Below are 55,886 nucleotides of genomic sequence, written 5' to 3' on the forward strand. Positions count from 1 at the left end.
CTCTCTCATGCCGTTGTAGGTCTCTTATGTTGGATGTTCGGAGTTTGCTTGTGTTTAGATTCGGGTCTAGTTCAGGTTTGGGTTGAGTGGTCGGAAGCTGCAAAAGCCGTTGTTTCAAGGTTTAAGGGCGCCTTTCTCTCAGTATCTCGTGGTGCCCAGTTCTCTTTCTCGACTAGCCTCGTTTTCTTTTGATCTGAGGCCGTCTCATTTCTCAGCTGACTTTAGGCCTTGTTCCGCTATTTTCGGGTTTGGTTCATTGATATTTTAAGTTTGGTGTCTAGCTTAAATTTCTGCATTATTTCGTTTATCCATGTAAATTCGATCACAATTCTGAAAAATTTGGTATAAAATTTAGTATTTTACCCAAAAAAATCTTAATCTGATGTGAAATGTAAGTTTCTTTCAACTTTTTCAATTCCAAAATTTTCAAAAATAGAAACCCAGTGAGAAATAAATGATTGAATCTACAAATAATTGTTAGTTTTAGGAACAATTGAGTCTCCATGCTCACTTCATATTATGATAACATAGCATACGATCCTCTTTCATTTTTTTTTCAATTTGTTTGAAACTGCGAAACTACTAGAAGATGAATCTGATAATGTTGAATTCATCTTGTACACCGCAAAAACAATAGTTTGTTAGAGTCAGACACACAATCATGAATAAATTGGATTTGCTAGTTGTATTTTGTAAAGAAACTCAGTAAGTTGTTTATATCTTTGAATAATGATTGGTGGGTAAACAAACAACTGAAAAAGGAAAGTGGGAAAATAGGAGAAAGGGCTTCGCGAGATACTGTTTGTGCTTTACTTACTTTCCGAGTTCTTTGAGGATCGTGGAACGTGTACAAACCACCTTCACTTGCTGTCTTTGTCAAAAGGATCAAATAGATTCTTAACTTTGAGAAATGCATTCCTGATGATCTAATCATAGGCACACATGAGGGATCCAATAATTCAACTTTCTTCTAGGCTGAGCATCCCAACTTTTCAAAAATGATCGACTCTAGTCAGTTAATAGGATGCATTAAAAAGGATGCCTAAGTACATGTATATAAATCCAACAAATCCTATTCGATTTGGTCTAAGCCTCTAATATTTTTTTCTATATAAAACATGAATTAAGATTAGGAAGGAGCTGATGGTAACAGAACACAAAGCTGACTTATGGGTGGTGCTACGTACTGCTAGTATCCTCCACTCAGTGAAACCACAGATTCTGCATTTCCCAATGACAAGAGACTTTGGAAGATTCCAACTCCGTTTGAATTTTTGCTCTTTTTCTCAAATGATATATATAAATCTTGGACACCATTATTATTATTAGGCAGACCTTAAAATAACAATTTCATTGTCAAGACTGGTAGAATCTGTAGGTGAGAGGTGTTGAGAAAATTGTGCTACATAGAGAAAGCCATCTTGTTTAGTTTAGTAAACTGTTGACTTGATCTTCTTGTTGGTGTACTTAATTTTCAATTTCTTTCTTTGCCAAGAGCTGTGGTATGTACGTACCCTTTTAACAACTTGTATTTGTTGAGATTCGATTCCAAAAGATACATTGGTGGTGGTGGTGTGTGTAAGCTTGTGACTTGTCTCCATCAACTGTGCTCTAGGAACATAAGAATCTATTCCACTAGTGACACTTGTAGTGTAGGATCTAGGACTTTGTTGATCATACATTGTTGATCCAGATAGAAAGTTGTCTAGTAGCCCAAGTCTATTGAATGTGTAGTAACCTATACTATTGTTTGGCTAGTAATAAACGCCTATGTTTTGATTTTCGAGCTTGATTGAAAACTTTGGAGAAAATATCTACTGATATTAGAAAATCCATTTCAGATGCTTAAAGTTAGTTGCTAAAACAAGATGTCCGAACAGATGATCTTGTTTCTACATTTTTTGGATTCTTTATATCCTCTAGTGACAAACCTGCAACTATTCTTTCTGGTAACAAACGTCTAGGGCCCTGAGATTAAAGAACTGTGTGCTGCTCCTTGAACCCAAAAAAAAATACAGCAAACAGCAATTTCTCTAATCGGACAAATGAATCGGCAAAGACAAGAGATTAAAAACATTTGAAAAGGATTAAAAAATGAGTCCAAATAATTAGAGCAGTTACATTTTTGACATTATTTTCTTTCACAAAAATATCTGAACATCATCCTCTGAAGAAAATAATACCCTGACCAGTAAGTAGACAAACAAACATACAACAATATGTCTCTCGGATCCTCTCTCTCTCTCTTTCTCTTACTCGTTGCTCATGAGTTAGGTTGTTATATGAAGCAGCCCCAGAAATAAACTAATGAAGGCCAACCCCTCTTTCTCTCCCATGTTCCTAAACTGGAACGATTTATATGGGGAGATGATGAGCAAGGATTTAATGAAAGAATGTACCTCGCTTAGTTTTTTGTTTTTCATAACACATTAGTAGTGATGATTTGCCTGGAAACACTCATTGATGACTGTTGGTCCATGTTCCAGACGAAGTCAGGCATGTCAAACCGAGGACCCGCTACTGTTCGGTATATAAACACTCTCTCAACAGCGCAGCTCTCTGGTCTCGAGTCAGGTGGACCCCGCTCATCGATGACTTCCACATTGAGCTTTGGCATCTTCTGTCCTAATAACTTACAGGCTCCAAAACTCACGGAACAAGAAGACATCCAAAGAGATCGCATTGTCTCCAGCTTCGAAGCATTTGCCAATAACGCCTTGTCTCCAAACGGGCAGTCCCTTATCTCTAGCTTCCTCAGGCTATCGCACCCTGACAAAACATGATGCATCCCTAAGTCACTGTCTCCTGCAAACGCCACCGATAGCATCTCCATCTTCTTTGCATACTTCCCAATGTATTCGAAAACCTTGTCGGTCAAGAGCCCTGATAGGGAGAGACGCCGGAGATCTTTGCAGTGCTCTACAATGGCTCCGAAACCCACATCCAGTGGCTCTAGTGTTAGATGGTCAGGGGCTTTCGGCTCAATGATGCACAAACGGAAGCGAGTCATGTTGGGACGTTTCCTAGCAATCGCTACCAACGCATCATTGGTCATTTGGCGGCAAAAGTAGAGAACAGACTCGAGTTTTGGACAGCCCGCGGAGACGGAGACAAGCCCTTGTTCCGTCAATGCAACGTTTGGCTCCATGACAAAAGGCTCAGACGGAAACACTCTCAGCTCTCGAAGGTCCTTGCAGGTTGAAGCAAGCACCTCAAGACCAGTATCCTCGATGTAGTCCAGCACCTGTGTCAATAAGTCATATCACCACAGTTAAAGATAAGGTTGCCCTTAAAGCATATTGTTGAGATACGTTACAGTAAAATGATCTAAATTATGTTAAAGTGGACTAACCCAGAGGCGTTGCAGTTTAGGACATAAGGTAATAAGCTTGACAAGATCATAGCTCTGGACAGTTGCATAACTCAGGTTCAAAGTTGTAAGCCGACCGCAAACCGAATAAACAGCTGGGAGATAGGCAGGAGCAGCATCCCAAAGGCCAGATAAGCACTTCAACTTCTTGCAACCAGAGAGGGCTACATATAAATCAGAGAACAAATCTGAACGCACATCAGCAGTGTAGCCACCGGTGCCCAATTCCTCCAGCTGAGGCGCTCTTCGAAGCAAAGTAGCCAATTTTTCAAGAGGAACGGCTCTGTTAAGCTTGAGAGACTTGAGATTGGGACACCTACTCACCAGCCTCTCCAGAGCAGAGAAACATACATCGGAGGCTAAGCAAGAGATGTTGAGTGATACCAGGGAAGTGTATGTATCAGGGAAATGGCTTAGCCAGTGTCCGCTAACGTCGTCAACATCACTCTCACGCAAATCAAGCTCTTTCAGATTCCTACATAAGAGTCATACTCCCTCATTTTCATAAAATTACATATTCTAAAAAAAAAAATATCTATTTTTTATTTTTTGTATTTTTAATATGTATTTTATTAACTAATTGTAAACTTCAAAAAAAAACTTAACTACACTTATTAGTTTTTTATTAGTTTAAAATTATGAAAAAAAATTACAAAAAAATTATGCAAATTTAATATATTTTATTAAAAATGAAAAAGTACGAAACATGTAACATTTTGAAACCGAGGGAATGAAATCATATAACCGATTCAGCCATCTCCCAATCCGGAAACCACAGCATATAATATTAGTTTGGTTCCAAATATTAGCTTAGTTCCAACCGTCACTTGAACTCTTTTCAGCTGAGCTAACTAGGCCACCTCAAAAGTCTACCAATTAGAAACGAAACTAATAACTGAATCTTGCAATGCCGCCATTACAATACCTGCAAGTGGAGGCGATAGCAGCGAGGCCATCGGTGGAGAAGCCATCGCACGAAGAAAGCACCAGAACTTTAAAATTCTTAAACGACTTAGCTATAAGCTCCAAGCACTCATCACTCACCACCATCCTCTTCAGCCTAATCTCCTCCAGCCACGTGTACGCCTTCGACATCGCCTCAATCCACGGATACACGTACCCTCCCCATCCCTCCGGCACCAAATTGAAGTCAGCGAAGTGCGGTTTCCCTTTCAGCTCCACGGATCTCACTTTCGGGAACCTCCTTATCACAGTCGCGGGGCTCACGGCGTAGCAGTTCCCGATGAAGACTCTCCTCCTGCACCACCGCTCGATCTCGTACCACGATTTGCAGACGAGGGAAACGGAGTTCCTATCCTTGTCGAGGTGGATAAAGGAGAACACGTGCTCCAGAACTTCTTCGGGAAACGAGAGGCCGATTCGCTTCTGCATTGCCGCTGGAGATCTTGATGATCAAAACGGGAGATGGTTGATCAGTAGTGAGCGAGAGAAGATGCAGAAACAAAACGTTGAATGTTGAGGATGATGGGGAGAGAGAGAGAGAGAGAGAGAGAGTTAAAAGGCGACTCTGGTTCGGTTAAATGCTAACCATGGTCAAACATCTCCATGTGATGCCTTTTCGGTGATTGTGAATTGTCGATTCTGATTGTGACACGTGTATTTTAAAGTTCGAATACCAGCCGTTGGATTGATTGGAAGCGGGGGATTTATCTTATATCGACTGTGCTGACAAGGACGATAAATTGGAGGGTGTGTTGTCCGAAAAAACATAAAAAAATTGGGGAGTGTAATGATAGCCTGCGGCAAGGTGTAGGGGAAGAGAGAATCTAATGATACCACAACAGAATATGGAAGAAAAAAAATGATCTGACGGTATATAAAAGAAAGCTAGGGTAACTATGATGACATCAGAACCGTCCAATCATGATTTGATGTGGAATCTGACCATCTCCTGGGTACTGACTGTATTACAGTAATTTCATCATTATTTATTATTTTTTCTTTATTTGTTTTTCATCATCATTGTTTATTTTACCAACCACTTTAACTAGATAACTATCAAAATGAATATTTCATATTCAAATGTATACAATCTCAACTAAATTTTCACTAACACGTGACTGAATCACATATAAAAATTACATCCGAAATTATGACTGAACAAAATAAAAAAGGTTAAAAGAGCAGACATAAATTAATATATTTAGTCAAACTCACGCGATTAATTAAAAAAAAAACAAAAATGAGAACAAGAGTTTATTGTAAGTGAGGGAAGTATCAAATAATTTAAAGTGTATAACTTTATGATGAGCAAGGAGTAGAAAAGTAAAGGTAAAGAAAAGAGTGAATAGTTACTGAAAATTTGAACAACGCAGCTACTAGCTAGGAAAAAAGTGCAGCGTCGCATCTTAATCACTAGAACAGACTTTTTCTTACAGTGTACGGACACACAATGTGACTAAAATAATTATTTATTTTTGAGAAAATTTAATTACCTCGTGGGAGTGTAAAATAGGATAAAACTAAATTGTGTCGGGCTTGTCGCAACGTTGGGTTAATCACTAGAAGAGGAAAAGAGATAGTTAAGCCATGAATTACGAGAATGCCCTAGTTTCTCTGAAGTAATTGTATTAGCAGAAAGAGGGGTGAAACGAAACTGTGAATTTGGAAAGAAACAGTGTATGGTGGGCTTGGCACTGTCTCAGCATGGACTCTCGGTAGTTCTGTCCTCTCGACATATGTCACGATGTGTATCTGCTCCCGAATGAATCTCATGTTTTGATACGATCGTTACCGTCAATCCACTTTTAACCTACTACTATATTGTTTTCTCTGCCACCTTTGCGTTTTTGTATGTATTTTTTGTATAAACAGTGGCTAATCAAATGACATTATATTGATGCTATATTCATATATTGGTACCATTCTCTTTTTTGGAACAGATATTTTTCGGTTCAAATCGGTTTAATTTTTTTGGTTAAAATTAAACATTTAAGTATAGAAAAGCTCGAAGTATGTAAAGAAAAGAAACAGGTACTTAGAGCATCTCCAAAAAAACTATATAACTTCAAATATAGAATTTTTTACTCTCCAAAAAAGAACTTCAAAACTCTATTTAAAGTTTCATTTTTTTATTTGGGTTTTGGTCCCTAGAATTAATTATACATCATATTTATGATTCTTAAATATTTTTGCATTCATCGTTTTAATCTTTCAAACGTTTGTATATCATAAATATTTCAAATTTCTTTTTTCTAAATTCAAATTTTACACATAAAATTAAATAAAAAATTTAGAATAAGATTACAATTTTAAAACTAGAATTAGACAACAAGAATGTTACAAAAGAAACTTAATAAAAACTTTAAAAAAATACATTAACACATAATTATTGCACAAATTTAAATATTACAACAACGCTAATAGTCTAGTAAATTGGACCTCTAAAATATTATTCAAACAATTTTTGTGTAACCGAAGATAGAGCATTGCGAAAATAATTTTATGGAATAATGTGATATGTTGCTTGTACTTTAATATTTTTATGTATTTGTGTTTATAATTTTATATTTTAGTGTAAGAATTCGTTAATTAATATTACTGTAATATTTTTATATATGTGCAAGTTATTTATAAAGTTTTATGGATTTATATTAGTGATGAAAATATAAGGACCATACTGTAAATTTCAAATAATTTTACAGTTAAATTTAAAGTTTTGCTTTTGGATAAGAATACTTTGAAACTTCAAATATAAATTCAAAATGAAGTAAAAGTGAACAGAGCCGGTCCTAGAATTTAAAAGACTAGAAGCAAAAAAGAAAAATGTGGCCACTTTTTAAAGAAAAAAAAATAAAGATTAAAAAAAAAGGTGAAATAGTTGCATTTGGCCATCGAACCCATGTTCTGTTGATTGTATAGACTTATAGGTTTACCACTGAACTACAGAGAATATCTGAAAAATGTGGCCGAAACTAATACTAAAATAATCGGCCGCAAGCGGGAGCTTTATCCGCTTCTACCAACGGCCGGCACTGAAAGTGAATATGGAGTAAAAATGTTCAAACCCTAATTCATTTTTCAATCTATAATAGAATTATGAATAAATAAAAACTAGGTAATCCATTTACAGAGTAAAGTCTATTATGAAATTGGGTTGAAGCATTCATTACTGTATATTCACTTTTAATCCATTTTACAGAAAAAAATGGAGTGGAGATAGAAACGTCATTAGGAAAAACAAATAAGATAGAGTCAGATGGAGAAATGGTGTGAGCTAAGTTGTCTTCCACGTAATACGCAAGGAATATCATTTATTTACTGTCTCGTCAAAAGAAGAAACTAATTTATAAATTTAATACTCTTTGCTGACGATAGTTTGTTCCTGATAAAAGCTGAATTAGAGGAATGTGTTGCTTTTCTGAGATGTTTAGAGCTGTATGGAAAGGCATCGGGGCAGGAAATAAATTTCAACAAATCTTCTATCACCTTTGGAGAAGGTATTGATGAGGTTATGCGGAGACTGATTGCTGAGCTTCTGAATATTGAAAATGTGGGAGGTGCTGGTTCATACTTGGGTCTACCTGAGTGTTTTAGCGGGTCGAAGCAGGAATTGTTAGCTTTCATTGGAGAAAAACTTGACAAAAGACTGAATGGATGGTATACCAAAATGCTTTCTCTTGGGGGAAAGGAGGTACTCCTTAAGTCGATTGCAATGGTTCTTCTGGTGTATGCGATGTCATGCTTCAAGCTTACTAAGCACCATTGCCAAAAAATCATGAGTGCGATGTCTGCCTTCTGGTGGAATGAGAGTGGAGATAAGAAGAAGATTCATTGGATAGCTTGGGATAAACTGTGTGAATCCAAAGAGAATGGAGGCCTTGGGTTTAGAGACATAGAGGATTTTAACCAGGCCTTATTGGCAAAGCAGGCGTGGAAGTTAATGAATGAACCTCAAAGCCTGCTAGCACAGATTTACAAGGGACGCTATTACGCAAAGACGTCTCTGCTTGAGGCTGGAAAGGGATTTCGACCCTCTTATGCGTGGCGGAGCATCGTCTTTGGTAGAGAGCTACTGAAGAAAGGTTTAATTACGTCTATTGGTAACGGTAAGGATTCCATGGTTTGGCTAGATAAATGGATAATGGATGAGGAACCTCGACGACCAGTCAACAAGCAGATCCATTTTGACGGGAATCTTCGTGTGGCTGACTTATTGAATCAAAACGGTACATGGAATTTGGAGGAGCTTAATAACCTCTTTCCTGTGAATGAAGTGAGTCGAATCATGGCGCTTCAGATTGGAGGTAGAGAAGACAAATTAATTTGGGCTTACACAAATCATGGAGCGTATACAGTCAAGAGTGGCTATGGATTGTTAGTAAACGCGGAGGCACGTAGGAATGCTCAGATGACAGTCCAGGAACAGAGGTTGTTAACACTCAAGCGTAGAGTGTGGAAGATTGCGTGTTTACCAAAAATCAGAATGTTTCTTTGGCGTGCTCTCTCTGGGGCTCTAGCTGTGGCTGATAGGTTGCAATCTAGAGGCCTGAATGTACAAGGTAGATGCCCTTTGTGTCAATCGGAAGCGGAAACAATCAATCATATGCTGTTTCGGTGTAGCAAGGCGTTGGAACTGTGGGATCTAACAGAGTGCCCCAAGCCGGCGCAAGGGTTTTCCAATGGACTCGAGGCCAACATAGCTTTCTTGTTTGATGCTTTGGATGGAAATGGAGCTGGAGACAGCAAGTTTAGGTCCATTCCTTGGGTTTTGTGGAATGTGTGGAAGAATAGAAACGCCTTATTGTATGCTGAGACGCAGAATTCTCCAAGTTTCTGGGTGCTTAATGCTGAGGAGGAAGCTACTTTGTGGTTTGAGGCAAACAAACAAGCTCAACACATTGAGGCGCAGAGTCATAGAATGGGTGATATGGAACGGTGGTGTCCTCCTTCAACAGGTACTGTTAAATGTAACATTCATGTCAACTGGAGGAGTGCAGCCTTGATTAGTGGAGGAGCGTGGATAGCAAGGGACCATACGGGGAACGTTTTATTCCATGGTCGTGATGCCTTTACTCCCTCATCAAACAGGATGATCGCTGAGCTGAGGGGTATATTATGGGTGATGCAGAGTGCGCGGGATCTATATTTCCATTCAATATGCATCGCCTCAGATCATCGAGATACCGTTGAAGCCTTACTATCCCCTGCATCATGGCCACGGTTTCGATGTCTCTTGGAACAAATCATGGCACTGTGTAATTCTTTCTTTTCAGTCGCCTTTGAACTGGAGAAAGTAGGGGCAAACTCAATAGTTCGAGATATCGCAAAGAGTGTAATGAGAGACGGTCGTCTGCAATCATATCTTGCTCTAGGCGGACCAGCCTGGCTTCATAGCCGCATCATCCGAGAAGCTACAAAACAAGACTAATTCATCTTTCCTTTAAGATTGTGTCTTTGTCCTTTGCATTTGTTTTGTTTCATGTCTTTGGTGTGGGGTTAACATCCTCTTTTGGTTTCCCAAACACTTTATTATCAGACGATCAAAAAAAAAAATTTATAAATTTAATTAGTTGGATACTAGAGGTAGAAGGTCACTGATTATCTAATAATCATTTAATTATTAATTTTAAGGTTATGATTAGAATAGTAATGCCACGCATGGCTCCCCCGCGAATCTCTCTTATTTTCCTCGGGTTTCGTATACTGAAACTGGCTTGCACTTTATGTTATTCTATCTCCGCAATTATCTTTTAGTAAATTTCTTTAGCAATATAACGGCATTGTCCATTGATGCTGAATTGCTGATAGCCTGCAAATTTTGCATTACGTCCATATTGAATGCATAAACGGATCACGAAGAACGACTTATCATTATGTATAAATGAGGTATGTGTTAAACCTGCGTAACAAAATAAAAGGGTATGTATTTGTATATATGTAAGCATATGTGACATAACTACACCATACCTAATAATGTTAAGGTAAGATATGTGATGACTGATAATGCGATTAATGAAAAGAGGTGGTGTGCAAGTAAAGTGGCACGTGATTCTCTCCCAATTCTGAAACAATAGATCTCACGCTCTCTTGCCACCTCCGGTGCATGCTGATGTTTCGCCGCGTCTGAAAGTTTTCTTCCCTCTCCTCTTTTTATCTTTGCTTTATATCGTGTCTGAGCTCTCTTTTCGACATGTCTGTAATCCTGGTGGTTGAGCTTCATCGGCGAAGGTCCGCGGTCAGATCCAACAATTTGGGAGGCTACTGGTGTTGCCGTTTCTCTATATTATTTTAATATTTTCAACATTGCAAAATTACGTCACGCAACTATACATTTTCATTGTTGTTTCTAATTAATATTTGGATGGTTCATGATCACGAATCATCATTTCGAGGAGAAGGTGGTAATTTAGTCAACGCATTCTGGTTACTAAAAGTATATGCTACATACGTTTCAATAAATATTAGTATGGAATTTAACCCCAAAAGGTTATACTTTGTTCCAAGAAACATATATATGATGGTACCCCCAAAAAATAACACCGCGTATTTTTGAGGTACTCAAAGCATAGAATTGTATATATGGAACTTTAGATAACGAAGATATTGTTTTTTTGCTAAGCGAGGGCAAGTAAAAGTGATGTTGTTATAACAAAGATATTGTTGTTTTAATAATAAACATTAAAAATTGTTTAGCCAAAAATGAAATTAGCTAACTCCTATATAGTTTTTGTTCAGCGTAAGCATCTAAATCCAACAAACAACGATGTTTATATTTTATTAATCGTATTAATTATATGCATGCGGCCAATTGGTGAGGGTTTTATTGGGGGAAATTTGTCTTTGTTTACGAGGTGGAGTGTCTGCTCTAAAAGAAAAAAAAGTTGCATACGAAACAAGCACTTTATTGATGTTTTATGTGGTGTTGTTGCCATTGGGCGAAAAGAAGAGTAGTCGATGTTTGTTTATTCATTTTACTGAAAAGGAAAATGGTTATATATTCAGAACGATGGATCATAAATGAGACTGAAGTTGAGAGAATTGGGAGTTTCGGAAAATTACAGAATATGGAGTGAACAGACATCGATGCTCAGTGTTTTTGATAGGATACCAGAAGTCAAGCACGTGCTGAGGTGGCAAGTACGAGATCAGCTAGACGACGTCAACCAAAGGGCAAGAATCTCGCATGAAGGAGTCTCACGACTCATTTATTTTCTAGTTTTATTAATAAGAGAAGTGGTCTTCCTTAACTATAGTAACCAATCTTCATGTCACGTTTCCCATTTCATGTTTGTTAGGAGTTGATGCTCCACTTTCCATTTCTTTGCTTCATGTACGTTTTGCTATTTATATGAATGAAAAACCTAAAAAGAGGTAGTCTAAACTACCCAAAGAAAAGTGTGTGTTCTTAGTTTGTCCTTTGGCAAATTCTCTTTGATTTGAAGAGGGACCTATCATTGGTATCAGAGCATGTTTTGTTTTTGATTTGGACCACTTTGTGGTATCAAAAACTTAATATTTTTCCATCTTACTTGTTATCAGTATTCTCTATGAATCAATGATTATCAAGAAACCACGAGGAATGGCCATTCTACGGAATCAACGTTTATCGAGATCTATCCAACTATTGTTCTTTTCATTGTTTTTTTTCACCATTTTCTACTCGGGTTTGTTGATCAAGTTCAACATCCTTTCTTTTGTATGGATTAATATCTATAATTCTTCCATTGTTTTTCAATTTCATAAAAAAAAAAAGGATTTTATATTTCTTTTTCACTCAAAAACAAAAACTCTTTTTATTCAAAAAAATTATTGTTAATAACGAACCATGGAGACAGCTTGGTCTTGGAAGCCGTAGTGCGTTGTTGAAAAACATCACAACTAGAAGAATCAACCGGGGAGGAAGAGAATCAATTCAAGTGAAGTTTTCCTCAATGCACATGAACCTTGAGGACAAGGTTCTTTTAGACCACCGGGGTATTGATAGGATACTAGAAGTCAAGCACGTGCTGAGGTGGCAAGTACGAGATCAGCTAGACGACGTCAACCAAAGGGCAAGAATCTCGCATGAAGGAGTCTCACGACTCATTTATTTTCTAGTTTTATTAATAAGAGAAGTGGTCTTCCTTAACTATAGGAACCAATCTTCATGTCACGTTTCCCATTTCATGTTTGTTAGGAGTTGATGCTCCACTTTCCATTTCTTTGCTTCATGTACGCTTTGCTATTTATATGAATGAAAAACCTAAAAAGAGGTAGTCTAAACTACCCAAAGAAAAGTGTGTGTTCTTAGTTTATCCTTTGGCAAATTCTCTTTGATTTGAAGAGGGACCTATCAGTTTTACTATCTCCTTTAGACACTAGTAAGCATATCTTAATCATTGAGTTACTGGTGTCGAGTAAGAGCATTTGCATTTACCATCACACCGACTATCCAATTAGTATGTTTTCTGGAGCATTTGCATTTACCATTATTGTAAAGTTGAATGGGACCGCTTATTTATGATATTGTATCGTTTTGCCGCTGCTGAACTATTAGATTTCATTTGTCAAATATATGAGCTTTAAGCATTTAATTTTGAAATAAATTTGTACAGAAATAAATACACTAATTATATGGATTTGATGTCAAATAAATGGCGTGATCTAGGAATGTGGTCCTCAAGGAGACACCATATAATTTTAACAGCCTTTCCTTTTTGGACCATTAAATATAATGAAAACTGGACCACTCGTTTGGTATTATCCCCATCTTTTCTAAAGATCATATCACTTCACTTATTAGTCCAATCGATTCATGGGCATCTTGTTAAACAATAAAATCTATGATCGCTACAGCCTACCGACGACAAACAAACAAAATATCTAATAGTTTTCTATATAACACACGGGTCTTGTGAAAGACCTAAAAGGTAATCTGCTAGAAGTAAGCCCATTTGGGTATAATACTAGTGAAGCCCATTTAAAGTTAAATAGGTAGAGAAACTATCTATTCAGTTTAAAGCCCATTTCGTTCATTTACTAGAAATCTCAGAGGAGTCGTTCCTCCCATGCCCCATAATGTCATAGAGCAATTTCTTATGGACTTTTCAAATCTCTTATGGCATTATGACTTTAATGAAACACGAATATCCTATTTTAGTTTTTTTCCATTTCTAATTTTCTTTTTAAGTTTTTTTTTTTTTAATTTCAAAAATTTTGAACTTCAAAATTTTAATGATAAAATTTTACATTGTTGTACAGAATTATACTTTACAGTACTAAATTCATATACATATCTTCTTTTTTTTTTTTTTTTTTTAATTCATATACATATCGTTCTCACTTCAAATACTTGTTCTTACCTTCTTATCGTCTATTTTATTGTGATCTCGTTCGAATGAAGGAAAGAAGATGGTGATGCTCAGAATCCGAAGCAGAGATGGATTTGAAGCGAGTGAACGTAGAAGGATCTCATATCACTGTCTTTCAACTGAAAAACCTAATTCAAGATCAGCTCCAAGATCCCTCTCCATAATAACCAGAGATCGCAACCTTCTCCTCGCGAAGACTCCCGATGATTTCGTCAGCTTCACCGACATGGCCGACCCCAACCTCCCTATCTCCTCTCTCAATATCTCTCCCACGAATCCATGCTCTACCTGGCGTATGAAGGCGAGCACACGATTCACGGCGGTCCCGCCGTAACCCCTGCCGGTTCTTTCGGGAGGAAGATGAGCGCCAATGATCTAATCGCGCACCAGATGCACGTGTCTCGCCAGGAGAAGTCTCACTACGATTTCGTCTCCTTCGACCGTGACTGCGCCAACGCGCTTCACCACTATGTCTGTCAAACCGCACGGGAACGTCAGGTCGAGGTGAATTTCATCAGCCGTCGCAACAAGGGATGGAGGATAATCTGATCCTGATGAGAGACGTTGAGGAAGAGAAAAGTTGGACGCGATCGTTCTAGGGTTAGGGATGATGAAGGGTGGTTTGAGATGGAGATTGGCCCTGAGGATGATCTAATAGCCATTGGTACTTATTTATATAGTACATTCTTAATATGTTATAACATTAACATATAAGTGATACGACATTATAAGGTCTAGTCTTACATGTTTTACAATTGAAACCACTCTAGCAAAAAAAAAAAGACTTCTTCATCGTCACATAATCATATGTATAAAACGTAATTTATGATATACACTGGTAACATGATACAAAATATTTCCTGCACAACCTGATTGCTACTAACTAATTTCATGCCCTAAAGAGTTCATTTCAATGTAGAAGCATATTGTCATGAACAAATTCAGTTATATAGTAATTACGTATGTTCATGATAATATATATGTCATGACAAAAGAACAAAGACAAGCAGAGTTTCACTTACGACAGATGGAGGATGAGATGGAGGGTGCATGTTACTTCATCTTTGAAAAATTCTTCATTTCACCTAGAAGTAAGACCTCACGTAAAAATGTCTTAGAAACTGACCTCATATAGTATACATTTGCATATTATACATAAATAGCATTCCCAGCCACTAATGACATATTTATTCTATAATAATTAGGTTCATTGGTTTATACAATCAAATATTATGATCCACTTTTGAATATTTTTTAAAATAATCATTGATGGCCTCCGACTTTCGATGTTATAGGTATACGTACAGCATATATTGTTTGATGCGGTATTATATATGATAGTAGTATATATGAGTTTACATTTGGTATTATATATGAGTTTTAGTATAGTCACGTGACCTTGAGTTATGTTTTGTAGGAAATACGAAAAATGAATTTGAATTTATATTAATAATGCTAACTTTAAATATTTTTATCTATGATTTATCCCTAATATATGCATAATGCATATCGCATGATATTTTTTTTTTTTGAGGTTTAGCCCAAGAATGGTAGATTTAGTTGATTTTTTTTTTTTAAACAGAGTCACCAGAACCAGACATGGCGAGATGAAGACGCAAACATAAAAAGACGAAGAACTGTAGTGATTCAGACGACCACAACGCGTAGTAACAACAATGAGTGTTGTACTTAAGTCATGGGATTATGGTTCTACTTTAATTTCCGAATATATGAATCATAAGCGAAAAAAATATGTATATTAAGTTTTTCCTGCGTAAGTCGCATATCCTAACCTAGTATTTATTAAATCACATCATTACACACGTCTGTCTTTATATTTTCTCCTTTGGGATTTATGTACAAACTTTCGTTAAATAATGTTTAATTCAGAAAATGGAATAGCAAAATCTAAGAACAAATTTTTAAGGGTTTCAATGCTAGCTTCTTTCTGTTCAAGTTCCACTATAGACCATGAGGCAAAAATACTGCATTAGTATATTTTATTTAAAAAAAAATAACTTGGAGATGCGGTGTATCGAACCCGGTGCCTCTCACATTCAAATTCCACTATAAATTGGACTGGGCTGAAGTTTATATCAACGAAATGAGGCCCAAAATTAACAGTTGGATGGTTGCTTTCGAAGACCAAAAACGACAAATTAAGGGAGGACAGTGTTTCACAAAAAAAAAAAAAAGGACAGTAGAACAACATACTTTTTGTCGTCTTCTTCAACTTTTGGAAACTTTATTCCCAAAAATATATAAAGTAATAGTGGGGAAGACTTTTTTTAACGCTCGTTTAAAACACATTAGTCGGTCCATATGCTTACCAAAAAGTCATTGATAGTACAATAAAATGAATTATATTAAAATAATTTCACTAATAAATGTATGCCGAAGATTTTTGTTTTTGTTTTTTCCACGGCTTGGTTAATTGCATTCTTTTTCCATCCAAAACATAGCGGGAAAAAATAATTAGTGGAATGAAAAAAATAAAAATAATTAGTAAACTGTTCTTTTATTTATGTTTGAATATTAAATATGAAATCAAATATGAAGACAAAAAAATTCGTAAGAAGTGGAAAACGAGAGGCACACGTATCGAAAAGACAAAATAGATAACGACAAAACTTAAGAAAGCCCTCAAATAGACACGCCAATCATATATAGCGTGTTCTGCTAGTATTCTCCTCTTTTATTTTTGATTGTTTAGCTGCCTCCGTTAACTTCTTTTTTGAAACACAAACTGCCCCCGTTAACATTTTGGTTCTTTATACATAAATTCACAGCTGTGATTTGAATATATACCGTAAAATTATAAGGTCATAAACTAACTGTAAATATAAAACGCACAGTGCTCAAGTTATGAACTGAATACTGCATACCAGGTTTTAAACTCATCTTATTAATAACTAAACGAGAACAACACAACTCTTTTGGCGCCACATGCCATGGCGTTGGTCGCACGCTGGTTAGTTTCTTTTGCCATCTTCCCTTAACTAATTTTGTTTTTATTAAGATCTGCATTCACGTTTTTATAATAATAAAAGAACCAAAACCCCAAACAATCTCTCTCTGTCCTTCACCTAATTATAAGTCACAATCATCAATTTATTAAAAAGATCTTAATTTTTTTCTTTAAGTAGTTGGTTCAAATCTGCATTGCCATACGTTTTATATATCTAAATTTTGACACCCTACACTTAATTCTATAAAATATATACATTAGATGACGTGTGATCTTTTGATGAGAACTTTTATCCTCTTGACTTGAATTTTGCTTACAAATTGTCCTTGTTCTAGTGAAAAAGTCGTTTCCATCACCTAAATTGTGCCAAACGAAAAAGTATACACTAGTTCTTTTCTCTACTGAGTGTATAGTAATGATGGATAATAATATAGTATATAAGAAATAGTGGTATGTAATAGAAAGATTACTAGGTGAAAGCAAAACAACAGTTTAGATATTCTTGAAATTATAGCATAGATATGCAAAATCGTTGTAGATCAATTACAGTTTCACAAAATGACAGAAACTATATACTATAATCTTAAAACATACATAGACACATAATCTCTCTGCCAACTCATGCGAGGGATAGGATTATTAATGAAAAACATAAAATAATGAAGGATTGTATTTTTCAGAACTAAAAATGAAATGTCGGAAAGTATTTAAACATATCCGTAGATTATAATAGTAAGGAAAAAAAATAGGGGGTCAAAAGGAGCAATTATGAGAGAGCGTGTCGTGCCAACAAGCCAATCCTCTCTCTATCTCTCTTCACATGATACCATGGCCAATCTGCTACTTGTTTTTACAAATTACAATTAATACTATATTTTATTATTATAATTGAGAATTACTAAATTACCTTATCGCTGTCAGTCGACAATGAAAAAAAGCGAAGAGAATAAGTAAATACGAAAATAGAAAAATTGAGGGGGAAAAGTGGATAGTCGTCAGGGACCCACAGATGGAAAGAGTATAACTCGGTCGTCCGGTCCATTCGTCACCGTCCGATGTGTTATTTATTTCTAGTCTCTCACCTTTGACCATATCTCTTTGCTCTCTTGGTAGTAGGAAAGAAGAGCTCTGTACTTGTTGTTATCTCTCTGCCTCCTCTTTTTTATCTCCATAGTCTCTTCCTCTGTTGCTAGCTAGTTTTTGCGATGGCTGCTGGAAACGAAGTCAACCTTAACGAATGCAAGGTACTTTCCTTTTCTGATTCTTCTGAAACGAACCATTCACTTTTGCTTTTTTTTTTCTTTTAAATTCTTAGCCGATGAAGATCATCATCATAGATTCATAGTACGGATGTATCTGTAAACGTCCCATCTAACTTAAAAATTCTTCTTCTTGTTCTGTAGAGAATAGTCCCACTCAACACATGGGTCCTCATTTCCAACTTCAAGCTCGCTTACACCCTCCTCCGCCGTCCCGACGGCTCCTTCAACCGTCACCTCGCCGAGTTTCTCGACCGCAAAGTCCCCCCCAACTCTTTCCCCCTCGACGGCGTCTTCTCCTTCGACCACCTCGACTCCTCCACCAACCTTCTCACCAGAATCTACCTCCCAGCTCCCCTCGACCCCTCCCGCTACGGCGCCGTGGACCTCACGGAGCCTCTCAGCACCACCGAGATCGTCCCCGTTCTCGTCTTCTTCCACGGCGGTAGCTTCACTCACTCCTCCGCCAACAGCGCCATCTACGACACTCTCTGCCGACGGTTAGTGACCATATGCGGCGTTGTTGTTGTCTCCGTTGATTACCGGAGGTCGCCGGAGCATCGTTACCCTTGCGCTTACGACGACGGATGGAACGCTCTCAAATGGGTCAAGTCCAGAATCTGGCTTCGGAGTGGTAAAGACTCTGATGTTTATGTTTACTTGGCTGGTGACAGCTCTGGAGGCAACATAGCTCATAATGTTGCTGTCAGGGCGACCAACGAAGGAGTTAAAGTGTTGGGGAACATTCTTCTTCACCCTATGTTTGGTGGGGTAGAGAGGACTCAGTCTGAGGAGAGACTTGACGGTAAATACTTTGTTACTGTTCAAGATCGAGATTGGTATTGGAGGGCTTTTTTACCTCAGGGTGAAGATAGAGATCATCCGGCTTGTAATCCCTTTGGTCCTCGAGGACAATGCCTTGAAGGAGTCAAGTTTCCCAAGAGTCTTGTCGTTGTGGCTGGTTTAGATCTTGTTCAGGATTGGCAGTTGGCTTATGTCGATGGGCTTAAGAAGAGTGGTCAGGATGTTAACCTTTTGTATTTGAAGCAGGCTACCATTGGGTTTTACTTCTTGCCTAACAATGACCACTTCCGTTGTCTTATGGACGAGTTGAAAAAGTTTGTGCACTCGATGGAGGATGATAGTCTAAGCAAGTCAAGTCCTATTCTTCTGACTCCTTAGCAATATGAATATACGTCTGCTCTATGTTGATGTTTTATACACGAAGAGAAGAAGAAGAAGAAGAGGATTGGATGCTCGGTTTGTTTTGAGTACTTAGCTATTGTGTAGTGCTCACTGCTTAGTCACGTTTTTTGTGTCTTCATTAGTCTAGGCTTATTGTGAGATTTTGTTGGTTGCGCCGGAAGCAAAAACCAATTCTGTTATCGGCATGTATCGGTTTAGGGATAAACCGGGGAATGGTACTTTGCTTGGTAGTATAGGAGGTAGTCTTTAGTTGGCTCTTGAGTATAGGGTAAAACTTGTCCTTGGCATGGATTTGTATGTTTATACTTTATATTAACCTTTTTGTCTTCCATGCTTTTAATAAAAAGAGCATGTCTTTGTGGTTCTAGTTTTTTCACCATGTTCTCGTTTTGTTTAACTCATGCATTGAAGGTTTTTGCCTTACCATGCACAAATTTTTTTTTTTAAATACCCCTTTAAGGTTTTCCAATTTCGAACCCATTCAAGCATTTGCTCGGCCTTTGCTATAACTGTAACAAAAACATAATAAAGGTCTAAGAGAAAACCCTAGGGAGACATATTGCAGTGGCGTTTGACTGAGTAATAAAGAAAGAAGGTAGATGAAATGAATGAGATAGAAGAAAAAGACAAGTGTTGTGTGTGCATTTGAGGCAAAAGCTTCACAATGCCAAAACCAAACCCCATCCACCCATATGATAGAAAAAAGCTTACACAACCAAATTTAATATATATATTAAAATAATGTTGGACAAAACTATCAAAATCATCAATAGAATTTTCTTTTATATTCCTTACCATTACTTTGGCATCTTTTGCTTATTGCTTCTTCTATTTGCATGTATTTGATTTGGAACTTTTGGCGTTTCCTTGTAAGTGGGTTTTGAACTTTGGGAGGAAACATGGACCCCCCTCTTAGAGAATTCAATCTCTTTTGGCTACATATGTTTGTTTCTATACATTTCTTTATAATAAACCATTTATATCCATGGCTTATGTGTGTTATGTACTTTTCTTTTGGATGCCAAGTGGTAGGGACATGGAGGCTTGGAGAAAAACAAAGGAAAGCGATTCTTTCTTTTTTGTCTAGTTGGTAGATTTTTCTGTATAACGAATGATAAAAGAAGAGGAGAACATTTTACAGGCAACTTATTACTTTGAATATAATTTCATTTTCCTGATTAGTGATTACCATTGACTTTTAAGATTCATTTTCTAATGCTACTACATTGTTTTTGTTTTTCATGTTCTCAAAGTTTTACTTATCACCGAACTTTTGGCTTATTGGTGCGTCATTGACAAAGAGTCTCCGTTGTCTTGTAATGAAACTGTCTTGGCAATTACTTGTGTGTGTGTGTGTGGGGGGGGGGGGGGGCAATGTATCTATTTTAAAGTTTATTTGAGAGCGAATATTTACTGATCAAATACTTATTTTATATACAGCTCAATCAACTAGTTCCGTGTTTGAAAAACCAAGATTCTTTCCTTTGTCAATGGATTAGCTTTGATGTTTGGTGGACTATATTCAATGCTTTAGATCCAAAATTATAAATTATGTATATAGACGAGAGCATCATCTAAGTAACTTTGAGCTTAAAGGTTTGGTTTGAGGAATCTTTTTAGTTTCCTTCAAAAGAGTATTAATGACTTTTGGGTATTATCTCTCTCTAGTTCACATATAAGAGTTTTAGATGACCGGTAGTGGCAATTCGACTAACTGATCTGATGGTGACTGAGGTGTGTCGGTCATGTTTCAGGAAATGACATAAAAGAACAAATGAAGGAACTCCACTTGTTCTGCATCATGCCTCTTTACCTCTACATGTCCTCCGAATTCAAACTAAAAAAAAGAAGGAAAGAAATAGGAATACCATTGATTATCGATCATATCAAATCTTGCGAAAATGTATCGAAATTATGTACGTCCGAACCTAACCTTGTTTGTTTGTTTTCTGAGGCCGTCTAACTAAGGTAGGTTTAGTTTAGTTTGGTTAATGAAAAATGAAGTTATAGTGTTGTGTCTTCCTTTTAATAATTTGATTCCCCGATATGCTCTCTGTTGTGAGTTGAGCATGGACCAGGTACGTTGGTTTTTTAGGCAAACGAACCTAGCTAATAATACTTCACAACTCTCCTTTTTTCTTCCATTGGAATCTTCGTCGATAGATAAAGCCTCCGCATATCATTCTGGTTCAGTGGAGGAAAATGAAAAGATTCCTTGTTATTCACTCGAAATTGTTGATTTCCATTAGTACTTTTCACGATGTTTCCACTTTTGTTATTGTCGCGTTTCATATCACGGTGGATCACGTGTACTGGAAACAAAAAAAAAGTTGTTGTCATTGGAAGCGTAGCTCCGTTATGTTACATCCTGTTAAAGACCAAGTGGAATAAACGTTGTCGTGGCCATGATATCATTCGGGATGAGAACACGAGCGTCTCAGTCAACTGGGACTCTCCACCGGAAGAGTCTTTCGTTATCGGGGCCGCATCTCTGCGGGTTGACCCAGGGACCTTCATGGGCTGTAACTTAGACAAGCCCATTTGCTCCATTCACCCGCTGACAATGACATTCCCTTTACATATTCTCAGACATATATATGACTCAGCAATCGATGTGGGATATTTTGCAACTGGCAATATTAAACGATAGGATGAGCATTTTAACCGATATCCAAATCTATTCGAATCTCACCTAAAAATTCAAACCGAAATCCACACGGAAGTAGCAAAATATCCGAACAGATATTGAATTATGAGAAATTGGATATCTGAACGGGTATTTATCCAAACCCAAATAGATATCCGAATATATGAATACTTGAACCTATATTTCTAGCTTATTTTTTTATTTTTATTCAAAATATTTATATTAGTTATGTACATGGCTCAAAATCAGATAATATACATATAATTATGAACAAAATTATTTGCTAGTCACTTAAAATACATATCAAGCTCTTGTTTCTTACATTAACAAAAGTTGCATCCAAAATTTTAAAATAACAACTAAACCAGTGTTTTATTTTTATTTTTAAAGTTTTATCTTTAAACTTATTAATAGTTTAATTATTAAAAATTAGAAAATCAGTTAAGTTAAAAGTATATATTTTAAATACAAAAAAACCTCAGTGAAAGATTTATTTTTTCTTTCAAAATCTAAATATTCGAACCCGACCCGAATAACAAAACCTGAATTTAAAATACCCAAACCCGGCCCAGAATGTGAAATATCCAAACGGATTCTATACTTCTATACCCGAAAATCTGAAATACCCGATCTAAACTCGAACAAGTATCCAAACGCCACCCCTACCAGGAGACCTTAATATACAAAATAAGATTCGAAATGTAAAGCCTCTATATCATTTTAACTAATTGTTTGATAGGTTGAGCCCGTCCCTTGCAATAGTGCAACACAAGGGGAACTCGTGAAAACCCAAGTAGCAAGCTACTTAAACGGATTTTCTCCTTAAAAAATAAAGTTAATATCGTGTGGACCAATGAACCACATATCAGATATTAAACTGATAAAAACATATACTACACTTGATCTTAGCCAAAAGGCTGAGAAATGTATGAATTGCAGGTTAGGCTTGTGCTCCTTATTTATACCATCATCAAGTGAGCAAAGTTTTCTATGTTAAGCGATCGATGTGGGAGGTAAAATATAAAGAGATAGTTGTTCCTTCACAAATTTAACAAATTATCATTTTATTCTTTAATTATCTAAAAAAAAAAGAATGAGAAAAAAATATTATTCTTTGTGAATGGTAATTTTTTTTATGAACATTAAGAAATGCATTATTCCTCTTTATTTCTTTGTCACCATTCATACCATTAAGTCTCACAGGCAAGTTAATGTTCAAAGACAAAAACAGACAATCGCCTTGCTTCTTCCGATGGTCTTTATATATACTTTTCGTGATTGTTCGTTGGTTGCTTTGAACACAGATAAACTCTGAGCTGGTGATAATTCAAGCTCAAGTGAGATCTCTGTGCGCAGATGAGAATCATAAAAATTTGTTGCGCTATAATAATTCAAACGTTTAAGAATCTACAAACACTATATTTGCTAACTCGTGATTATACTATGAACGAAGTTAGCATTTTCACCAGAGAAAACAATTTAAAAGAAAGGTCTTCAGTGGAAGATGTTCCCCAGAATCGATGCTTATTTGATGATTTCTCATAAGTTTCAAAGAAGCAGGCTTTAAATCCATGTTATACAACACACAAATGAAATATCCGTGAAGGAAGGAACCAAATGTTTTTAACATTCTCTCAGGCGTTGTGCGCCAAAATGTAAGCAGGTGGGAAGTGAGTAGGATAAAACAGAAAAGCTAACATACGCATGTGCGGCGCACGCTAATACATGTAGTTTGAAACATGTGCAAACCCTACACCGACCCAACCCCATTAACAATTTTCTATCAAACAATCCTCTTTTTCGATTTCGTGTGCGAATCTTCTTCTTCTTCTTCTACCACAAAGGCCGAATCAAATCCACAGCAATCGATTAGGGTTTACGAGACCACGCCTCTTGCTCGCCTGCTGGATTGGGGATTGATTACTCAATGCCTGCAATCTCTTCATCGGAATCTGCTAGAATCGTCGATTTTCCCTGATGGCTCCGAGCCGAAAGAGAGGCGGTGGTAAGGCTGCAGCATCCGCCAGGCGAGAGTGGAAGGTTGGGGAACTCGTTCTTGCCAAAGTCAAAGGCTTTCCTGCTTGGCCTGCCGCGGTTTGTGCCTTTCTCTTCCTCCCCTTCCCTTAGCTTTTGTTTGTTTGTTATGGCGCCTCTTGCTCATAATGAGTTTTTTTTCCCTAGATGCGGTTAGACAGGTTTAATTAGAATTAGGTGTTTGATTATTATCGAGTTTATGTCTTTTATCTAGTTGTTAGCAGATTACATGAATTTTTGGTGAGGAATTATTTTCCATAGTTTCTAGTAGATACCATAGTTTCGTTTACCACTTTCTTCAGCTACTTGTGTCAAATCGTGATAACATGACAACTGATCCTTAGTTTCATATGATCATACATCGACTGTTAGTTGTTTGCCAATTTCTTGTTTGCTTATTGCAGGTTAGCGAACCAGATAAGTGGGGCTACTCTGCCGATAAGAAGAAAGTATTCGTTCTCTTTTTCGGCACTCAACAGATGTGAGTTTTCTTGCCTTTTACTACTTCCATCTTCGACGTTTTTCTCCACTTTCTGGTCATTGTCTACATCGTTTGAGCATATTTATTCATTTTATCATGATTCTCATTCTCCAGGAAATTTATTCTGGTTCTTGCATCGGTATTCTCTAGATTAGGACGTACAAGTTGGTAGCTTCTTTATGGCCATACAATTTTTTTAACTGTTCTTGCTAGGCAGGGTATTCTTGGTGTGATGTACTTTCTCAAACATACGCCACTAAGTTCTAATTTTACTTGGTTTACAATCACATTCATCTCTTGTGCGGAATTATGGGTTTCTTTCCAGATAGTTGACAACATTGCTTCTTGTTGAACTTATTTTTTCTACGTATGGTTTCAGTTTCACTTTAAGCGTTTCGTATGTTGAATTTTCTGTAAAGTGTTTATCATCTCCTTTGCAGATTTGCGTCAACATTTAGTGAATGTTCTTTTTACTGCATCATTCATTCCCACGGTTATGTGAATTCTGATGTATAATTACGATGAAGAAAGCATCTTAGCACAGCTGCTCTCTTATTAAATTAAATAAATTTACTTGAATCAATTTAAGGTTGTAAAGCTGTGTTCACTTTCTGCTCTTCGCTCTAGATCTTTCTGCTCTTCGCTCTAGATCTGTTTTAAACGTTTTGTATTCCCTGTTACAAACCTAGTAATCATTTTTGGTGTATATGCAGAGCTTTCTGCAATCCTGCTGATGTAGAATCATTTACGGAGGAGAAGAAGCAATCGCTTTTGACAAAACGGCATGCCAAAGGTTCAGATTTTGTTCGCGCGGTTAAAGAGATCGCAGAGAGTTTCGAGAAGCTGAAGCAGCAGGTCGAAGCTAATGATCCTAAATCTGCTGACGAAACAACTGTTGGAAGCTCTGGGAATACTATTGAGCTGCCTCAGGCCTGTAAAAATCTTATTGGTACAAGACTTGACACTCAAATAGAGTCAAATTCTAGTCATGGTAAAGATGAATCAACACTTCTCAGCGAGGATGCTTCAGCTGCTGAACAAATGCTAGCTCTACGTCACAACAGTCTCTCTCTTAATGTAGCAGCTAAAGATCTGTGTGACACAGCTATACATTCTTCAAAGAGAAGAAATGAAACGGCACGGTCTCAAAAGTGTGCTCCACAGACAATAATATTACCGGTTCAGCCCTCCAAACTAACATCAGGGTTGGAACTGGATAGGCTTCAAAGGCCCCTGCGTCAATGCAGTGATGGTGGCCACACTGCCGATGATATAGATGATGCAGATCTAAGAAGGAGAAAGAGAATCCGAAGGTCAGGTAATTCTGAATCAGATGATGTGGTTTCATCAGCTCTAAATTTGCACGGATCTGATGAAGAGAACGCATCTGAAATTGCTACTGTTGAGTCTGACAATAATAGTAGGAATGAAGGCAATGGTGTGGATTCTGGTTCCAAAGTTGAGCATTCTGATGATGTTGGTGAGGGTTGTGAAGGAAGTCATGAGCTTGGCAAGGGGCTTGATTTCCAAATTAGTACCATGGTTACGAGGAAGAAGAGGAAGCCTACCAGAAAACGTGAAGCCAGTGACCTTATTGACCCTCCTGCTAAAGTTGAAGCAATAGAAGGTTTTGGGACCAAGGCCTGTGATAGCTGCCAGGGATCTGAAAATTCTCATGAAACGCTGAATGAGAGGCCCTGTGGAGAGAATGGTGATGAACACTTGCCTCTGGTAAAGCGAGCCAGAGTCCGGATGAGTAGAGTATTTTGTGCTGATGATAAGGGCAATGCCTCTTCACAGTTCGAAGAAAGATCATCCAAAGACTCTCCAACAAGTGCAGCCATGCAGCCAAGCCCTTCTGTGGATCATGAAAATGATATTGTATCTGGTCAAGATACTTCTGCGGCTAAAGAATTTAACAGCTTTGAGTTATCTGGTAAGGTCCCAGGTGATATGGTTGATGTAGGGCCTTCTCATATGGAGAAACCTTCTGGCAGAATGTCTCCGTATAAGGTATGTGTTCAGACTGTAGGAGATAAAAAAGCTGCTACGGAGTTTCATGAGAACGAATTTAGCCTGGCGCCAGATGATGAAGTAACTCGAGCACAATCTAATCAACTTGGCAGTTCGCCAGAAGGGAACACTCGTATTTCTGAAGTTGTTCAGGGCTCTTCGGAGGTATCGCAAACCGTGAACTGTCTAAACATTGAATCCGATTCTATTGACTTGCAGTGCACACGTCAAAATGAGAAAAATGGACTCCCTTTGAATTCTGATACCGTGGATTCATTTGCAAATAAGCCGCCAAGTTTATGCCCGGGTTTGGATATGACAGCATCATCGGTACCTGCTCAATCTCCTCACCAACACGAAAGCCAGGACAATGATTCTTGTGATAATTCATTAGTCGTTGTTGGGGATTCTTCTCTTAAAGAAAAATGTGAGATTTTTGATAAAATCGCTCAGGATGTTCAGTCCCAAGCTGTAGAACATTCTCAATTGTTCTGTTCAGTGGTCAATAATCAGGAGGCTGACAAAATGCAGGAAACTGAAAACAATCGTACTCTGGATAAAGAACTTGAGAGTGGCAAACAAGGTCATATAATAGAGAATCCAGCCCCCTGTGCTACTGAATGTTATATTGTAGTTAAAGAAGCGGAACCTCAGTGTGAAACGGTATATAGCCACTGTGAGGATGCTGAGGAGAACAAAAAGCTGGAAAAGAGGTCAGTCTACTGATGTTGTCCCTCTACCTCCTATGCTAATCTCTGATACCATGATGTCTCTTATTGGTTTTACTAATTAGAATAACTTCTACAAACACATTGGGATATTTGAATGGAGTCTCTATATTTAGACTCGCATACTAACCCATTTCCATATTATTTTTACTTTTGTGTAGCTTTCATTTCCCTTCTTTGACTGAAGGTTAACTTGTTCTTACGGTGAAAGTCTATGTAGAGGATAAGCATATTGAGTTTTAGGAAAATATCACTTAGATTAAGTCTCTTCAGAGTTTAGTCATTATTCATCAATTTTCCCATTTAACAGAACTGGCTGGCTTATAATATTGTATGTCCGTGTGCATTGACAGCTGTGAGACGGATGAGCAGAAAGAGCAGATCCAAGCCACCAATTCTGTCTCAGTATCTGAGAACCTTTCACCTGAAAAAATGAGGTTAACTCCAGACTCTCCTGCAAGGGGTATTCCACATAGCAACTCAGTTTGCCATATTTCTACTGTAGAAAGTGCAAATGGTATGCAGAGCACCAATGTTCAGTTTGGTGAGAAGAAACCTATGAGTGATGAAACTGTCAACGAAGAAAGGAAAGATGAAATAGGTGCAACTGAGGTGAAGAAAGCTGTTATCTCTGATGTGCAATTCACTATTGAATCTTTTGAGACGGCACTTAGCTCCTTGGTGAGGACAAAGGAGACCATTGGCCGCGCAACACGTTTGGCTATGGATTTGGTGAAATTTGGTGTGTCGGCAAAGGTACGAGACGTTCTTCTTGCTTGTGATATTCTTATTTGTTGATGCAATATGTTATATGGGTGAATCCAACTTTTCTGCTTTTTGGAGACAACTTCTTATTATAGATTGTTGATATCATAATAACTGGATCTGTCCTTTGGTAAAGCACTATCTACATTATCCAAATATTTAATTGCCTCAATTAAACAGAGACCAACTTTACCAATTTACTTGTGTATATTGTTTTTGTATGCTGTTTTTAGGATGCCGTAGCTCTTAGGCATCCAATAACCCTAGGCAGCGTAGATATAGGGAAAGCCTTATATTCTTATCTGCTGCCTTTTACATGAGCAAAGGGACTTGTTTACACTGTGATTTTGTAGGATTTATTAAATACTATATTGTGCAGAACAATGGCCTATGTTGCTAAGAATGTTTATGTCTTGTATTAGGCCATGGAAATTCTTGCTCATACTTTGGAAAGTGAGTCAAATTTACAAAGAAGGGTGGACTTATTTTTCCTTGTGGATTCTATTGCTCAATGCTCCAAAGGCCTGAGTGGTGAGTTACATATTTAACGTTTTACTTTAGTCGCATCATGAGGTCTCAGTGACGAGTTAAATTTGTGAATACTGTCTTTTTCTTCAGGTGACGCTGGTGGGGTTTATCTTTCATCCATTCAAGTTATGCTGCCTCGCCTATTGGCTGCTGCTGTCCCAGCTGGAGCTACCACTCAAGAAAACCGGCAACAATGCTTGAAGGTGTGTGATAATTTGTAGCTCTTCTTTTTCTTATTAAATATTAGTTCTCACCCTTTTTGCTCTTTTGCAGGTTTTAAAGCTTTGGCTCGAAAGAAGGATCCTTCCTGAATCTATTGTTCGTCATCATATAAGAGAACTTGATTCACATAGTAACGTTCCTGCTTGCCTCTATTCTCGGCGCTCGGCTCGAACAGAAAGGGCGCTGGATGACCCCGTTAGAGATATGGAGGGCATACTGGTTGATGAATATGGAAGGTGAGATATTCGTCTTCGGATCATTATTTTTTTATTCTCTAGTGTCATAACTCAATTCATCTTTCTGTATCAGTAATTCGACTCTCCAGCTTGATGGATTTTCTATGCCTGCAATGCTCAAGGTTGAAGACGAAGGAAGTGACTCGGATGGTGAATTTGAGTCTGTCACCCCCGAACATGAGTCCAGAATCCTTGAAGAACATGTCACACCCTCCATTACTGAAAGGCATACCCGTATACTTGAAGATGTTGACGGCGAGCTTGAAATGGAAGACGTGGCTCCACCTTGGGATGTTGGAAGCAGTGCACCCACTGATCAAGCTGGCAATACAGAGTCTGCAAGTTGCCAGCCTGCCTTTGGCACTTCACATCAGGACGTAACCTCGTCATCTCCATTAGCTCCCCCTTCACAGAATGCTCAGTGTGCCATGTCTGATTCCTACTCAAATGGCTTCGACTGCAGAGGATATCCCAGCATGCATGTGCGTCTTTTTTCTTGCTTAAGAATCTTTCTGGTTAAAGATAGTGTTGACTGAAGTCATTGCTGGTCATTTTTTTCCAGGGAGATCATCAGGCAGATATTCCAAGGATGAATCCACCACCTGTGCATTACCGAAGTCCTGAGTCATCGTATAGTTCCCGTGCATCTTTGTCACATGGTGAGGATTCCAACTTCCAGCATGGGCCTTATCCCCCACCTCCGCCTTCACATCATTATTATTCATATATGGAGCCGGAGCACCATAGAAAGCCGCGGAGAGAAGGTCCATCATACCCTCACAGATCTCATTACACGCCGGATTTTGAGGAAAGGAATTATCATGATGGCCATGAGAGAATGAGGCCTGCGGCATGTGAGAGTCGAGACAATTGGAGATACCATCCGCCCTATTCTCATGGTGGGCTCCTTTTACCCTTTTAAACTGGATGCATTTGCACGGCATATATGAACGGATGTATATATCCTACAAACACTTGGTCAAGCATGCTAATATTGCCATGGATGCTTTTTTGCGTATTGCAGGTCCACGATATCATGACAGACAAAGAGGCCCTTATCAATCCAGCTCACACAGTGGCCATCATCGTGAGTATGGAAGGTTTGAGAACGACAGGTGGAGTCATTCTCCGCGTGCATATAACAATAGGCACTCTTTTCACTATAAGCCGCATTCAGAAGGTCCTGCTCCAGTAGCAATGAGAGGTAAATATGGACATTCATGCCGTTCTTTACTCTCCCAGAAACTGAATCAGTAGTTAGCCGTACAATACATTCTAATAAGCTGGAATTGTGGCCTAGTGTTTAGGAAACCTGATCCCTCTGATGGCTCTAAGTAAGCTTTGTTTTGTGTGGTTTGTAGATCCGCCAGGCACGTGGCATCAAAGGTGAGTTACAGAGGTTATGTCTGATGTAATTTGAAGAGTGAGTTTGGCTCGAGGTGTATTGGAGGCTTGTCTAGGGACTTTTTTTTTGTGAAGAAGGAAAAGGGAGAGAGCGAGAGTGTACATATGATGATGGATGGTATTTGCCAACAAAACAAAAACAGAAGTCGTGAAAATATTGGGTAAAAGCCTTATTGTAGAGAGAGATGAGAAAAGGAGTGATTTATTTAGGTAGTAGTAATGGCATTTTAATATCTCTGTTTATTACCCAACTCCACCAATGTGGGTGTTTTGTTACTAATGGTAATGTGTTCACTCGAATGATATAGACTTGAGTAAATTAGCTGCTGCCTGCTTAGCGTGTAATGTCTTTGGTTAAAAAGTGGAATGAATACTATAGGAAAATCAAAGACATGAACTCAGTTTTATATATAGAAAAATATATATCAACGTGACAGCAAAGAAAATTATCAAACAAATAAAGCCGGCGTTAACGCGTGACCAGCCTGTGTTTTTTTATTTAAATTACAAACCAGCCTGTGTATAATACTAATAATAATGATACTAAATACTAATAATAATTAAGACTTCAAAAAAAAACTGATATAATTCAAATGGAATATCCACTCTCCTGGGATTATTTAAAAAAAATCAGGAGGTGGTGGATAAGACAGCAACAAACAACAGACGTAGAACTTGGTTCGAGAGCTCCGGCGGCGAGAAGATGGGTGGTTCAGTATCAGTGTCCGAAAAATCTATCCATGAATTCACTGTCAAGGTTTTTCCTCTTTTATTATTTGTATTATCGACTATTACGAGAATAAATAGTACTAGTAAATTATTTTAATCCAATTCACCACACATTCGAGAAGATGAAGCGTTTCTGATAATCTTCTTTTGAATTTTTGTAACGTTTGGCGGTGGGGAATTAGGATAGCTCTGGCAAGGAGGTTGACCTTAGCGTTTACCAAGGGAAGGTTCTTCTCATCGTCAACGTCGCTTCTAAATGGTACTTCTTCCTTCTTTTTTTTTTTTTGGGATTGTTGTTGGTATCACTTGATTGATTCTTGGGTTTGGGAAACAGCGGTTTCACTGAAACCAATTACACACAGCTCACTGAACTTTACCGGAAATACAAAGATCAAGGTATTTTGATGATTCTTCCAGGGTTTTTTATAACCATGAAAATGCTTATAAATTGTTTTTATTTTTTATTGATGAATGGATTGTGGTTTGTTTGTTCAGGGTTGGTGATATTGGCGTTTCCTTGCAATCAGTTTTTGAACCAAGAGCCTGGCACTAGCCAAGATGCTCATGAATTTGCTTGTACCAGGTTTAAGGCTGAGTACCCTGTCTTCCAAAAGGTACCTTACCTAAGTACCTACCATCTTTTTTTAGAAACCAAACAGAAGAACCAGCTCTGGAAATGTTGTTAGTAGTTTGACATCAATATGTTTGTTTTAAAAAGTCAAAGTCAACACTTTTATTGATTGATGCATCTCTGTTATTTTCTTTGATTTGTATATAAAACTAACCCAATATAATCTATCTACTACCCTTTTTAGGTGCGTGTGAATGGTCAAAACGCAGCACCAGTCTACAAATTCCTGAAGTCAAAGAAACCGTCATTCCTTGGAAGCAGGATCAAATGGAACTTCACCAAGTTCTTGGTCGGCAAAGATGGTCAAGTCATTGATCGTTATGGCCCCACTGTTCCACCTCTTTCCATCGAGGTAACTCTTGTCTTTTACAAATGTATTTTGTCATCTCTTGTAATATATATATATATATATATACATGTGTCTGAGCGGTTAGTGAATTCATTCATGTTTTCTGCCAAACAGAAAGACATCAAGAAAGCCCTCGGAGATGATGGAGCGTTTCCAAGTACTTAGCCATTGAAGAAAAAGACACAGAGAGGCTCTTGAAGAAGTTATCTCTTACTCTTTGATATCACTCATTTTGTAGTTTATATGGTGAAGAAGATGTACACGTTTCTATAGCACAACCCTGTGTAGCTTCCATATGCCTCTTTGGGCCTAGCATTTGATCTTCCGAACTAATTATTCAACGATTATCTCGATAATTTATAAATATAAAAAATCAACTAAAAAGAAACTAAAGAATATTACTTGTTTTTCTACAGAAGGAATTTTAAGTAGAACATGTGTTATGTATACTATATTTCTTTCTATGGTAAGAGCACCATTAACGCGGTCTCCTATGGTGGGTTTTTAATGTTTTTAAGATTTAAAAAAAAAGAAAATTATGTAAATAGAGAAAGAACGTCTCTTAATTAGGGTCCAGAAGACACGTCTCTTATGAGACACGTGTTGGGCATTGACGTCTCTTTCTCTCTCTCCCGAAATCAACTCGCCTCTCTCTCTCTCTCTCTCGTGATCTCTCCTTGGCTCTGCGCCGCGTTATCCTTCATCCGCTCCATGAATTCCTCCCAAGCTTGCTTCTTCCACTCTCCTCTTCGACCCAGCTCGCTTCCCCAATCCTCCCATGGCTTCTTCTCAAAGCGTAAGCTTCTCTTCCTCTGATTACATCTGAATCAAAGCAATCACTTATCAGGACACAGTCTGTTGCTGATAAATTAAGAATCGGAGCAATCACTTATCTGTCAATTGATTCTGTTTTGTTGCTTTTGTTTAATTTCTTGTGGGTTTCTTAAATATGACAATCGGTGTGATGCTATCGAAGATGATGATGATGTTGTTGAGTCAGCTGCTTCTTCTTTTGATCGAGTATCCTCTCTTCTTCTTCTTCTTCTTCTTTTTTATCCCACTATTACAATACATGTATGTGTGTAATTGATTCTGTTTCGTTCTTGTTTCAGGCTAAAATTACAAGATTGTGATTGATGATGATACCAAGTGATCATGAATATGTGTTGCGCACAGGTCCTTTGTCATGTTCTTCCATCCTTGCACTTCTCTCCAATACTCTGTTTTTGCAGCCACAAAGAGAACAGAGGTGGTGCCTAGACGACAACATGAGACCAGGTCTGAATCCTCTTCCTCCTCAATAATTCTTCTAGATTAAGTTCCTGAGATTGATGTGGTTTTAGAAAAAATTGATTTCAGAGCTTCCTGGGTTTTATTTCGACTAGGAGAAGAAGAAATATTTCGCAATTAAAGGTCCTATCCCAGGTTCAAAACCTTCTTCTTCTTCTTCTTCAAAAGCAGCGGAACAAAAGCCTGAATCAAAGCCCTTCAAAGGTCAGTTACTTACTGTGTAAAAAAGCTTGAGTCTTGGCAGATTGTTTGTGTAATCAATCAGTTTTTATTTTCATCAGGAAAACATAGGCGATGCTGCTTTGAAAGAGTTTCAGGTTGATATACAAACATCTCAAGGCCTCACCACAAACAACATCCTAGTAGCAGGCAGTAATTGAGGCTGCTTGAGGTATGTTCTATGAGTTAAGTCTCCTCCTAGAATTAACAACATTAGATTGTTTTCATTCCAATCTATATGCTTTGGACATGTTTAATTTTTATTTTTTCTTAGGAACCCCTAAATAAGAAACTAGCATTGGAGGGTACGAATCAAAGTGTTTTTTAAACAAAGTTCTTAGTTATATTTAATTAGTAAAATATTCATTAAGAGACCCAATGGAGTTTGTGGGTTAATCATGCTCTAATAATTGGAGTTACAATCACCTATTAAATCTTGTCTCATGTATTAGATAAGAACCTTTTTCCACCTGTAATGTATTGATTGAATTAGGCGCATCATCCACACGTGCTCTGTTTTAGATATAAATCTATAATAGTGAAGTGCACAAAAAAAGAAGAAGATATAATAGTGTAAGAGAAAGAGAGAGTTGAGTAGGAAAGTGAAAAAGGAGAGCTTTGCTTGACCACTCTCTTTTGGTGGTGCATTCATCTTCCTGACTTTCTTATCACCTGTCATTTGTCAAACTCGTTTGCCTTTTTGTGTGTTTGTTTGCTCTCAATTCATCTGAATATTAGGATTATTGATCATTAATACTCTTGTCAACACACGACCCCCACCTATCCGGTAGTAATCATTAATTATAGACTACTCAACTAACCTTATCGCACCTTGTGATGTACTATCTATCTATCTATCTCCACGACGAGGTCTTTTTTTAGCAATGCTTCTAACTAAAGTTGTTAATTAATATGCTCAGTCCCGAATTTGTTTTGGTTATTATATTTTCTTTAGATGTAGATAAACAGTTCTTTATGGGTCTGTGTTAGATCGAATACATCTTTAACTATTTGAACTTACCAATTACTTTAGTTATTTTGGATCATTTTGATTTGGATATATTAGTTTTGTTTTCCTGTTATACCAAAAAAAATCAACCCATATAAAGATACCCGTTCATTTTCATATTGGATGAAAATTAATTGAACACCCTTACACATTATATGACATACCTAATAATGAAACCATAATCTAACAATATGCCTTTAGCTCGAGTGGAAATAACTCTGACCATTGTATTAGAAGTTCATGGTTTGAATAACCACCGAAACGAAACTAATATTACATATTGTAGTTTCGAATTTAGGGATTACAGATTTCGGCCCGAACCTCAAGTATTAAAAAAAATATAATTTAAACCCTCCCTTGATACCCCTTCGTTCAAATGGAAAGCTTATATCAAAGGGGGCATCAAACGAGTGATTTGGTGAGATGAACGTTGATACAGAACCCCTAAACAAAAATCCATAACTAATTAGTTCAGTCTCATACTCTTAACTACCAAAATATATACTGTACTTAATTAATCATCGAATTCCCACCAAACACAGCAAGACCCCACAAGCCACAGCTCCATCATTATAAGTCTCATGTGTGCATGAACAGAAAATGTCTGTTCAAACAGTATCATCACCGCAAATATCAAATCTCGAAACTGATAATATTTGTTTTCATTAAAAAAAGAAGAAAATACCTGATTCCTAAAAAACAGTGAACATTCAATCAATGATAGATACTAATCAAAAGATTTTTAGTACAAAAGCGAAGCTAATGGTTAATGCACCACATGTATGTTTTACAAACATGTAGGTCCATGTTATTCAATTCAATTATGTATCTTTATCCTATTTGTATACGCATTATACACCAAATTATTTCCATGCATCAAGCTCCAGTCAGCAGAGCATATATACTATATATAAAGCAATCTAATCCCTCCAGCAGCCAAAAACCATCAAAACCAACAGTTTCGGTAGTTTTCTCGGTAGGATCACAATGGCAGCGACGGTTGTGTTGAGCTGCAGCAGCAGTACGAAGGTTAGAACATGGAAAAGGTATTCGAAGCAGATAAAGGAGCAAAGGGCTCGTCTGTACATCATCTGGAAATGTGCAGTCTTTCTTCTCTCCTCCCATGATTGATCACAATCATCAATCTCGATCTTTATTGCTTATGTATTAGTTTAGCTCCCAGATAAGTGAAGATACGTATATATATATACAGAGTTAATTTTCTAATAGAGGGTGATTGGATATGGAAAGCCAACTATGTATAATGTGAATTTTCTTACGATAATCGATAGAAAATCCGTTGTCTCCTATACTTGATTATACAAATACATAGTTGTTGATATGCGAATAAGCTATTGGTAGTTTTGTAATAAAAGAGATGTTATAAGAAATTAAGAACAAAAGTTCAGCTGTGTAAATAAAGTTAAAGAACTTCACAAGGTTAATTGTTAGTTTATACATGGATTGTGTTCTAGCTAGCGTCATATCATACATTCTTATACATGGCGCGCGTGTAATTAACTGCGCGTGTAATTAACTGCTCTCTTCGCGCGTGGGTTTATAGACATTTAAAAAAAAAACAGGAGCTGACGACTGCGACTAGAGCTGGGTTGCGGATCAAACCCGCCCCGCTGACCCGCCAATCCGCGGATAAACTGATTTTTTTTACTCAAAAAATTTGACCCGCTTGACCCGCAAGAAGAAAATATGAAATCTGCACCCGCCCCGCTTAAACCCGCGGGTGATCCGCTAGACCCGCGGATAATATTAATAATATTAAAAATTATTAATTTAAATATTTTTTTATTAAAAATAACAATAAAATTTAATATTTAAATATTTTTTATTAAAAATAACAATAAAATTTAATATTTTTAATAATTTTTATTAAAAATAATAAATATTAATCTATTTATAATTAAAATTAAATTATTTTTAAAAAAATTTCCATTTAAAAATAATATTTTTTAAAAAAAATCTTTTTTTTATAGTTTTTGAGGGTTGGCGGGTACCCGCACAGAATTTTGGCTGACCCGCACCCGCCCCGCATAAAAGTCACTCAACCCGCACCCGCGAACCAAATTTTTCAAATCACTCAACCCGCACCCACCCCGCAGCGGGTCAAATGGGGCGGGGCCCGCGGGTCAAACCCAAGTTTATGAAGCTCTGCTGAGATCAGAAATGGTGTTTAGAAACTTAACCGTCTCTTCCAAACTCATCAAAAATTCGACACCGTTACAAAACCATCAAACCAGATGGATCTCGAGCTTGAAAGTGGTGTGGAAGAAAGACACGAAGCTAGACGAAGCCATCGAGCATGACAAGCTCGAGATCCATCTGGTTTGATGGTTTTTACTGAGACTGCTCTTGTGAAATAATGGAACTTCATGGGAAATGACAGTCATCTGTCTTAATTGCACCCGGTCTGATTAGTGATTACAGCTGAACACATTTGTCTCTATCAGAAGGAGCTGGATTTAAGTTGAATCTGGTGTGAGTTACCAAATAATACATATTTTTTTTTTTTCACACCTTTGTCGGTGTAATGCGGTTGATATACTTGATCTAAGTATTATTACCTTTCTCGATTTTAATCAAGAATCGCCTTGGATATTAAGGATCAATCAAAACTCAGTTACAGAACTTGTTTGACTATCAAAGTTGTTTTGTCACGCTTTTGAAGTTGCAGCTACTAATAGTTTTGAGATTAAAATGGTTGTGGAATTTGGAACAGGTCTGGTCAAAGTGAAAGACTGTTCTACAAGCAACCTAACAAAGTCACGCAAATCTAATGGAACACTCTAATATGAACCTAAAACCCCTCTGCTTCCCATCGTAATTTTTTTGCTTTATTTCACGTTGAATATATAGTGATGACCCACCAAAGATCTCTCTTCACACACACACACACACACACACACAAACACTCTCCATGGAAACTCTTTTTCTTGTAGCTGTTCTCCTTCTGGCTCTCTCCTCTTCCTCTTTCACACGAGGGCAAAGAATCATACAGATTCCACCACCACGTCCGTTATGCGCCTCTCAATACGCCCTGGCTAACTACGCCTGCTCACGTCTCCCAATGAACACTGTCCCACTTCCTTCCCCCATTTCCCCTCCTCCTCCTCCCATCTTTCCTCCTCCTCCTCACCATGATCATGACCACGACGATGACCACGACCACGACCATGACGATGATGATGATGATCACGACCACGATGACGATGACCACGACCATGATGACCATGACCACGATCACGACCATGATGACCATGACCACGATCACGATGACCATGATCACAATGACCATGACCACAACCGTGATCATGATCACGATCATGATCACGATCACGATGATGACGACCACCACGACAACAACCATAACCACCGTCGCCACCGCCGTCGCCACCACCACCACCATCATCATCATCACAGTCACAGACACACAGAAGAGACGTATGCTCAACAAGAGTGCTGCAAGTGGCTTAAGCAAATGGACAACGAGTGCGTGTGCGACCTTCTGGTTAGGCTTCCGCCATTGCTAGCAAAACCTGCGCATAACTATACAGTGTTTGTGGATGAGTCGTGCATCGTCACTTACACCTGTGGAGGCAGACTTATGAGCTGATCCTCCTAAACTAATTGTCTCATGCCTTTTGTATTTCTTATTTCACGCCCTTCAGTTTAATTGTTGTACGTTTCACACTCCACCAGTCAAAAGTCAACCAAACCAAACCAAAAAAAAAGTAAGATGGATTGTAATTTGCCTGAGCTTTGCTTCTTCCGTTGGATATGGGCTTAAGGTTCATAGGGCAGTGACATTATTGTAAGCCAACCAGTAGATTGCAATTTTCTAAATTTATTTCAGGCCCGTGAATTGTATTTACATCTATGAATAAATCTAAACTATTAATTTGCTTTGAAAATTGTCTACTGACTCATTTCACATTAGACTAATAAAAGAGGAGTCTTCAACAGAGCCTGAGAACAACAATGCTCATAACTTTCTACTACAATTAAATGTGAAAGAGTTGTCAATCCATCAATTTTGCAAAAGAGTGATCAGTACCGAACATATTACAAAACCCTATCTTACATTTGCGTCACTCATGTTGTGCTCTTCCGCCAAGTCTCTTTGTCGGCTTGGCATGCATCTTTTAAAATTTTTAGCTCTATTTATTATATACAGCAACAAAAAAGAATATGATTTTGGAGGCATATCAATATTTGTTCAAGCAATTAACATAGTTATTCCGCAATTATGTGAGGGTTCTCTGGTACACTCACTAATCAATATATGCGTCCTTAACTTTCATGTTTACCGACACTGGGACGTCTATAAGGTGAGGTGAGGAAACAATATCAAACAAGTAGCATAGAATTGAGATCAACATGGTGGAATAGAGTGATAGATATATTTTTGAAAAGGGCTCAACATAGTCACGAGGACAAAAAAAAAAGCGTCTAACATAGGAGTGTATTACAAATCACAAGTTGTTATCAGATGGGTTGGTCTTTGGGAACGATCTGATCCTTGATCCACATGTAGATTGGGATTAACACAAACCAGGCAGCCGCTAAGGTTCCCAAGAGGAAGCGTCCCAAGAAGGAGAAAGGATTGTTTACAGGCTTCTCCACGTCCTCTTCCTTTGGTCCAAGCTACAGCATTTCAAGATGATGGATAGTAAAAAAAAAAAGCAAAAGCTTCAAGTATACAGAGAGAGGACAGGGAGGAAATGGGCAAATACAAACCTGGAGAGGAGAGTCTCCAGAGGCAGGTTTGACACCAGTAACAGAGCATCCCATGATAAGTCCGTGCCTGCGAACACCACGGTACCACTTGGGGCCAATCCTCTTAAGCTGAACGTCCTTGAAACCAGCATTCTTGAACCACTCAATGTACTCCTCCTCCTTGGGGAAAAGCATCCACACATCTGCAAAGAAACGAGAAAGCCAAAACGTCGGGTGGACAGGGCCAATGAGACATGCTTTCCCACCGATCTTGAGAACTCTGTACGCTTCCCTTATCCCCCTCTGCGGGTCGGGCCAGTACTCAATGCTGTCCAAACATAAACCCTAAACCCAATCAATCCACAATTCCAAACCAAATGAATTGAATTTTTTATTTTTTTGTTACCTTCCAGCAGAGACGTATCTGTCAGCATAATCAGTAGGAAAAGGGAGATCCTCCGCATCTCCTTCAACGATCTTGCACTCCTTCAACGGCTCCTTCTGCTTCGCCTTTGCCAGCTGATGCGGCGACTGGTCCAGAATCGTCACGTTCTTAGCCTTCACCGTCTTGACGATTCCCAGCGTGGTGAAACCCGTTCCGCCTCCGACGTCGACAACTCGCATGTCCGGATGGCTCAGATCCGCAGGCTCGAGAGCGTCGTCCCTCATATCCTCCGTCCAGTGGCCGGGATTGATGATGTGGTCGTACACGATGGACAGGAACCTGTAGAACCAGTAGGCCTCTTTCTTGTGCTGGATGAACCTAGGCTGCGCAGATGGCCTTGACGCCGACACGCTGCTGCTGCTGCTGCATCTTGTCGCCACGGAGAGTCTCCGCGTGGCTGTGTTTGAGACGAGACTCAGCGGAGGACTTGGTCTGGCGTGTAGATTGGAAGCGGGGAAGCCTAATCCCTTGGGGAAGGTGATGGCCCCGTTGAGCATGAGAGAAGCCATTGGTGAAGCGTGAAATGCTTATCAGATCGGGTAGTTGGAAACGAGGCGCTTTATCACCACTGAACGAGCAGATGCCAAAACCACTGGCCTTATATGAGAGTGATGACTCGCAGCCACATACCTTATTTATTTATTATTTGATGTAATTAATAATATCGTAACGTTGTTGTACGTTGGGATAACCCATTTTGATGGCCTATTGAATAATGGGATGAGATTTACAGTTCCATGATAGTTTTGGGCTTTAATAACGTGACTTGAAGAAAAGAGGTCCATTTATCCCGACCACACGGCGCTTCCTCTCATTTCAGTACAACGTGTTCGTCAATAGATGCAGGGTACTTTAATACTTCATTTCAAATTTTTATCTCCAATATGACAAAGAGGTGACATAAATAACAGAACAACAAATTAAATTCGTCCAAAGAAAAGAGAGACAAAACAAAACTCGTCCGGTGAGGTACACATCAAAAACATGAGAATGTCAAGCAATCAGATCTCTACTATCTTATCTAAAGAAAGTTGAGGTATTCGATGCAAAAAAAAAAGATTGTAGTAGCAACAGTGTTTTAAAGAGAAGGTAGATAAAGAAAGTAAAAGGAATCTCTCCTGTGGATTTATAATCTTTGCTCAACCCAGAAAGTTTACAAATCACCGCACATTTTGCCTGGTCTTGATCATCCTCTTTAATGCCGACAGCCAGAAGTTGCACTCATCCCATTCGCTGTTCGTCAGAAGTACCTGTTCCAAGTCAACAACACCAACACTGATTCTTTTTTCTTTCTTCTGTAACTAAATAGTAAGGAATCAGAGAGAGATTCACTAGCTTACCTGTATCTGAAGGGCGGTACTGAAGTCATGGTTGTCCAGAGCTTGGCAGAGCTGTCCGAGTTTGTCTGCGGCACTCTTGCCCATCTCTCCGCTATTGAGTCTCACAAATAAAGCCCCTAATTTTTTTGAGTTGTCTTCTATCTCACGCTTCTTAGGAGGATTTGCACGTGCGCCTCCCAGTGCTTCCGATGTCTCATTGAAAAGCCTTGTCAACGTTGCTACCACAGGTTTCTGGTGCGCTGGATCAGAGTTTACAACAGGTGACCATTTGGCTTTTTAAAGTGGGAAACAAAACAGATATGGTGCTGCACAATACCTGCGACGTTGGAAGTATCTGCAGTCTGAACAGTTGGTGGCGGAGCTGCAGGCGCAGGGGCTGCCTGCGGTGCTGGAGGACTTGCTGGTTGCACAGAACCTATTACAGATCTTGGAGCAACTCCTGGAGTTGGCATAGGCGTGAATCCTATGGGTCCAGCTCCTGGAGCAGCGACTTGGGACATCATGGGGTTAGAATATTGCCCAACTTGTGAAGGGGCAGAAGGTACATATGAACCAGGACCGGGGGGAACAGGGTATGCATTGTTAGATGGTCCCTGATGTGCCATACATGTAGTTGTTAGTTTAGTTAAACTAAAAAGTGCGTGAAACATCAAACACAATGAGTCAAAATAAAAGTTCACATACGGTGAATGAATGGGAAGCAATGGTTGGCTGCTGATATTGGTTTGCATTCTTCAGTGCAGGAAGACTTGAAGGAACAAAAGTAGATCTCATGGATGGCTGAGCATTGCTTGCAGGAGCCGGAGGATAAGATGGCTGCATATACACACCATAGTCAACAAATTGACCCAAGAAACCTATACATAACAAACAGGATACTTCCCCACCAAAAACTAATATTTCACGAGCTCTAGGATATAGACTCTACAGAACTGAGCTGAAAGATATTCATTTTCCCGACATGACTTTAGAGGCCGTAATGTTCGTCTTTGAGTATATTTTTTCGTCAGAGAGCGAGATACCTATAGTCCATCTCAATACTATGACAAACCACACAAAAGAAAAGACCACCACATATCCCGATGTCGTACTATTTTTAAAAGAAATTGACCAACGCCCTATTCAAAAGCATAACGGAAAATCTCCTAATCTAGACATCTGAAAACTACCAGATAAGGATGAATAATGCATGGTGGTAACAAAAAATGAGCAAAAGAAAATGCAACAAAACCAAAACTTCAGAAACCTGCGGAGTTGGCTGAGCTTGGTGAGGCATAAACATGGTTGCTTGCTGCATGGGTGGATTTACAGCTGTGGGGCCATATCCGCCATAAGAATTAGTGTATGGTTGTTGATACTGATTATCATATGGGTTACTAAGGACGTTTGGTTGCGCCTGAGTTGGCTCCTAAACACAGAAGAATAAAAGGATAAGTATGTTCTCCGTAAAAGTTAAATGGATTCCAGAAAGATCCAAGCTCTAATCTAAAGATAGCTGCAGACTAAAAATGAAAGAGACCTGGGTATATGGCATGGTGCTTTGAAGCAGAATGTTGCCTGAAGCTACAGTGCTTGGCTCTGCAGATGCAATATGAAATGATACGCTAATTATATCATCACAATTCAATCCTCAAAGAGATAACCAAAATACTACTGCATACGTACCAGGTTCTGCAGAAAGAGAAATGCGATCACGTAATATAGAAAGTTCAGGTGACAAGCCACCAGAATCCAGAACTTTTAAGTACTTCATTGCCGTTGAAAGAAGCCCTTGGCTGGCCAATATCTCCGCATAACTCTCAAAGAGTTTACACAGAGATGCGCTGAACTTTTTGTTGTCAGTTGCCAAAGCAAGGACAAGAGTCTTCTCCATAAGATCCTATTAGACGAAAAGAGCAAAAGAATATGAACAAGGAAGCCAACTTAATTTATGTACAAAACATGGAAAGTGATACACACTTGAAGAAGCTCGGCATAAGATCTTCCATCACGCTCATTTGCAAGGCTCCTCGACCAAATTTCTACTGTTCTGTCGACATTGCCTGCGCAAATGTAGCACAGAACTGCAGCCAAAGTGTTACCAGCAGCCATCAACTTTGAGGCAAGGACATCGCACAGGCTGGTCCATTGTTCTCCTTGTGCAAACTATTTGCGAATGTACATAGGAGCAGGATTAAATACAAAACAGTTCTATCGTGACCAAAAAAACGCCGCAGTTGCATTCATCATGTCACACTGACTTGTTTATTGTTTGAAGAGCTAAGTGATAGGAGAATGTATTTTGATCAAGTAAAACATGAAAAGCAATAGTTTGAGAAACTTACAGTACATAGGAGAGCAAGAGTTTCTTTCCAGTACTTGTGTGACCTTGTATGGACAAGGCTGGTGAGATCGTTGTTCACCATTGCAGAAACAACCTGAAAGCAGATTAGCATACAGTAGTTTAGAGGCTTGCCGACCATAAACAGGGATGTAGATGGCACTCGCCTACATATAAAGTTAGAAAGCATTTACATACCTTCATGAAAGGTGCACTGCTCATCTTCAAATATTTCTCACGAGTACTCTCCCACAACGCTGTACCACCAACATGAGCAATAACTAAAGCATCAGCCATCTTATTTGCAGATATACACTGATCCACCGCTTCCTTGTAGTCTCCAACAACCAAAGCACGCTGGATGGCATCATCAAATACACGGTCAGAACTTTCATCTTCTTCTTCTTCTGGCATTTCTTGAGTTTCTTCTTCTTTGGCAGCAAAATCTGTGTCAGGAGGTATAAAATCTGTGGCGGAGGTAGATACGGGTGTATCCGGTTTAGCAGGAAAGTTGTTAAAGAAGTCTTCTCCATTGTCCATAGCAAATGCAGCTGCCTCGTTACTTTCCTCAGGCTCCCGTGCATGCACTGCAGTATCCTCTAATTCGATGCCATTCAGATCTGAAGAGAGCCCATTTACAGTCTGATCCTGTTCTACAGAAGGCAAACTAAAGCCAAGATGGCTGATCAACTTTGTCCTTGTAGTTCCTTCCTCATCAAACATCATTTTCAGCAAGCCCCATGTCTCTTTCTCTTCTTTGGATCTGCAAAATCAGTGAAACAGAGCAAAGTTCAGTTGTTGGATGACTTTGTCAAAGGAGAATATGAACATTTTTAATCACAAAGATGGCATACTCAGTCTCTTCAGATTTCTTCTCACACAAACCCCTTAGAGAAGTCTTATCTCCATTTTCTATGGCAGCTTCAAATTCAGAAGTACGACTCACTAAACTCTGTTCTGTTACCAGGCTGTGCAAAAAAACCTGAACATGACATTTAGCCAAGTAAGAATTGACGAACAAAAGGAGTATAATAGAAGACAATATCATTCCTATAAGCTAACCTCAGACGGAATGCATGAGGCACCCTTCGGAGGGGCCTTCGACTGAAACGATACTAGCTTTCCCCCAAATCCAAAAGATGCACCAACCGGGCGCTTATACCATTTCGGTGCTTTTAAATAAGCTGTACAAAGAGGATTATAAGAAGTGACGTTGGTTCTAGTGCTAACCAATCCTCCAACAAGAAATGATACAAGTAGTTATGGTAAAAAAATTGTTCAGAATGGGTAAATGACATTACCAGTACCAAAAGTACTGTCTTCAGCACCATAGCGACTGCAACCCTGCACCAAAGGTTGAACTCATATTTTTGTAATTTATTCTAATTGTGAGATCGAGAGTCCAAAAAGTCTTGCTAGTAAGGTAGTTCTCAAACGGTAGGTGCATGAGATTTAACCACTAAAAAATTTGATCACCGGTAAGGCAACAAACTGAACTCTAAATATTATTGGGAACGAAAACAGTCAATAAGGCTGAATTCACAGGTTCGTTTATATTATGGTCTCATACATTAATTTTCACCTAGAACCGAACAATTTCAAATACAATAAACTACCAAGATACCTCGATGTTGTAGATGCCAATTTTCCCATCAAATGAAGATGCTGATATAACTCCAGGTATCTTTGGGTACCAATGAACATCAAAGTTCCAATTGTTGCCAGCAGGTAACTCAGCCACAATCTGACATAATTGGATCAAGTTCAGTCTAAATGAAGATTCGCTAACTAATTAGCAGATGAAAGCAAGCAAATATGTATCTTTCATCAATTCCATCTCCCTACCTCTCCTGTATTAGTGTCCCAGCAAATAGTTCGGTTGTCCTTAGCACAGGTAAGAAGATATGAGCTATCACTTGGACACCATTCCATCGCAATCACACCTGCAAGATAATAAGTCAGACCACTACAAATACAATTCACAAAATGGTAAATACTAGAAAGAATGAAGACAGCAGGACTATGAGAATAGCACAAATAAAATGACGCTATGATGACTGATCTACAAGTTATTTCACTTGTCATCAAGAGAAGATGATACCGAGATAAATAAAAACACTGGGAAAAAGCATTTTACAGAAATGATTTGAAAATACCTTTTTGGTGTCCAGTAAACTCGCGCACAGGTGACATTGTATTTCTCATATCCCAGAGCTGATTGTGGATACCTCAGGTTAGTAAACGAACCAAATTTGAACAAAACGAGGCAAGACATTAAATGATTCCTTTACCTTCAGAGTAGGTGAACTGTCGTCATCTGACGCAACCATGATCTGAGTAGCAATGTCAGGGTTCCATTGCAAAACAGAGCACCGGCGTCGAACGGAATCTGCAAAGCTGTTGATGGATAATAGTCAGATCAAGGTTTCTATAGCAAGAAAAGAGCGCCTCATTAAAGAACTGTATACTTACTTAATTAAAGGCTTCTGCTTCCTCAAGTCCCATATTACTGAGAAAAAAAAACACAGATGAGCAGAAGCAGAATTAGAGTTGACAGAAATGAACTACACAAGGAGAAGAAAACCGGTGAATCTCACCTGTAGTCCCATTGTAGGAGGTAGATGCTAATATCTGCTGAACTTTTCTATTCCACGATATAAAGGAGATTTCACCTTGCGTGGAAGAACCACTTCCCTGCGTGATAAGACACTCGTTTTTTTTAAGATACTCTTTAGGATTCAACTCAAAAGACTGAAGATAAACAGAAATGGTATTGGCTTATGAGAAGTGGTGGAATACCTTGAGAAGGGGAAAATGAGAAGGCTCAGAAGGCTTAGTTAGATCCCAAATGCAAATTTCACCATCATCCGCCCCAGAGGCAAGTAGATTTGGGGTGATTGCATTAAACTCAAGACCACGAACCTAATAAGACCCAAGGAAAATTAGCACGCATACATCAAATTAAAAGCGTTTAGCAAGAGAACTATGGAGAAAACTCACGGGGCCTTTGTGAACTGAAAGATGTCCAACGAGTGCATTTACACTGGACTGGGGACTGCAAAACAAAATGAGACACTGTTCAAGTTAGACACGAAAACTCAATACCAAAACGCAAACTAGCCAATGGTTCGTAGTGCCTTCAATTTTCAATTACGATCGTTTTTTTTCTAAATTTGAAAACCGTGTTTAAGGGATCGAACATAAATAAATAAATGGCGATGAATATCAATTTGAAAGGGGAAGCACCTGGTTAAGGAGAGCGGATTCCACAGATCTATGTTTCCATCGCCAAGGCCGCCGGCAATGAGACCGAGGGAGAACTCATCGGATCCAGATCCGTTTCTTCCCCACGCGAGTCTATGGAATCGCTCCGAGCACGGGATCTCCCCAACCAGCGGCAAATCGCGATCGTCTGACTGAAAATCGAGCTTGAAGATCTCGAGACTGGCGGAAGAGCTAAAGGATAGATCCACGGCTCCCGCCATGGTTCCGGCTGCCATGTAAGGAGCGTCGGGAGCCAGCGCGACGGAGGCGGATCTGTCCACCCCCTTGATGCAAGCCATGATTGATGGAGAAAGGGGAAATCAAATGGGATCGGCGATCGGGAGGTAGAATGTGTAGGTGATGTGGATTAGGGTGTGAACTTGTTATGTAAATTGGGATCTCAAGAACATTTAGAATGAAAAGAACAAAAAAAAATAATGTATCTGGAGCTTCTCGTGAGGGGTGAAACTGTCTTCTCGCGTGAGTCGGGGCAATTTGGGAACTTCCTCTGAGGTTCTCCGAGCCATTGTAAGCATGACACGTCGCCTAATCTTTTCAGGCCGAAGATCCATCTCATTTAGGCCTATAGATTTATTATCATCCCCAATGGGCTGTCATCTGTTAAATTTGCCCAAATTTATTTCTATGTTTATCTCCGGTGCAGATACAATGACAGTAGCTGGTTGCTTTAATATTTTTTATATTTTATTATTTTTTATATATTTTAAAATTTTACATGATATTCATATGGCTTAAAGTTTAAAGTTTGAGTTGTGATTTTTTTGAATTGATGAACTCTGCTTTGTTCTCAGTTGATATGTATTATATCATTTTCCTTTTGAAGTTTCTAATTATTTATATGGATTTACTGAAGTGAAATCTTATTCTTACTGTTAAAACGAGTAATTATTTTCATGTATTTTTATGTACAAAAATTAGAGTTTACAGTAATTAATTTTTTTACCTTCATGCTTTGCTTTACAAAAATTAGAGTTTACAGTAATCTATTTAATACTATTGAAATAGAGGGAATATTTTAGAGTTTACGATTCTGTTTTGGAATCAAATTTCCATTTAAAAAATCATAATGTCGTAAATAAATATAAAATCATTTTTTTGCTTTTATATAAATCAAAATTTAATACTATTGAAATAGAGGGAATATAAATATATGAATACTAAAGCTAATACTATAAATTATCTTTGCATTAAGTTTTTTTTATTAGAGGTATATCATTTATATTCAAACATATTGTCACTTATTTATAAAATATTAAAAATAATTAATTGGATAATAATCTTTTATACAATGATTTTATTTGTATTTTCACAACTTTAATATGAAATCATTTAAAATTATTGTAAATGAATAAATTCTTTATTCAGAATTTGAATCATTTATAGTAATTTAGTCAAATTCTTTATTTTTCATCTTAATTTTCATTCTCAGTTTCGCTATTGTGAACTCTTCTTTCTTTGCTGATGTATACTCTATTCTTCTGCGTCCTTGTAATGAGTACACTTGTGTTTGCTGCTTCACTGCAAGAACTAGCCAAAGATGAGCCTATGACCCCGAAGGAAATTCACTTGTTTTATTTTTTATTGCTGACCACTTGATCAATGATTTTAGCAAGTAAATACATGTTCAGATGCATTAGATAGAGACACTGTAGGGAACACCCATTCCGGTACAACCGGGCTCAGAGATGGGCTTCAAAAGCTCGTACTTGACAACACCTGCGCCAGCTCTGTTCTTTAGAGAAACATTCACGTTCCTCTCATCTATCACTCCTTCTAGATATTGGAGCCTGCCCTTGAATCGTTCATATGCAGCAAAGATGACAGGTTCATCGATCCAAGATGCTTCTGGCTCTTCTCCCAAGTACTCTTCGTCTGGTGAATGGGTCGATAGTAGATCCAGAGTCACCATCACTTGCGTCGCCTGCTTCTGCGACGGGAATGTCTTCAGCAACACCTTCTCTGGCTCCTCGTAGAACTCTTTTAGCTCTTCCTCTGTAGGCTCTTCCACTGGCATTCTTCTCCTTGTTGTGGTTGGTCGGTTGGGGAAGTACCCTCCGTACCCGTACTGTCCAAAGTTTACAGCTGCATGGTGACCTGAAGCCACCCACGCAATCGTAGTCGCCACGCCAATCAAGTCATCTTGTGTTTTGAGCTCAGGCCACCATGGTTCGTCTTTTTTGTCTCCATGCCCTATGTTCTTCACTTCACTCCACCATGCTTGGAGTTCCTCATCCGACGTGATCAGTCCTGCATCTGGATAATAGTGATTCACATAGTCTGTGATCCATTCCTTTAGTGCATCCCACAGCATTAGACCGTCATTCGCGAATGGGTAGTCTGGTATCGTCAGTCGCACCCCATGTTCCGCCTTCTCATCTTCCACAGCCAGCCCCCTGACAAGGCAAACATTTTCAAAAAAAAAATTATATATTTTTAGATTAATTAGTAATTTAATTAATATATTTTTTATATTAAAAAATAATTAATTAATATATTTACAGACAAAAAGAAGTTTTTTTGTTTGAGAAAAAATAAAATAATGGTTAACAGTTCGTTACCTGTTGATGAGGTCTGCAGGTAAACCTTCCTTGTCGAACCTCCATAGTTTACCATAGACATCTGAACTTAGCTCTAAGGAATACTTGCCTGGCCAGAAACAAGTCTCAATGATTCCACCTGCGTTGACGAGACTTTGGCGTGCACGAGCGTTGATCTCCATGGTGTAGCGGAAGTGGGGATGCAAAAGCCTATAGATAGGATGCATGGCACTTAATTGTCTGTTTGCCGCTATTATGTATGGCTCCATACAGCAATGAGTCCTCAGCCTGTAGCGATAGAGAACACACATACGTCTGAGTATTATGTATATATGCAGCTAAAATCAAAATTATAGAGGGTCTATGTTTTTCTAATACCAGTGGGAAATAAGCTGATGATAACCGGCGTCATGAGCAACAACGTGAGTCTTAGCAAGTTTCCATAGCCAGCAGGAGGTAGCATCATAACCTGGCGTGAAGACCTGCTTCCATTGGGGCCTGTTGACATCTGGGGGACGAGTCAACTCAATGGCAACAGGTCTTAGTGTGCTATCATCGCTGAGGAAGAATAGTGTTCGAGAAGCATATAACATGGTGTCATCCAACTCCCTCACTTTGTTCACATACGGTAGTAGCAAGTCGTGATAATCCAACATGAACAATCTCTTATTCTTTAGAGCCTGCGTAAATTCATGCATTCAATAAGGGAATCTTCTTCTTTTTAAAACCTTTAGCTAGAAGATAATAAAACTTACCTCATCAACTGACATGACTCCTCTAATTTCCTTTTCCACAATTTCCCAAGTAATGAGTGAGTTGGGATCACCATAAACCGCAGGGTCTAGTTTGCTTTGCAACGGCCACTCCTAGAATAAAATTGCACTCGGATTTAAGCATTAAAACCAGAAAATGTTTTTTTTTCACCAACCATTTATACACACATGCGTGATGAATCTTGCTTTATTAGGCTGCAACTCGAATGACATTTTTGGAATAAAATAATTTGTAAAGGATCATTCTATAGGATTTTCATAAAATATTTAATAGTTATCATGAAAATTTCTTAAATACAATTTCATATATTCTATTTTTGGAATAAAACAAAAAAAATTATCATTTGTAAAATCTATTCCTTTCTTTTTTTCTTAAAAAAAAATAATTCCTTTCATTCATGATTTTAGACCTTCATGAATGAATAGAATGTGTGGACTTCTCAATTCCATTTATAATTTCACTTTTTATTCCATTTTATGCATTATCCATTTTTTCCATTCCACAAATAATCATTCATTTTATTCATAATATTCCTATAAGGAATGACAGTTACACCCTTAAATTATTAGTTAAAGACGTATATATATATATAGCTTTACCGTAACTAGCTGAATGCAATAGGGGTTAAGGCCTGCAAGTGTCTGGCGAGCAAATTCGTCGTCTCGGATCCATGAAAATCTATCCTCTGAATCAAATATGATAATTAGATAGGAAAGTCAGATAAATTGTAGGATGTATAGAATTTAGTTATAATATAACGAAGGACTAAAGAGGAGAGAGGGAGGTTGGTACTGTTAAGAAGAATAGGGGGATCAAACTGGAGAAGATCATCTTGAGCTTCAGAAAGAACTTTAATAAGTTTGGGGAGCATAGGTAAAAGGCCAGCATCCTTGGGAAGATTGATGCCAACGTCAAAGAGATCTTCTATTGACTTGAAGTGTGGGAAGGGAGATTTGGGATCCAGCAGAATAGACTCGAGCTGTGTGAACACGGATGGAAGAGCTGCCAAGATGGCCTTGCCTGTGAATGCCGTTCCCTTGGTTGTGGAGAACTCCTCGTCTCTAGGGACATAGAAGTCCCCTTCGCGTTTCTCCGTGGATGGGTCTTTTTTGCTGGATTTGCGACCAGTCTTGCACCGTCTCGGGTACGGATGAGAGAGGCCTCCAATGACAGGACGGGCGAGTTCGTCATTTTTGTCAGGGTCACCCACATCGTTGTACACGTCATAGTCATAAACGCGTTCGTGTTTCTCGAATTCACCAACCTTCTTGCGGTTGTTGCCTTGCAAGGTCTCCAGCTCCTCCTTCCGCAGCTTCTTAAGGGGCTCTGGGGTTGCGGAAGGTATGTAGGACTTGCTGGAGAAGAATATCCTCTTGGCTGGGTCAACGGACTTGGGGGCCACCCATGAGTGGCATGAAAACGTAACGGACCCGCTGGGTAACTCAAGCTCCATCTCCTTGATGAATATGTCTCGATGGTGCTGGTTTTGTATCCTTATAGCTCCCACGGTTCCAAAGTCTTCAGGCATGTTAAACTCGCACTCGTACTTCTCATCAGGGGATTCGCCATCGAACCATACACGTTGTGCATAGTCTTCTACCGGATCCTTCTCCATCAGCGTCCCTGACATGTGTGTACTTGGGGGTTATAATCGGTATTACTATAAATTGAGCCATCGTTGCATTAACCTACTCTTTGAAGAAAAACGTTTGTATGATAAATTAGCTACTCACGGTTGTCAGTCTCGGCGGAAATAAGCTCAACGAGCAGTGATCTGCCGGCAATATCTGAAATGTCATCGAGACCTCTCGACCAACGTAGGCCCTCCAGCACCGTCCCTTCTTCGGCCTGTATATATCCCTTTACTTTGATTTTTTTAACTTTTTCTTTCATTATGTTACCTTTCGGTTCACTATTTGACTGTGATGCCGTGACCTTACATCGTCCACCGAGGTTTCGGGGACGACACAGCTTGTCTCGACGTCCTGTCCAAATGGGGTTGATGAGTGGTGATGGTTTATGGAACGGAGAGCTGAGGCTCTTTGCTATGCTCAGGGTCTGGAGACCCGACGACGACTCTTTACAAAACATTTTTTTCTTTTCGCTTCTACTTCGCTTACCATCTTCTCCCATCCCCGCTTCATCTCTTTATACAAGTCTAGATACTATCCTAATTTTGTCATTTCTAAAAATCAAAAATATCAAACCATCAAACTTGTCTACATTTTTGTTTTCTACTTTATCCACCTAACTGTTTGTCTCTTGTAGGTTTTTTAAAAAGTTAGTCCACTAGTTAGATTCTAAAATCGTTTCTAAGAATGTTTTGCAATATTAAACTAGTATTCTGTAAAATAAGAACTCTATAATAAAATTGCAATTATTCTCTATTTCATTTTTGGAGAGAAAAAAAAGGGAAATTAGTTTTGTAGAGAGAAGGTAGAGAGAGATAGGAAGAGAAAAGAGGAGAGAGGATAGAATTTTAGTTAGATAGTGAATTATGGTTTTTTTTGTGTTATTTCACCCAATTTTCCAAGTATGAATTTGAAGTAAAAATAGAGTAATGAACAAAAAGATAAAAATATTATTTTATTTTTGATCTATTATAGAATGGATTAATATAAAATATAATTAGAGTATTTTTTACTTTAAATTTCATTTTTGAGTAAAATATAAATTGGGGTTGAAGATGTTATAATCAACAAGTTATACAATTAAAATCCATCTATATTCACTAATTTTACCAAATTATATAATAATAATAATAATAATAATAATAATAATAATAATAATAATAATAATAATAATAATAATAATAATAATAATAATAATAATAATAATAATCTATAGATTTGGATAGACACCAATCATTCTACTTTGTTTTCGTTGATGCAGAGTCTCCTGTTTGATTGACATAATTTTGATAGAATCTATGTAACATTTTCTATATTTTAGACGAGTCTTATATACACGTTCTCCTCATTTTGATGTAACATTTTTATAAGAAATAGGCTAACTGTTTCCTTTGGACAGATAGCAAAGTTAATGCAATTTAATTAAGATTCCCCCATCCCCAAATATAGGTGGAACTTTATAAGTAAGAGCAAATAGTGCGGTGCTTCAAACACATGCTAAACCAGATGGAAAGATCGGAATCTGGTGGAGAGGACGATGATTTGAGGAAACTGAGCTTGATTCGAAGGAGTTTGCTTGTGGAAGGGACGGTTACAGTCTGACTGAGATGCTCCATAAGTAAGAAGATTCATGTAACCCTCTTCCGTTTTCTTTCCATTTCCGGACGGCTTTTTAATGGAACTAGCTGTCTTATCCGCACATGCGGACATAATCTTCTTATAGATATTTATTATTTTATATATTTTTTAATTCAAAAACAATATGTTAAGTTATTATTTATATTCTTAACAAGTTTATACCAAACAAACAATATGTTAAGTTATTATTTATATTCATAACAAATTTATACCAAACATAAAATAATTTATATATGACAGAAAATTTCATTAAAATATATATACTAATTATTGTGTTGAATTTTTCAAAACACTCATATATTAGAAATGTTTTAGACTATATTTTTATAAGAATGTTTTTTCTTCATTAATATTTAATTATATATTGTTGTATATCTTAATTTTTATAATAAAAATATTATTTAAAGATAACAACACAATATATAAGTATTATCTTATTTTTTAGAAATATAAAATATTATTTCAAGATAACAACAAAATATATGAGAATTATCTTTTTACAAATTTAATATTATTAATATAAAATTCGTTTTTAATTAAATTGTTATATATAAAAAAAATTTAAATGTAACAACGACATTAACCAGTGTAACTTTTAACGAAAGAACTCGATTCTGAAAAATTACTTCGCAAATAATAGTATAGATCTCTAAAGTTTCTTACATTTGTATAAAATCAAAATAAAATCAAAATAAAACGTATTTACCTTAAAATCAAAATAAAATAACTGATGTATTGCTAGTGTATCATAAAATATGTGAGGTGTTTTTCTTCATGAATTTAATATAACAGTTATTAATTTTTCTACATATTTCATTTATTATTTATTCTATAATATAAATGATTTCAGACCAATTTTAACAAAAAAAAATTTTAATGTACCGCATGTAATAAAGGATGCAATCCATTGTGACTTATATTATTTCATCAGTATAATTCAGTTTGGAGAAAAAAACGTTTTAAATGATCCTTTCATGTTATTTTATGTATATATTCCCTTTACTTTTTTTTGTCATCATATTTATTCCCGTTACATTCTTCTTATTTTTAATATAACTTTTCTTTACTTTTACTGAATTGTTTTTTCTTATTCTGACTGTCTTCTCTTTATATACTTGTTTCCACATTTTTGTTCTTTCTGAATTATCACTAATCAATATATAATGTAACCGTAGCAATTAATGGATCAAGATGTTCACTAAAATACTCATCTATCAAAAGACATCTTTGATAGAAAAGTCGATAAAAATTAATACATTAAAATGTAGAATATGATGAAACGAAATATCAATGTGAAACTTAATCACCAAATATGACTATAAGATAATTTCAAACTGCATGATATCGCAGCGACCAACCGACCACAAACCATTTGGTCGAAAAACGACAACAAACCATTACGAACAAATATATATCTTTTGGTGGTTTACTAAAACAATTATAAAGACCATTTAAACAATAAGATTATATTTTGTTAATCTTTATTATTAAAACTAAAATATATTTTGGTACTGTTTGAAAAAATGAATAACAATATAAATGAGAATTGTTTAGAAACATAGATAACAATATAAAAAGAAGTATAATGTCATTTTAGTAATTTCATTAATATCTATATTATTAAAATTGAAGTACTTTATAATACTGTTTGAAAACACGAATAACAATATAAATGAGAATTGTTTGAAAACATGGATTGCAGTATAAAAAAAATATAATGTCATTTTAGTAATTTCATTAATATAATTGCATTCATTGTCTTTCCATATTTCACTCAATTTAACAATTTCATTAATTATACTATCTTAACAATACATCACATTATTAATTATATTATCATAATAATAATAGTGTAGATTTTTATTTATTAATTAATAACATTAACTTTATGCCATTTATAAAATCAAAAATGTAAAATAACTGAATTTTTCATATGGTTAAATGTTCGGTTTAATTTGTTTTACTAAAAAAATTTAAGTTTCAATTGATGGAAAATTGCGTAGCTAAAAACACAATTCAAAGACATGTTTTGTGAATAAATAATAACTTAAATCAAAATAATAAAAATGTATTACATTTATTGTCATTTAATTTTTCACTCCATATAATTATTACTAAATAAAAAACTTTTTCTATTTCACTTAATTTAGCAAAACATATAGAAATAGTCTTTTTATTAGTTTATAAAACTAGTTAAGCATGAACATCGGCTATCCATTTAGGTATGGGTTGTTCTTTCCGGGTATCGTTTTTTTTAAATTAGGTCCGACTTGAATATTATAAATTTATGTGTGGGTTTTGAGTTGGGTCCTTCTAGGTCTGGATGAGTTTAATTATGATGTATATGGACCTAAAAATATCTAAATAACAAATGTATGTATATGAAACGGGTTTGAATTTTTGTACCAAAATAACCATAGTACTCGATTCGGTCCAGGTCTTTTGAATACAATTAATTATACTACGACCATCTTAAATATATAACATTAATTATAAAAAAACAAATACCAATGTATAAAAATATAAAAATCAATATCCGCACAGGTGCACGGATCAATCTCTAGTTGTTATTGAACTATTTCTAGGAAAATACTCTTTTAGGAATCTTGGTAATGCGTTAACGCATATAATACATAGTTACATAGTTATAACCACCATATATTGCTGACATATATGAAGAAGAAGTATATATAGAGAGTCACCATACGTGTTCATAGATAATGGTAATTTCAGGACAAATTGAGAGTCCAAGATATATGAATATATTGTTGCGCAATATGAAGT

The 55,886-nt window shown here is 37.5% G+C and overlaps 9 protein-coding genes, 1 non-coding gene and 1 pseudogene across 13 annotated transcripts; 6 read left to right on the plus strand and 5 right to left on the minus strand.

Annotated features, from left to right (window-relative positions):
• Positions 1 to 2,067: 2,067 nt before the first annotated feature.
• On the minus strand, positions 2,068 to 4,897 carry LOC106353328 (protein TRANSPORT INHIBITOR RESPONSE 1-like). Its single transcript, XM_013793072.3, has 3 exons — positions 4,296 to 4,897; positions 3,353 to 3,845; positions 2,068 to 3,244 (listed from the first exon to the last, which is right to left on the minus strand). The coding sequence occupies exons 1-3, from the start codon at positions 4,760 to 4,762 to the stop codon at positions 2,420 to 2,422; spliced, it is 1,785 nt and encodes a 594-aa protein (XP_013648526.1). The 5' UTR covers positions 4,763 to 4,897; the 3' UTR covers positions 2,068 to 2,419.
• A 7,179-nt stretch (positions 4,898 to 12,076) lies between these two features.
• LOC106355653 lies at positions 12,077 to 14,338 on the plus strand (annotated as a pseudogene).
• A 1,739-nt stretch (positions 14,339 to 16,077) lies between these two features.
• On the plus strand, positions 16,078 to 19,483 carry LOC106353329 (gibberellin receptor GID1B-like). The gene is made up of 2 exons (XM_013793073.3): positions 16,078 to 17,895; positions 18,055 to 19,483. The coding sequence occupies exons 1-2, from the start codon at positions 17,857 to 17,859 to the stop codon at positions 19,090 to 19,092; spliced, it is 1,077 nt and encodes a 358-aa protein (XP_013648527.2). The 5' UTR covers positions 16,078 to 17,856; the 3' UTR covers positions 19,093 to 19,483.
• Positions 19,484 to 22,498: 3,015 nt separating this feature from the next.
• Positions 22,499 to 22,693, minus strand: LOC125576799. Its single transcript, XR_007315223.1, has one exon. It is a non-coding gene; the product is annotated as a U2 spliceosomal RNA (small nuclear RNA).
• Positions 22,694 to 23,508: 815 nt separating this feature from the next.
• LOC106353330 (protein HUA2-LIKE 3) lies at positions 23,509 to 30,519 on the plus strand. Its single transcript, XM_013793074.3, has 11 exons — positions 23,509 to 23,857; positions 24,202 to 24,278; positions 24,992 to 27,004; positions 27,373 to 27,775; positions 28,207 to 28,315; positions 28,403 to 28,515; positions 28,586 to 28,770; positions 28,844 to 29,252; positions 29,333 to 29,669; positions 29,795 to 29,974; positions 30,132 to 30,519. Exons 1-11 carry the CDS (start codon positions 23,741 to 23,743, stop codon positions 30,158 to 30,160), a joined length of 3,972 nt encoding a protein of 1,323 aa, XP_013648528.1. The 5' UTR covers positions 23,509 to 23,740; the 3' UTR covers positions 30,161 to 30,519.
• A 199-nt stretch (positions 30,520 to 30,718) lies between these two features.
• Positions 30,719 to 32,224, plus strand: LOC106353331 (probable glutathione peroxidase 5). The gene is made up of 6 exons (XM_013793075.3): positions 30,719 to 30,931; positions 31,086 to 31,162; positions 31,238 to 31,299; positions 31,399 to 31,517; positions 31,719 to 31,886; positions 31,998 to 32,224. Exons 1-6 carry the CDS (start codon positions 30,878 to 30,880, stop codon positions 32,046 to 32,048), a joined length of 531 nt encoding a protein of 176 aa, XP_013648529.1. The 5' UTR covers positions 30,719 to 30,877; the 3' UTR covers positions 32,049 to 32,224.
• Positions 32,225 to 32,454: 230 nt separating this feature from the next.
• LOC111199265 (small polypeptide DEVIL 14-like) lies at positions 32,455 to 35,846 on the plus strand. Of its 4 annotated transcripts, none has more exons than XM_048735701.1 (5): positions 32,455 to 32,903; positions 32,996 to 33,161; positions 33,243 to 33,377; positions 33,455 to 33,564; positions 35,335 to 35,846. In XM_048735701.1, the coding sequence occupies exon 5, from the start codon at positions 35,389 to 35,391 to the stop codon at positions 35,530 to 35,532; it is 144 nt and encodes a 47-aa protein (XP_048591658.1). In that variant the 5' UTR covers positions 32,455 to 32,903; positions 32,996 to 33,161; positions 33,243 to 33,377; positions 33,455 to 33,564; positions 35,335 to 35,388; the 3' UTR covers positions 35,533 to 35,846. The 4 variants fall into 4 exon arrangements, with proteins under 4 accessions (XP_048591658.1, XP_048591657.1, XP_022544675.1 ...); XM_048735700.1 differs by having other exon boundaries at positions 35,338 to 35,846; XM_022688954.2 differs by having other exon boundaries at positions 35,370 to 35,846.
• Positions 35,847 to 36,966: 1,120 nt separating this feature from the next.
• Positions 36,967 to 38,272, plus strand: LOC106356881 (histidine-rich glycoprotein-like). Its single transcript, XM_013796601.3, has one exon. It carries the CDS (start codon positions 37,334 to 37,336, stop codon positions 38,027 to 38,029), a length of 696 nt encoding a protein of 231 aa, XP_013652055.1. The 5' UTR covers positions 36,967 to 37,333; the 3' UTR covers positions 38,030 to 38,272.
• Positions 38,273 to 38,794: 522 nt separating this feature from the next.
• On the minus strand, positions 38,795 to 40,294 carry LOC106353332 (2-methyl-6-phytyl-1,4-hydroquinone methyltransferase, chloroplastic). Its single transcript, XM_013793076.3, has 3 exons — positions 39,539 to 40,294; positions 39,154 to 39,460; positions 38,795 to 39,060 (listed from the first exon to the last, which is right to left on the minus strand). Exons 1-3 carry the CDS (start codon positions 40,084 to 40,086, stop codon positions 38,902 to 38,904), a joined length of 1,014 nt encoding a protein of 337 aa, XP_013648530.2. The 5' UTR covers positions 40,087 to 40,294; the 3' UTR covers positions 38,795 to 38,901.
• A 184-nt stretch (positions 40,295 to 40,478) lies between these two features.
• LOC106353333 (protein transport protein SEC31 homolog B) lies at positions 40,479 to 46,921 on the minus strand. The gene is made up of 22 exons (XM_013793077.3): positions 46,484 to 46,921; positions 46,238 to 46,292; positions 46,037 to 46,159; positions 45,835 to 45,931; positions 45,710 to 45,746; positions 45,529 to 45,634; positions 45,394 to 45,451; positions 45,083 to 45,180; positions 44,862 to 44,981; positions 44,539 to 44,581; positions 44,300 to 44,421; positions 44,092 to 44,219; positions 43,436 to 44,000; positions 43,242 to 43,334; positions 42,877 to 43,062; positions 42,583 to 42,796; positions 42,437 to 42,495; positions 42,164 to 42,325; positions 41,602 to 41,733; positions 41,234 to 41,510; positions 40,918 to 41,156; positions 40,479 to 40,827 (listed from the first exon to the last, which is right to left on the minus strand). The coding sequence occupies exons 1-22, from the start codon at positions 46,798 to 46,800 to the stop codon at positions 40,738 to 40,740; spliced, it is 3,321 nt and encodes a 1,106-aa protein (XP_013648531.1). The 5' UTR covers positions 46,801 to 46,921; the 3' UTR covers positions 40,479 to 40,737.
• A 1,147-nt stretch (positions 46,922 to 48,068) lies between these two features.
• On the minus strand, positions 48,069 to 52,212 carry LOC106353334 (lipoxygenase 2, chloroplastic-like). The gene is made up of 7 exons (XM_013793078.3): positions 51,567 to 52,212; positions 50,626 to 51,456; positions 50,433 to 50,518; positions 49,815 to 49,925; positions 49,438 to 49,739; positions 49,081 to 49,347; positions 48,069 to 48,915 (listed from the first exon to the last, which is right to left on the minus strand). The coding sequence occupies exons 1-7, from the start codon at positions 51,964 to 51,966 to the stop codon at positions 48,156 to 48,158; spliced, it is 2,757 nt and encodes a 918-aa protein (XP_013648532.1). The 5' UTR covers positions 51,967 to 52,212; the 3' UTR covers positions 48,069 to 48,155.
• Positions 52,213 to 55,886: the final 3,674 nt, after the last annotated feature.

Source organism: Brassica napus, chromosome A7, assembly GCF_020379485.1.
Source record: "Brassica napus cultivar Da-Ae chromosome A7, Da-Ae, whole genome shotgun sequence".
In the NCBI taxonomy this organism is placed as follows: Eukaryota; Viridiplantae; Streptophyta; class Magnoliopsida; order Brassicales; family Brassicaceae; genus Brassica; species Brassica napus.

What these genes read in the sequence shown, in the direction of transcription:
- LOC106353328 (XM_013793072.3), bottom strand. Translation starts at nt 4,762, where the DNA reads ATGCAGAAGCGAATCGGCCTCTCGTTTCCCGAAGAAGTTCTGGAGCAC. An exon ending in GCTATCGCCTCCACTTGCAG is followed by an intron (nt 3,846 to 4,295) that starts GTATTGTAATGG and finishes ACTCTTATGTAG; the next exon opens with GAATCTGAAAGAGCTTGATT. An exon ending in CTAAACTGCAACGCCTCTGG is followed by an intron (nt 3,245 to 3,352) that starts GTTAGTCCACTT and finishes TTATTGACACAG; the next exon opens with GTGCTGGACTACATCGAGGA.
- LOC106353333 (XM_013793077.3), bottom strand. Translation starts at nt 46,800, where the DNA reads ATGGCTTGCATCAAGGGGGTGGACAGATCCGCCTCCGTCGCGCTGGCT. An exon ending in AAGAAATCTGAAGAGACTGA is followed by an intron (nt 44,001 to 44,091) that starts GTATGCCATCTT and finishes CTGATTTTGCAG; the next exon opens with ATCCAAAGAAGAGAAAGAGA. An exon ending in GCAGTGCACCTTTCATGAAG is followed by an intron (nt 43,335 to 43,435) that starts GTATGTAAATGC and finishes ATCTGCTTTCAG; the next exon opens with GTTGTTTCTGCAATGGTGAA.
- LOC106353334 (XM_013793078.3), bottom strand. Translation starts at nt 51,966, where the DNA reads ATGGGAGAAGATGGTAAGCGAAGTAGAAGCGAAAAGAAAAAAATGTTT. An exon ending in ATTGCATTCAGCTAGTTACG is followed by an intron (nt 49,926 to 50,432) that starts GTAAAGCTATAT and finishes ATTTTATTCTAG; the next exon opens with GAGTGGCCGTTGCAAAGCAA. An exon ending in CCTGCAGACCTCATCAACAG is followed by an intron (nt 48,916 to 49,080) that starts GTAACGAACTGT and finishes TTGCCTTGTCAG; the next exon opens with GGGGCTGGCTGTGGAAGATG.
- LOC111199265 (XM_048735701.1), top strand. Translation starts at nt 35,389, where the DNA reads ATGGCAGCGACGGTTGTGTTGAGCTGCAGCAGCAGTACGAAGGTTAGA.
- LOC106353331 (XM_013793075.3), top strand. Translation starts at nt 30,878, where the DNA reads ATGGGTGGTTCAGTATCAGTGTCCGAAAAATCTATCCATGAATTCACT. An exon ending in CCGGAAATACAAAGATCAAG is followed by an intron (nt 31,300 to 31,398) that starts GTATTTTGATGA and finishes TTGTTTGTTCAG; the next exon opens with GGTTGGTGATATTGGCGTTT. An exon ending in AGTACCCTGTCTTCCAAAAG is followed by an intron (nt 31,518 to 31,718) that starts GTACCTTACCTA and finishes TACCCTTTTTAG; the next exon opens with GTGCGTGTGAATGGTCAAAA.
- LOC106353332 (XM_013793076.3), bottom strand. Translation starts at nt 40,086, where the DNA reads ATGGCTTCTCTCATGCTCAACGGGGCCATCACCTTCCCCAAGGGATTA. An exon ending in AGATACGTCTCTGCTGGAAG is followed by an intron (nt 39,461 to 39,538) that starts GTAACAAAAAAA and finishes ATGTTTGGACAG; the next exon opens with CATTGAGTACTGGCCCGACC. An exon ending in CTGGAGACTCTCCTCTCCAG is followed by an intron (nt 39,061 to 39,153) that starts GTTTGTATTTGC and finishes GAAATGCTGTAG; the next exon opens with CTTGGACCAAAGGAAGAGGA.
- LOC106353329 (XM_013793073.3), top strand. Translation starts at nt 17,857, where the DNA reads ATGGCTGCTGGAAACGAAGTCAACCTTAACGAATGCAAG. An exon ending in TCAACCTTAACGAATGCAAG is followed by an intron (nt 17,896 to 18,054) that starts GTACTTTCCTTT and finishes CTTGTTCTGTAG; the next exon opens with AGAATAGTCCCACTCAACAC.
- LOC106353330 (XM_013793074.3), top strand. Translation starts at nt 23,741, where the DNA reads ATGGCTCCGAGCCGAAAGAGAGGCGGTGGTAAGGCTGCAGCATCCGCC. An exon ending in TTTTTCGGCACTCAACAGAT is followed by an intron (nt 24,279 to 24,991) that starts GTGAGTTTTCTT and finishes GTGTATATGCAG; the next exon opens with AGCTTTCTGCAATCCTGCTG. An exon ending in AATTTGGTGTGTCGGCAAAG is followed by an intron (nt 27,776 to 28,206) that starts GTACGAGACGTT and finishes GTCTTGTATTAG; the next exon opens with GCCATGGAAATTCTTGCTCA.
- LOC106356881 (XM_013796601.3), top strand. Translation starts at nt 37,334, where the DNA reads ATGGAAACTCTTTTTCTTGTAGCTGTTCTCCTTCTGGCTCTCTCCTCT.